General features: G+C 43.9%; 1 protein-coding gene across 1 annotated transcript; it reads right to left on the reverse strand.

Annotated features, from left to right (window-relative positions):
• Positions 1-16,333: 16,333 nt before the first annotated feature.
• Positions 16,334-37,599, reverse strand: LOC119933165 (stem-loop binding protein). The gene is made up of 8 exons (XM_038752500.1): positions 37,496-37,599; positions 31,114-31,275; positions 29,010-29,114; positions 26,472-26,531; positions 23,780-23,911; positions 20,290-20,439; positions 18,329-18,410; positions 16,334-17,237 (listed from the first exon to the last, which is right to left on the reverse strand). Exons 1-8 carry the CDS (start codon positions 37,567-37,569, stop codon positions 17,121-17,123), a joined length of 882 nt encoding a protein of 293 aa, XP_038608428.1. The 5' UTR covers positions 37,570-37,599; the 3' UTR covers positions 16,334-17,120.
• Between the last annotated feature and the right edge of the window lie 25,331 nt (positions 37,600-62,930).

The raw sequence follows: 62,930 nt of genomic DNA on the forward strand, positions 1-62,930 counted from the left end.
ACTATCTACCCAATCTCAGGTCTCAGTGACCCTTCTAGCAGAGATCCCAAGCTCTCCGGGTGCCCTGTCACAGACAGACATATTTTTAGCATATTCCAGCTAGCTGAGTCACTCATTAAGAGTAGTGGGGATAGAAAGTTCATTCATTTGTTCATTCAATCGTATTTATTGAGCACTCACTGTGTGCAAGGCACTGTACTAAGCGCTTGGGAAAGTACACTACGACAACAAACAGAGCATTCCCTGCCCACCCGAGCTGTTCATGTAAAGCAAGAGGACATGGCAGAGTGGGAGGAATGGGATGTGTTACATGTCAGCATTCCCTACCTCCACTTCTCTTAAAGATGCCAGAAATTGTCTGGAGTGACAGTTAGGGATGCTGGGATCTATTCTAAACTTTTCCAGAGACTTCCTGAGTAATCTGGGATCATTTGTATATATGCTACCCTGAATACAGTAGGTCTATGATTAAAAGGACACTAAGCCTATTTCCACGATTAAATGGGCACTATAAAATTGATACTTTTAAAAAATCTGCCTACATGTATATGTATACTACATAGTTTTTTGGCATCTAGGAAATTTCATCCTTGAAGTTTTATAATTTACCACCAAGTCAGATCAAAGTGAAAACTTTAAAGAAAATTCAGAACTGTTCTCTTGGTGAACATTTCTGTATAGACGTTTTGTCTTTCGTTTTGAACAAAGCTTTATCCCAGGACAGAAATGGCTTTGCAGAGAGCCACGTGGGACAGGAAGCCATTTCCAAGAGGCATCAGATTCCTGTAACCCAGCTAACCCTGAGTGGGTCAAAAGAAGTAATGAGGATTTAGCTCGAAGGTGAATTTCCATAGTGCTACACAGGGTGGAATCGGCAGGATTTTTGTTTTAATTAATAGTTATAATGGTTCATATTTTGGATTTACCTAGTACCTTTTCTCCAAAGAGATTTCAAGACACTTTTACTTATGTTCCCTCACTTATCCTCACTTCTGTCAGGGTGTTTTCATGGGCTTCCTCCAGCAACCGGCTGTGATGGTCAGACTACGGAAGCAGAGAAACGGGTGCTCCAAAGCCACTTTCGGTAAACCGGTACTGAATGTTTCATGGCAGAAACTGAGCCCAGGCTCAAGTGATGATACGTAACACATGTACAAGGCAAAAAGAGCTGTTGAGAACCTTTGGATCTTTCACTTTTCTTTCCCTCGCTCTTTCTTAATATTCGGTTTCCCTCAATCTTCATTCAAAGCCCTCAGCCCTCCATGCCAGTGCTCCTTGAGCCCGGCTCATCATCCCTGAATAACGCATGAACCTCTTTCTCCCCCTAGTGCCAGTCTGAGCTGCCTTAACAAGTCCACGTAGGTCTTCTTACCCTGGGCTTTCTGACTCTCCATTTTAGCCAGAGAACAAACTCCCCCCCTTCTAGACTGTCTCCCCTATTCTAGACTGTCTCCCCCCTTCTAGACTGCAAGCCCGTTGTTGGGTAGGGATTGTCTCTGTTGCTGAATTGTACTTTCCAAGCGCTTAGGACAGAGCTCCGAAAACAGTAAGCGCTCAATAAATACGATGGAACGAATGTTCACTGTAAGAGGAAGTACGCTAAATGATCGAGCACTTGAAAGATGTTAGAAAATATGCATGTCTAGCAAAACCTCAATTCCTCTGCATCTCTGAACCTCTGTCGCTCTCCCGTGATCGATCTCCAAACTTGGATCACGTCCGCTGAGCGCTTCTTCCACTCGTGTTCAGGCCATAGAGTTCTGTAGGTGGAAATCCAGGCACCAGGTCAACTTCGTCTATCTCAAATTCATCCTCCCCGGCTATAACCCTGCCTTCTCCTCTGCCCAGCCACACAACTTCCCTCTTCTTGATGCCCAAGCCTACTGCCCACATCAAAAATTCCAATCTTGTAAATCTTTCCATAAAACCCTGACACCCCTACCTCCACCATCCCTGATGACCTTGCCAAATGCCCTGCAGACAAAACTGAAACCACCAGGAGATAACTTCCCCAAATCACTTCACCATCCCCATCCACCTTACCTTCCCCTTCCACTTTTTCATCCTTCCAGGCCATCTTTCAAGAGGAAAATTCCTGCCCAAGTTTGAAATCCACCCCTTCCTCCTGTGCCTCCGACCTTTTTAAAAACAGTTGCGTCACTCTTCTTCCCTCCCTTACTGGCATTTTCAATGATTCACTCTCTGATGGCACCGTCCCCCCTGCTTTCGAACAAGTGCACTTGTCCCCATCCTCAAAAAAACTCTCTTTTGACTTCACCGGACCATCCAGCTACCGCCCCATAACCTCCTAACCTTCTAGTCCAAACTTCTTAAAGAGGTCATTTAAAGATGCTGTCCCCACTTCCTCTCCTCCATCTACTTTCTGCAATCCAGCTTCCACCCACTCCACTCCACTGAAACTTCTTTCTCAAAGGTCGCCAATGACCATGGGAAGCAGGGTGGCCTAGCGGATAGAGACTCAAACGGATTGGGTTCTAATCCTGACTCCGTCACTCGTCTGCTGTGTGACCTTCGGCAAATCACTTCACTTCTCTGGGCCTCGGTTACCTCATCTGTAAAATGGGGATCTTTAATAATAAGAATAATAATTATGGTATTTGTTAAGTGCTTACTATGATCCACGCACTGGGGAAGATACAAGGCAATCAGGTTGGCCCACATGGGGGTCACAGTCTTAACCCCCATTTTACAGCTGAGGTAACTGAGGCCCAGAGAAGTGAAGTGACTTCCCCAAGGTCACACAGCAGACACGTGGTGGAGCCAGGATTAGAACCCACGTCCTCTGACTCCCAAGCCCCGGCTCTTGCCACTAGACCATGCTACTTCTCTGCAAGCAGATTAAGACTGAGAGCCCTCTGTGGGACAGGGACTGTGTCCAACCCAAATAGCTTACCCCAGCACTTAGTCCAGCACACAGGAAGCACTTAACAAATATCACAATTGTTATTATTTTTATTACCAAATCTAATGGAGAGCATTTTGTCCTGGTGCTCCTTGACTTCTCAGCTACCTTTGACACTGTGGACCACACACCCCTTTCCTGGCAATGATCTCATTTTGATTTCTCAAAATTAGTACAGTGCTCTGCACACAGTAAGCGCTCAATAAATACGATTGATAATAAATACGATTGATGATTTCTCTGACTTTGTTCTCTCCTGGTTCTCTTACCTCTCTGGCTGCTCCTTCAGAGCTCTTCTTCTGCTTCCCGCTCCCTACCTGTAGGAGTCCATCAGAGTTGAGATCTGGGTCTCCTTCTCTTCTCAGTTGCCACTCTCACCTTTCATGGCTCAGTGTAAGGAGCCCGGGCTTTGGAGTCAGAGGTCATGGGTTCAAATCCCGGCTCCGCCAACTGTCAGCTGTGTGACTTTGGGCAAGTCACTTAACTTCTCCATGCCTCAGTTACCTCATCTGTAAAATGGGGATTAAAACTGTGAACCCCCCACGGGACAACCTGATCATCATCATCATCAATCGTATTCATTGAGCACTTACTGTGTGCAGAGCACTGTACTAAGCGCTTGGGAAGTACAAGTTGGCAACATATAGAGACAGTCCCTACCCAACAGTGGGCTCACAGTCTAAAAGGGGGAGACAGAGAACAAAACCAAACATACTAACAAAATAAAATAGAATAGATATGTACAGGTAAAATAAATAAATAAATAAATAGAGTAACAAATATGTACAAACATATATACATATATACAGGTGCTGTGGGGAAGGGAAGGAGGTAAGATGGGGGGGATGGAGAGGGGCACGAGGGGGAGAGGAAGGAAGGGGCTCAGTCTGGGAAGGCCTCCTGGAGTAGGTGAGCTCTCAGTCACCTTGTAATCTCCCCAGCGCTTAGAACAGTGCTCTGCACATAGTAGGCACTAACAAATACCATCATTATTATTATTATTACCCTTCGGAAGCTTGTCACTCTCACAGTTTCAGCTAACACCTCTAAGTGGACGATTTCCAAATCTGCCTCTCTTACCCTGATCTCTCTCCTTCTCTGCAATCCCGCATCTCCTCCTGCCTCCAAGACATTTGTAAAATGGATGTCCCACGGACACCTCAGCTCAATATGTCAAAACCTGAACATTTCATCTTCCCTCCCAAATCCTCTCCGCTTTACTTTCTCATTCTTGTTGACGACATCTTCCTCATAATAATAATGGCATTGATTAAGTGCTTATTATGTGCAAAGCACTGTTCTAAGCGCTGATCTCTCAAGCCCACAACCTTGGCACTATTCTTGACTCCTCTCCCTTTCGACCTCTATCTCGGGTCAGTCGTTAAATCCTGTCAATTCTCTTTTCACACCAACTCCAGAATCCACCTCTTCCTCTCCATCCAAACTGTCGTCATTCTGGTTGAAGCACTTACTTCATCAGTCTCCTCACAGACCTTTCTGCCTACAGGTCTACTCTACACGTCACCCAGCTGTTAGAGAAGCAGCGTGGCTTAGTGGCAAGAGCCCGGGCTTGGGAGTCAGAGGATGTGGGTTCTAATCCCGGCTCTGCCACCTGTCCGCTGTGTGGCTCTGGGCAACTCACTTCACTTCTCTGGGCTTCAGTTACCTCATCTGGAAAATGGGGATCAAGACTGAGCGCCTCAAGTGGGACAACCTGATAACCCTGTATCTATCCCAGTGCTTAGAACAGTGCTTGGCACATAGTAAGCGCTTAACAAATACCATCATCATCATTATTATCTATAATTATATTTATCTATTTTGATGCTATTGATGCCTATCTACTTGTTTTGTTGTCTGTCTCCCCGCTTCTAGACTGTAAGCCCGTTGTTGGGTAGGGATTGTCTCTGTTGCTGAATCAAGAGAAGCAGCATGGTTCGGTGGAAAAGAGCACGGGCTTTGGAGTCAGAGGTCATGGGTTCAAATCCCGGCTCCACCAACTGTCAGCTGTGTGACTTTGGGCAAGTCACTTCACTTCTCTGTGCCTCAGTTCCCTCAACTGTAAAATGGGGATGAAGACTGTGAGCCCCCCGTGGGACAACCTGATCACCTTGTATCCTCCCCAGCGCTTAGAACAGTGCTTCGCACATAGTAAGCGCTTAATAAACGCCATCATTAGTATTAATTGTACTTTCCAAGCATTTAGTACAGTGCTCTGCACACAGTAAATGCTCAATAAATACGATTGAATAGAACATCATTTTGTGCATGTCTCCCTATCTGCAAAATCCGCCAATGGTTTATTCCTCTCCCCATTAAGCAGAAACTCCTGAACACTGACCGCAAAGCACTCGATCAGTTTCTTTCCCACTCCTTATCCACACTGCTTTCCCACTGTCCCTCAGCTCACTGGCTTCACTGAGCACAAACCAACTCACTGTGCCTTGTTCTCTCCGTGCCAACCTCTTGCTCCCTCCCACCCTTCTGCTTGGATCTCAAAGCAGCCACCCAGCCTAGTGGGAAGAGTACCAGCCTGGGAGTCAGACGACCTGGGTTCTAATCCCAGCTCTGCCACTCGTCTGCTGTGTGGCCTTGAGCGGGTCATTTAACCTCTCCGAGTCTCAGTTTCCTCAGCTGTAAAATGAGGATTAAAGTTGGAAGCCCTACGAGGTACATGAGTAGCGTCCAACCTGATTATTTTGTACCTATCCCAGCATTTAGTACAGCGCCCGGCACATAGTAAGTGCTTACCAAATAACACACAAAAAAACCTCCTTCTACCTTCATATCTGGCAGACTACTGATCTCCCCACCTTCAAGGTCCTTTTGAAATCACAAGTTCTCTAGGAGACCTTTCCTGATTAATCACTCATCTCCCTACCCAATTTCCACTTACTCCCCTTTCAGCAATTCCAGATCACTTAAGCACTTGGGAATTTACTCTTGCATACATACCACCCCAAAGCACTTGTGTTCATAACTTTAAATTCTGTTGCTCCCCCTACCTGTAATTTAGATTTGTGTTTGTCTCCTCCTTTAAAATGTAAGACCCTGAAGGGCAGGGATGTCTAACTCTATTGTAATCTTTCAAGCGATTAGTATCAATCAATCCATCGTATTTATTGAGCACTTAACTGCTTATAGAGTGCTAAGCACTTGGGAGGGTACAATGCAAGTGTTGGTAGACACATTCCCTGCTTTACCACACTTTCCTAGCTTTCCCAGCACTATCTCAAGAAGTGATTTCCCACCTCCTTTCAAAATCTACCCCCTCCACCTATGCCTTTGCACCTTATCAGCCATTTGCCCTCTCTCTTCTTCCCTCCCTGACTTCCATCTTCAACCATTCACTTTCCAATGGCTTTTTCCCCACTACTTTCAAACATGCCCATGTCCTCCCTTGACCCCAGGGCTCCCTCCAGTTATCACCCCATCTCCCTCCAACCATTCCTCTCCAAACCCTTTTTTTTAAATGATATTTGTTAAGCACTTATTGCGTGCCAGGCACTGTACTGAGTGCTGAGGTAGAAGAGGCTAATCAGTTTGGACATAGTCTTAATCCTAATTTTTCAGATGAGGTAACTGAGGCACGGAGAAGTTAAGTGACTTGCCTAAGGTCATCCACTTGGTGAAGCCAGGATAAGACCCCAGGTCGTTCTGACACCCATACCTTTGTTCTTTCATTCATTCAATCAATCGTATTTATTGAGCGCTTACTGTGTGCAGAGCACTCCACTAGGCCTCTATGCTTCTCCTTAAGCGCTTCCACATCCTCTCCTCCAATTCTCTCCTTGGCCCCCTCCAACCTGGTTTCTGCCCCCTTCATGCCACAGAAACCACCCTCTCTATCGCGACAAATCTTCTGGCCAAATCCAGTGGCCTCCCTCTGGCCCTCCACTCCCTCACCTTTCATATTCAACAGACAAGCAGCAGAATGGCACAGTGGTTAGAGCACGGGCCTGGGAACCAGAAGGTCATAGGTTCTAACCTCAGCCCCAACACTTGTCTGCTATGTGACCTTGGGCAAGTCACTTCACTTCTCTGGGCCGCACTTACCTCATCTGTAAAATGGGGATTGAGACTTTGAGTCCCACATGGGACAGAGGCTGCATCCAACTTGATCCACCCCAGCACTTAGTACAGTGCTGGCACATAGTGAGCACTTGAATACCCATCATTATTATTAACAGACCACCCTCTCTTCCCAACCTTCAAAGCCTTACTAAAATCACGTCTTCTCCAGAAGGCCTTCCCCTACTAAGCCCTCATTTCCCCTACTCCCTCTGCTTTCTATGTCATTTATGCACTTGGATCTATACCATCATCATCATCATCAATCGTATTTATTGAGCGCTTACTGTATGCAGAGCACTGTACTAAGCGCTTGGGAAGTACAAGTTGGCAACACATAGAGACAGTCCCTACCCAACAGTGGGCTCACAGTCTAAAAGGGGGAGACAGAGAACAAAACCAAACATACTAACAAAATAAAATAAATAGAATAGATATGTACAAGTAAAATAAATAAATAAATATATATTTATATCTATACCACTTATTAATAATAATAATGGTATTTGTTAAGTGCTTACTATAAGCCAAGCCCTGTTCTAAGGTTAATCAGGATGTCCCACGTGGGGCTCACAGTCTTAATCCCCATTTTACAGATGAGGTAACTAAGGCCCAGAGAAGTTAAGTGACTTGCCCAAGGTCACACAGCAAATAAGTGGCAGAGCCAGGATTAGAACCCATGTCCTCTGACTCCCAAGCCTGGGCTCTTTCCACTGAGCCACGCTGCTTCTCTGCACTTTGAGCACTTGATATTCATCCCACCCTCAGTTCCATAGCACTTTTGTTCATATCCATAAATTTATTTTAATTTGTCTCCCCAGCTCCAGACCATAAACTCCTGGTTGGCAGGGAACGTGTCCGCCAACTCTGTTGTACTGTACTCTCCCATGTAGGTAGTACAGAGCTCTACATATGGTAAATGCTCAATAAATAATAATAATGATGGCATTTGTTAAGTGTTTACTATGTGCCAAGCACTGTTCTAAACGCTGGGGTAGATACAAGGTGATCAGGTTGTCCCACGTGGGGCTCACAGTCTTAATAACAGTCATTTTACAGATGAGGCAACTGAGGCACAGGTCCTTCTTTACACACAGTCAGTCCCAAATACTATCGATTGAAATCATTATTACCCTGTCTCACTGAAATAATTAAAATTCACAATGATATGATTTTAACATCCGTCCTTTCCATAAGATTGCCCGTTATCAGCCCACGGTATCATTTTTGAGAATGTTACGTGATTTGGGGGTATTCCACGAAAATTTTGTCACCCTAAACTAAGCACCAGAGACCAAGTTACAAATGTAAGAAAACTTCAGTGCCTGAGCGTTGGATGAAAATGGAATTCTAAAGTAGAACAATTATTTTTAGGCTGGGGAAATTCCATTTAAACTTCCTGCGACGGGGAGAAGGGGAGAGAGGGTGGAGGAGAGGGGAGGGAGACGAGGGGGAGAGTGAAGCAAGAGAGGGTCAGAACTGCTGTGTAAACCAATTTTTTAAAAGTCAGTTCAATATTTTGATAACTGCAGTTGTAGAAATTTCCCATGTGTGTGCAGGACAAACTCTCCCTTGAGACCCCGCTTTCCTTCCTTTGACTGTGTTTCTGTTATCCCCCATTCTGAGTAATAATGGGCCTAAAATCAAGCGAAACAGGAAATGGAAAGAACAGTGAAGACAAAGTCAAAGGGGGACTACAGGTTAGTCCTGAGGGCAGAATCAGTAAGCCTAATTAGATTCCTGGAATTTAGAACAAATGGAACACAACAATGAGATTTTTTAAAAGTATATGTAGTTCAGTGTGCATTTTACTGCCCTCTACAGTAACTTTTTTATTCCAACACATGAAAACTGGCTGTTACGGAGCCGGGGTACCATTCTGTTTTCTGAAAATATGGGCTAGCTCTACTCTAAAGGATAGCAATAAATATTTATTACTATTAACAACAATAATGGTATTTGTTAAGCGCTATGTGCCAAGCTCTGCTCTAAGCGCTGGGGTCATTACAAGGTAATCAGGTTGTCCTACGTGGGGCTTTCGGTCTTATTTTACAGATGAGGTAACAGGCACAGAGAAGTGAAGTGGCTTGCCCAAGGTCACACAGCAGACAAATGGCAGAGCCGGAATTAGAACCCACGTCCTCCGACTCCCAAGCAGGTGCCGTTTCCAGTAAGCCACGCTGCTTCTCTTACAATTTGCCCTTTGAAAGGCGCGTCCCCTGAAACGCTATTTTCAGATTACAGCACGGCAGCTTCCGTTTTATGTTTTCATTATTTTTATACTCACAACACGATTTTATAGTGAGGCACGCAATTCGACAGATCTGATAAATTCAGCGTTCATCTGGAGGCTCCAGTGAGCCTCTCTTCGTGCTCCTGCGGTCTGGCCATCGCCAGATGGCTAGTGAAGGCGGCCCATCATTTGTCTGGCTCCCGAGACGCGTTCGAACGACTTGTCAGGAAGCGGCGGGGAGGGTTTGGGGCAGAAGAGGGCAGCTGTGGGGTAGGGTTCAGGCCGTCGGGGACAGATGAGGTGCAGGGCAAGGAGGTGGAAAGAAGCAGAGACCCCCGACGGTTGTTGCGCCGACCAGGTGTCGTGATTTTCTATGGGTCCTCGGCATAGAGCGGTTGCTGACCCCCATATGAGAGGCCTGCACAAAATAAACCCCAACTGTCTTCTCTAGTAAGTCGCCGAAAGGACTTGTGATCAGAGTAATTCAGAACAAATCTCAATGGGGCCTGACAAAGGATCCTATTTTGAGGTCTTTTAACGATCAAATGCCTCCCCGAATTTAAGACCGATATTTTCCCGTCTTTGTGATCATTCCAACACATTAATTGAGCATTTACTGTGTGCAGAGCACTTTCCTAAGCGCTTGGGAGAGTACAGTATAATAGAGTTGGTAGATACGTTCCTTGAACACGAGCTTAAGGTTTAGAGGGTAATCTTAAAAACCGCTAAACTTCTTTATCAACTTGCTGCATATTAAAAATAATTGAAATAGTAACTAGGCTGATCATATTTTTAGTATTATGATTATGCGTAAAACCAAGGCATCATAACTTTCCCTTTACTCTTGGTGATCAAGGGAGTGGAGACTGAAAGTGTGGGGTTAAATTCCCTTTATACTCTTGAAATGTCCCAGGGGAATTAAAGTGAGCATTTATTTCTCTACTGGGTCCACTCTTTTCCTCCAATTCTTTCCTTGACATCCCCCCACCCCGCCTCAGACCCAAATTTGGCTTCCACCTCTTTCGCTTCACGGACACTGCCCTCTCTAAGGTCACCAATGGCCTTCATCTTTTCAAATTCATTCATTCAATCGTATTTACTGAGCGCTTACTGTGTGCAGAGCACGTACTAAGCGCTTACTGTGTGCAGAGCACGTACTAAGCACTTAGGAAGTACAAGTCGGCAACATATAGAGACGGTCCCTACCCCACAACGGGCTCACAGTCTAGAAGGGGGAGACAGACGACAAAAGCAAACATGTAGACAAGTGTCAAAATCGTCAGAATAGACTTAAAGCTCTATGCACATCATTAACAAAATAAATAAAATAGTAAATATGTACAAGTAAAATAGAGTAATGAATCTGTACAAATATATACAAGTGCTTTGGGGAGGGGAAGGAGGTAGGGTGGGGGGGTAGGAAGGAGAGGAAAAAGGGGGTTCAGTCTGGGAAGGCCTTCCGGAGGAGGTGAGCTCTCAGTAGGGCTTTGAAGGGAGGGAGAGCCAACAGCTTCTATTCCATCAATTCTCTTCGACCTTTTCAGTTGTCTTTGACACTGTGGGTCACCCCCTTCTTCTGGAAACACTATCTAATCTCGGCTTCATTGGTACTGTCCTCTCCTGCCTCTCCTCCTATCTCTCTGGCCGCTCACTGTGTCTCTTTCATGGGTTCCTCCTCTGCTTCCCACAGTAACTGTGGGGGTCCCCAAGGCTCAATTCTGGATCCCCTTCAATTCTCCATCTACGCCCACTGTCTCGGAGAACTCATTTGCTCCCAGAGCTTCAACTACCATCTCCACATGGATGATTCTCAAATCTACCTCTCCAGCCCCAATCTCTCTCCTCCTCTGCCATCTCACATTTCTTCCTGCCTTCAGGACATCTCTACTTGGATGTCCTACTGATACATCAAATTTAACATGTCCAAAACAGAACTCATCTTCCCACCAAAACCTTGCCTTTTCCTTGTCATTCCCATCACTTGCAGACATCGCGATATTAAAAGCAATCTCCTCCAACATCTCTTCCCCCTACTAAGCCCTCACTTCCTCTTCTCCCACTCTCTTGTCACCTTTGCATTTGATTTGTGCCCTTCATTAACCCGTCCCTCAGTCCCACAGCACTTACGTACATATATCCATAATTTATTTATTTTTATTAATGTCTGTCTTCCCTTCTCATTGTGGGCAGGGAACATGTCTGCCAATTCTGTTGTGTTGTATTATCCCAAGCGCTTAGCCCAGTGCTCTGCATATGAGAAGCAGCGTGGCTTGGAAAGAGTTGGCGGACACGTTCCCTGCCCACCAGGAGTTTATGGTCTGGAGCCGGGGAGACAAATTAAAATAAATTTATGGATATGAACAAAAGTGCTATGGAACTGAGGGTGGGATGAATATCAAGTGTCAAAGTGCGGAGAAGCAGCGTGGCTCAGTGGAAAGAGCCCAGGCTTGGGAGTCAGAGGACATGGGTTCTAATTCCGGCTCCGCCACTTGTCAGCTGTGTGACCTTGGGCAAGTCACTTAACTTCTCTGGGCCTCAGTTACCTCATCTGTAAAATGGGGATTAAGACCGTGAGCCCCACGTGGGACAACCTGTAAACCCCTGTAAACTGCAAACCCATTGTGGGCAGGGATTGTCTCTCTTCATTGCTGTATTGTACTTTCCAAGCATGTAGTACAGTGCTCTGCATGCAGTAAGCGTTCAATAAATAAGATTGAATGAATTGTACCTACCCCAGTGCATGGAGCATAGTAAGCACTTAACAAATACCATAATTATTATTATTCTCATCATGACTTTCATCAGCTTCTTCACTGACCTCCCTGCCTCTTCTCTCCCCACTCCAGTCCTTACTTTACTCTGCAGACCAGATCATTTTTCTAAAAAAAGCTCAGTTCGTATCTTCCCACTCCTCAAAAACGCCCAACGGTGGCACCTTCTCCATCTTCACATCAAACAGAAATTCCTTACCCTGGGCTTTAAAGCATTCAATCAGCTCCCCCCATCCTATCTCATTCACTGATTTCCTACAACACAGAACGCACGCTTTCCTCCATCAATCGTATTTATTGAGCACTTACTGTGTGCAGAGCACTGTACTAAGCGCTTGGGAAGTACAAGTTGGCAACATATAGAGACAGTCCCTACCCAACAGTGGGCTCACAGTCTTAAACCTCCATCACCAACCTACTCAAGGTACCTCCATCTTGTCCTTCTTGCCACCAAACCCTCGCCCACATCCTCCCTCTGGCTTGGAATTCTCTCTCCTTTTACATCTGACAAACCACCTCTCCTTTGCTGTGGGCAGGGAACACATCTACCAAGTCTGTCAACTATACTCTTAGTGCTTTCTAGACTGTGAGCCCACTGTTGGGTAGGGACCATCTCTATATGTTGCCAACTTGTACTTCTCAAGCGCTTAGTACAGTGCTTTGCACACAGTAAGCGCTCAATAAATACGAATGAATGAATGAATGCTTAGTGCAGTGTTCTGTACACAGCAAGGGCTCAATACCATCATCATCAATCGTATTTATTGAGCGCTTACTGTGTGCACTGTACTAAGTGCTTGGGAAGTCCAAGTTGGCAACACATAGAGACAGTCCCTACTCAACAGTGGGCTCACAGTCTAAAAGTCTCAATACCATTGATTTGTCTAAATACCAAATACAATACAAATACAAATACCAAATACAAATACAATACAGTCTAAATACCATCGATTTGACTGATTGTTATACCGAGAATGCTCTAACCACGATGTGCAATACCAGGACATAAACAAGAGTTAGCCAGGGTAGGTGGTCTAATAGGGACAGTTCCCTAATGTCCCAATTCTGGGATATTTGCGTTCTCTTCTAAAATTACCTAGAACAAAAATAAGGGTTTGTTCTGACGATCTAGAATGCATGGTCTGCCTGTTTATAGCTGATATTTTGAGAGCTCGTGGAAGATGCGGGGTTTCAGACTAGGGAAAGGGGAGAAACGGGGTGGGATAACTCCTTGTACCCAATTCTGGAAGAGCATGAGGTTCTAGGTAGCTGTCAATTTGGCTTCAGGGAGAGCAAATAGTCTCTGACCAATTTAATTTCCCATGAACAAATAAAAGGTCAGAGACAAATAGGAAGCACTTCTGAAAGGAGGGAGGTTTTCATCCACACAGTCAAGAGCTAAGTGTGTTTCCATAGCTCTAATTTAAGTAGTATAATAATAGAGTAGCTATCTTAAACCATAAAGCAAAACCAATGTTTGGCAACCTTGTGGATCCACTGGTTTCTGAAATTTGCATGTTTTATATTTCTAATTTTACCTCCAAATACAGTGGTCTCCTTTAAACTGCCTTTCACATATTTGGCATCGCTTCTTCCCTAGTAAAACAGCAAGATCCGTTTCCTTCTCCATGAGCCACCCTTTCCTCCAGCAATTAGTTTTCGTGTCACAGGTATCAATGGGAAAAAAGGAAACACTTCTTAAAATAGACTACTAGGAAATAAAAGTTCAGGGCCCTAGGGCTTATCTGTCACATTTTCAATCTAGCCCAATCAATTCTGTCCTTTCCACAATGAGCCGTTGACTGGGACTACCAGATAACTGGCCTGGGAGTCAGAGGACATGGGTTTGAATTCCAGCTTCTAATGCCTGCTGCATGACCGTGCCAATCATTTCACTGTATGAGCCTCAGTTTCCTCATCTGTAAAATGGGGATTCAATGCCTATTCTCCTTCCTCCTTCCTGAGCAGCGTGGAAAGAGCACGGGCTTGGGAGTCAGATGGGTCATGGGTTCGAATCCCAGCTCCGCCACTTGTCGGCTGTGTGACTTTGGACAAGTCACTTAGCTTCTCTGTGCCTCAGTTCCCTCATCTGTAAAATGGGGATTCAATGCCTATTCTCCTTCCTCCTTCCTGAGCAGCGTGGAAAGAGCACGGGCTTGGGAGTCAGATGGGTCATGGGTTCGAATCCCCGCTCCGCCACTTGTCGGCTGTGTGACTTTGGACAAGTCACTTAGCTTCTCTGTGCCTCAGTTCCCTCATCTGTAAAATGGGGATTAAGACTCAGCCCCACGTGGGACAACATGATGACTTTATATCTCCCCCCATGCTTGGCACATAGTAAGCACTTAACAAATACCAACATTATTATTATTGCTTAAGACTGTGAGCCCCACGTGGGACAGGGACCGTGTCCGACCTTGTTAACTTGTTTCCACCCCATCGTTTAGTACAGTGGACACAGTAAATGTTCAATCTAATAATACGAGGAGGCCCCATGCAGACCTGATGAATGAGTGCCTCTTCCTCACACTTATTACATTCCTCTCACCACCATGTGCCCTTCCTGCTGAGCCTCGGTCAGGAAAGCAGGCCTGATGCTGAAGTGAGGTCCATCACCCCAAATGGCAATCTGATGATGGAAATCTCTGCACTGCCCATCCCTTGGATTTGCTCCCCTTATTCGCGCCTTCCTCAGTCCCGCAGCACTTACGTATCAGTAATTTATATTAATGTCTGTCTCCCTCCTCTAGATTGCAAGCTTGTTGTGAGCAGGGAACATGTCTACCAATTCTGTTATGCTAAACCCTCCCAAGTGCTTAGTACAGTGCTCTGCACAAAGGAAGCGCTCAACAGATGACTGACCACGCAGTCGTCCCCAAAACGAGGGAGATACTTCACCTGGCTGCAGCACGACAAACACAGCACCTTCACCGAATACACTGGTTTTTGCTTGCTCTTTCCTTCTGCTCTCCTTTCTTTCTTCACGCCTTCTAGTAGTGAAAAATCTAGGTTTGGAGTCGTAAGCCAACAAATGGGTTGAACACATTAAAAACTTGACAACAGAAATGATTCTATTAATGGGCAATAAGGAAAAATAAGGGGGGCAGCTGAGTGAACTGGCTCGCTGGTCAGTGGAACAAACAAAGGAAAGGAGCCCTGGAGGGCCAAAGAAGCCGCTGAGTAGGAAGACGGTAAGTGGGAGAGTGTGCCCAAACCTACAGGTAGTGGCTGAACTGCGAATCACCATGCTTAATTCTTGCAGGAATTCTTGATTCTTGGTTCTTTCTTGCAGGAAAGAAACAGGTGCATACACTTGCCCAGCCTTGAAAGTCCTCCGGAGAGAAGCCGAGGAGGGAGTCGAGGCAGGGAGACGGTAAAAGGAACCATTTAGCTGGTAGGTGGGATAGATAAGCAAGAGTCAATTCCAAAAGGCACAGGAAGCTGCTGTGTAGAAAGAACGAAAGCAGAGGCACCTGAAACCTCTAGAGCTATTAAGCAGAGCCAACCAAGCCACCGCACAACCGAGAATGGACCCCAATAATGACATCTGCTTTTTATTTTTTGAAAGAAATCATTTAGATGTGAAACAGTACAAGCCTGGGTTTAGAGGATTTTTTTAAGGATAATTTGTTTAGCGCTTACTGTGTGTCAGACACTGGGGTAGATACAATTGCAGTCAAGTTGGACACAGTCCTTTGTCCTGCATGGACAACAGGCATTTAATCCCCATTTTACAGTTGAAGAAATTGAGGCCTAGGGCAGTTAAGTGACTTGCCCAGGTCACGCAGCAGACAGTGAAAGAGGCAGGATTAGAGCTAGGCCACACTGCTTCTCAACATCCCACTAACAGGACTATTATATTGCTGGTGAAACATTAAGGCTATGGGCAAACAGAAATAATTACAACAGTCTTCAAGCACCCTACTAAAACGTTTAACAGGTGTTCACTGGTTGCGGACTCAGAATTTCAATTTAAACACAAAATTCAAATGCCCAATTTAAATCCCTAAATAACTTTTATTTTCTGCTTCTATTCCTAGTAATCATTTGCTTCGACCAATGCCAAACACCATGTTTAAAATAGCTTGCGGGGTGACCTTGGGCAAGTCACTTCACTGTGCCTCAGTTTCCTCATCTGTAAAATGGGGATTGATACTATGAGCCCCAGGTGGGACATGGACCGTGTCCCACTCGATTTACTTATAACCATCCCAGCATTTAGTACAGTGCCTGGCACAGAATAAACGCTTAATTACTACTATCCTTATTAGTATACTATTGTTTCTCTTAACATGGTACTGAATTTGTGAAACCAAGGCATTCAACACCCTGATCATTTAATAACACGTGACCACAATTTATTTTCCTTTTATTTTGGCAATTCGGTCCCATACAAAAGCAATAGAAACATGAACTGTCAACAAGAATTTTACAAGTGCAAATAACAGGAAAATCTATCTGTACAATTACAACAATTTTACATGAATAAATGGTTGCATGAAAAATCCTAAATACCTTCCACTACTGAACTCTTCTTCGAATATTACTAGAAGAGTAATAACTATTTACAGTACCAAATTTAGGCTGCAGCTCTTTTATTAAAGCTCAGTTTCGTAACAACTCCATTAACTCACTCTCCAATCCCAAATCCCACATGAAATAGAACAGTTTATTATGGCACTGACAATAACAAAATTAAATTTATAAGAAAGCCAATCTTATAGGTGGAAAAACCAGGAGGTTTCAGTCATTCGAAGGAAAGTTCCGCTGCACTTTAGCTATGCAATGAAAAGTACTTAGGAAAAGTCATTTAAAGGATTCAGGATAGATTCGGGGATGGTAAGAGTTAATAAGTTGCTGCCCTGTTATTTAAAGTTTCCTTTTCATGAATTTTGCTGAGTTTTGAAAACTTGCAAAACCATACTTATAAATTAAAGTCAATTAAAAAGAAAACAAGGAGATCATGACCCAGAGGTGTGAATTATTAACAAGGAACACCCAATTACAAATCCACACTGCACACCCTGGCTAATATTTCACCAGTAAACTCCCCTGGGGTAAAATGTCACCTATTTTTAAAAAGGGGGTTTCCATCTTTAAAAATCACCTCCAGCTGGCCCCATTAGCTCAAAGGCTGGAACTCTCTCAGTGGTTCAGTCAAACAAGCCTCTAAATCAAACTCATCTTCCGCCTGGTAGTCAACGTGTCTAACTTTTGTGGGAGTGCCAGAATACATATCCTAGAAAAACAAAGATATGGATCAGTAGTTAAAGAGAAGTGCCAGAGCCCCACAAATACACCTCTAAACAGCAATCAGTATCGTTCTGTCAGAGATAAACTGCCCGAACAAGATGACCGACTGTCCCAAAATTAAGGGTAAAAGGGCAAAGAAATAATTAGCTCCTGAATGATGTAGGTTGTTTGGAGTTTCATCTACTACCCCCTACAATTAGGATATGTTACAGTACACTGCAAGAAAACTTTGGGATGAGGTAAAAACATGATTGTGCTAAATAAGCCCCCAAATTGTTAAAGAAATACAGCAAGAACCATCATATGAATTGTTACGATTGGCTGAGCATGCCATTTTTGAAATTAAGTGAATAAGCCATATTACAAATAGTTATGTAATAGGACCGTGCAAAGAGTTATGCAATATCTCCTCCAAGAGACCTTCCCTAAGCCCGCTTTTCCTCATCCCCCTCTCCCTTCTGCATCACCCTGACTTGCTCCCTTCATTCACTCCCCTCCCCGAGCCCCACAACACATACACATATCTGTAATTTTATTTATTTTAATTAATGTCTGCCTCTCTCTCTAGACTGTAAGCTCATTGTGGGCAGGGAAATGTATCTGGTATTGTTATACTGTACTCTCCCAAAAGCTTAGTACATTAAGTGCTCAAATACGACTGACGTGTAAATGCCCGCTGAAGATTTATTTAAAACAGCAAGTTCAGTTAAAAAAAAAATATGGCTTTAATGAAGCCAAAGAGTACAAATTCAACTCAGAAAGCAAGGAGCTGATGGAAAATCATTTCAGTCCAAATTTTACTAAGTTTACTGACTCACAAAGTTTTTGAAGAATTTAAAAATATTTTCACATATTGGGTCACAGAAAGGGTTACCCTAGGAATTGGTATGGTATAGCCATGATCTCTGCAGTTAAGCCTTTAAATGGTCCTCACTGTACAATATTGATACCTAAAACATTTTCAGACATTTGCTGAATCTTCTCTTAAGGCATATTTAACTTCCTTTCACAACTGTCCAAATGTCCAACTAATCTGCCATACACCAGGATGGAAAAAGATTGATTAGGCATACTTACAAAGTTATCCTGAGAGCTCGTTTGTGATTCGGAGCTACTCTCTGCAGATTCGGTCTCCATTTCACCGAGATCAACAGGACTACTGTGAAAACAAACAAGCCAGTGCATTTTAACGAAGATCCGGAGGACATTAAAACTTTTCTGTCTAAAATCCACTTTGGAGGAAATGGTTGTTTTGGTCAAACTTTCCTCTTTCCTCTCCGAGACCATCATGCCTGGCCTGCAAATGCTTACCCATATGCTTTCTTTTTAGAATGGGGAGAGCTTGAGGGCAACCACAATCTATAAACATTATCAGGAGCACAACTCTCAAAGGGGACCACATCAGAGGTCAAAGCTTCTGATACCAGCATTCACTCAGTTGCATTTATTGAGCACTTACTGTGTGCAGAGCACTGTACAAAGCACTTGGGAGAGTACAAGCACATTCCCTGCCCACACCCAGCTTACAGTCTAAAGGGAACCAGCGGTAATGTTATCAATGTAGATCACACTGAGAAACACTCATACAGATCAATGACTTATATAAGGCTGATCTAAAAGTAATCTAATGGACATTCAACTTTCCAATTATTGTCTTTAAAGATTTAAAAAGAGCATTATTTTGCATTACCAAACACCCAGACCCAAACTACACGAGAGGGTTGGCAGGAGGAGAACAGCTAATACATGCGTGTCTGTGAGCAGTGCATGGTGCCATTCCTATTGCCACTCAAAAATCTGGGTCAGTTTTTGAGCCGCCCGACTGCTAGCCTGATGCCAACTGGAGTCATGAGACTATTTAGGTTATCTTGAGTAAGCACTAGTTGATTGAAGACTTGTCCTACCAGGTACTTCTCACTATTCAAGAAAAATATTTACATAGAGGTTTTCAAATGAGAATTTCTACAAATTCAGACAGATGGACGACAGGTTTATTTTACCACCCCGTATCTGTTTCATAAATTATGCTACCTTTTTGTCATGAATCTAGTTTTTAAGATATGAAAAAAATGTATACACAATTCCTCTAGAAGGGAAGAATGAGCCTGCTAATTCTGTTCTATTACTCAAGTGCTTAGTACGGTGCTCTGCACATAATAAGCACTCAATAAATACCACTCATTGACTGATGGTACAGTAATAGCTTGTGTAGGTGAGGTGTGTGTGTGGTGGGGGTGGGGGGGGGGGTAGGTGTCCTCCCTCATGATGGCCCTTGAATCTCTCTCAGGTGTCCTCTGGGCTCCTGACTTCCATTACTCAGGCCTCTCCAAAATATTGTACTCTCCCAAGTGCTTAGTACAGTCCTTTGCACACAGTAAGCGCTCAATAAAGACAATTAGTAATAATAAGGCACTAAAAAGAGTGCTCGGGTACTCTGGCTTGCCATTTTTCAAACAGTAAAAGCGTTGCCCTGGAAACCCCAAAATCTTTAAGACACTTCCACATCGGGCCCTCCTGTGGCATTGGGAGGTGAAATGTGGTGTGATAAGAAGGGTGCATGGCCCCCAGGCATCAAGGATGGGATGATTTAGCTCATGGAGACCCCCAATTTCTAAGGCATACAATTATTGTATTTGTTAAGCATTCAAGATATTCAGGTTGGATACAGACTGTGAGCCTCATGTGGGGCAGGGACTAAGCACCATCCTCCAGAGGTAATCTAAAGAGGAGAACTGGTCTTTGCTTCTGGATAGCCAACTCCCAGGAAAATGGAACTGACACGGTAAATGCCATGAATAAATATCCCCTCCCTTTAACCACTGGCCACCCAAAGATCTTCCTCCGAGACTTGTTTTTTGTTTTCATTTTTGATAGAGGGCTTAGAAGAACACAAGTCTGCAAGATGAGAGAAAGAACTTCAACAAGCTATCCTAGTTAAAAACGATCAAAAGAAAAGGCTACAAGGGCCAAGTATTTTTAAGATGTTAATCTCTTGCCCAGTTTAGTACATTGAACAAGTTAACTTCATTTATACATACATGTCTTGTAAGTCACTCCCTTCTTCCGCTGGAGGATCCCAACAATGCAGAGCAACCTTCCACAGCTTGATCTGCTGATCCCAAGACCGTCGGCTGTACTTCTTAAATTTATTGGGTGTTTTGGGATGAACTCCAGGTTGCCGAAGGTGCCTATAACCAAAAGAGGAAATATAAACGAAAAAAGTACTCCACATCACCACTGCTATATTGATCTCAGCCTGTTATGCGGTAAAGAAAAGAAATAAAGGGCAAGGGGATGCTGGTTTCTAACCTTAAGACATACCCAACAATTTCCACACCAAAAAAGGGGAGAGGAGTGAGAAACTGTTCCGGTGAGACACTCTAAAGCCGGCACGATCTGTTCCACAACAAATCCTACGACCGTAAAATTTCTACCAGCCAAACACCAACTGAACTGGAAAGAACTCTAGTCCCTATTTCCAGGAATAGCAGATGTGCTATGGCCACACCAAAGAAGTCTAAATCCAACCTAAGATGGCATATTTTTTATTAAGCGCTTACTATGTGCAAAGCACTGTTCTAAGCGCTGGGGAGGTTACAAGGTGATCAGGTTGTCCCACGGCGGGGCTCACAGTCTTAATCCCCATTTTACAGATGAGGTAACTGAGGCACAGAGAAGTGAAGTGACTTGCACAAAGTCACACAGCTGACAGTTGGCGGAGCCGGGATTTGAACCCACGACCTCTGACTCCAAAGCCCGTGCTCTTTCCACTTAGGCTCAGGTCCCTGGAGCTGACAATACTCTATGGCCCGCTACCACCGGAAACAATTGAGTTGGGACAAAACTGGATTTGTGCTTTTGTGGTGAGGCATATACTATGTGCCAGGCACTGTACTAAGTGCTGGGGTAGATAACAAGCTTACTGTGTCAGCTTGGACAAAGACAAGGTCCCATGGGCCTCAGCCTTAGTCCCCATTTTAGGGATGAGGTAACTGAGGTACAGAGGACAAGTGAAATGCCCAAGATCACACAGCAGTCAGGTGGCAGAGCATTAGAACCCATATCCTTCTGACTCCTATGCCTCTGCTCTATCCAGGAGGCCAGGAGTTCTAGGGGTTCACTTCAAAAGTGGGATGGGCAAAAAGACCCCCAAAGGAGGCTGAACTACTAGCTGTACCCTTTCAAGAAGTGGCTTAGAACGCTGATGTAATGAACTGTCTTAGGAAGACAGGTAGAAAGAGGTTTGGAAGTCCCAGAGAAGCAGGGGTTAATTCTTATATAAGGCTCCTTGATAATAATGATAGCATTTATTAAGTGCTTACTATGTGCCAAGCACTGGGGAGGTTACAAGGTGATCAGGTTGTCCCACGTGGGGCTCACAGTATTAATCCCCATTTTACAGATGAGGTAACTTGAGGCCCAGGGAAGTTAAGTGACTTGCCCAAAGTCCTACAGCTGGTAATAGGCGGAGTCGGGATTTGAACCCATGACCTCTGACTCCAAAGCCCGTGCTCTTTCCACTGAGCCACGCTGCTTCAGAGATGAAAGATCTTAACGGAGAACAGCGTGGCCTAATGAAAAGAGCACAGGCCTCGAGTCAAGACCTGGGTTCTAATCCCCATCCAGCCACATGTCTCCTGTGTGACCTTGGACATATCTCAACTTCTCTGCGCCTGAGTTACCTCATCTGTAAAGTGGAGACTGAGATTGTAAACCCCATGTGGGTCATGGACGCTGTCCAACCTTTATGAGCTTGTATCAACCCCAGCACTTAGTACAGTGCCTGGCGTATTGTAAGTGCTTAACAAATACCATCAAAAAATTAAAGCAAAAAACAAACCCCAAACCCCACCTGATAGCTAATTATTTGAGGTTGCCTAATTACCCCAAGAATATTTCTTATAGTGAAGAGGCGGGCTTTTAGGGGAGTTTTGAATCTGGGGAGAGCTATTGTCGGATTTGGGAGGAAAGAGTTGCAGGCAAGAGTAACAGTGTGAGCAAAAGAGATGGCAAAGTCGAGAACAAGGTAGAGGTATAGGTTACAAAGTGCTTGATGCAGAGGGAGACAGTGGAGGCTTCGGAGGAGAGATGAGAGAGATTGAGACTGTAAGATCTTTGTGCCTAGGGAATGTCACTGCTTACTGTTGGATTGTACTTTCCCAAGAGCTTAGTACAGAGCTCTGCATACAGTAAGTGCTCAATAAATTCAATTGAATGAATGTGTGCCAAGTGATACATCAGGAAGATGAACCACGCATGGTAATTTTCAGTATAAACCGGAGAGGGGAAAGGCTGAAAGCAGAGAGACCACCAAAGAGGCCGATACAATAGCCTAGCTGGACTAGAATAATAATATCATTATTATTATGGTACTTGTTAAGCGCTTACCATGTGCCAAGCATTGTTCTAAGTACTGGGGTAGATACAAGTTGACCAGGTTGGACACAGTCCCTGTCTCACACTGGGCTCACACTCTTCGTCCCCATTTTTTTGCAGATGAGGTAACTGAGGCAGAGAGAGGTGAAGTGACGACTTAGGTCACACAGCAGACAAGTGATGGAGCTGGGATTAGAACCCATGACATTCTAACTCCAAGGCCCATGCTCTATCCACTACATGCTGCACCACATTCGTAGCAATTTGGGAGGAAAGGAAGGGGCAGGGAAGAAAAAACCAGCAGGATTTGGCCTTCTAAGTTTAAGGAATGAGGGAGAGCAAGGAGTCAAGTGTATGACATCAAAATAGTGAACTTTGAGACAGGGAGATGGTATTATTGTCTGAGATAAGAAAATTAGGAGTAGATTTAGGAGGAGGATGAGAGGTTCCATTTTAAACCTGGCTCAGTTTTTACTGGCTCACAGATTCTACATTCGTAGAGCTAAACGGTTTTATGGGGATTATGAATTGCTGGTGGCAGAAAGGTGGCACAAAAAGTACACAGAGAGGGGCCAAATGGGTTGGAAACACACTCAAAGTGATAGTACCTTTTTGTCTAAGCATCCCACACAAATATTACCCTGCATTTCCCCATCCTCACTGGGGAACCTGTAAAGTAGAGTGCATATGCACACAAATATTTCTCACATTTGCAGAGACAAGGCTCAGTATGGCTGAAGACTGAAATTTTAAGGACAAAAGAAAGAGAATAAACCTCTAGATTTTTAGATAGGATAAAGCTAGGGGAGAGTCAACTGAATCCACTGAAATCCTCACAAGACAGATGGTCAATTTCCCATCTTTGCTAAAAGGAATGACAAGATACCTGTACACAAACTCAAAGCCAACTTTGAAATCTTTTGTGTTTCAATGTCACAATGCATTAATTATCTTACACTGAAAAAGAAAATCAAACTCAGTTCTACACAGAACTTCATTTTAAGGAGACTAATGTTGCTTAGAAAACTGTAACATTATGTCACTGGGAGGTTAATAGTGTCCCTAGAAATCAGTTTTAATTTTTTTTTTTTAGATTTCTAAAGGAAGCAGACATGTAAGCCATATTCCATTCCAGGTTAAACAAAAATTTACCTTGGAACTTCTTTAATGTATCGGTCATACGCAATGGTGTTCTTTCCATAGTTGATTTGTTTCTGTCTTCTCATCAGAACACTTTCATCAGTTTCTAGTTCTGCTGGTACCGTCGACTCTTTTGAGTCAGAACTAATGATTAAGAAATGCAGTGCAACGTTAAAACACCCACAAAAAGCAAGCACTTTCTTGCAAAACTCTTCCTCAACTTTTATACGCGTTTTACAAAAGTTTGAGGAAATGCAGGCTTACAAAGGAACAATCTTACTGAAGCAAACACATCAGGAAGTCCTTGGCTTACAACCAATCACATTTCCACCAACCCTGAATATATCCCGTTTCAGGTTACTGACACTGAACCTGATTTAATGACAATAGGCTCATAAAATATGTTCTGAATAACTTTGTCCCCACTGTCCACATGACATTCCTGTCCCAAAAGTCCTTCTTTCTGTTCACTGTGCTTCATGCTGTTGCTGCCCCTTCTCTTCATCCCCCAGCTCAGAGGCTAATAAAGCTGGAGAGCTGAGGAAGAGAATAGGGCTACTGCTGTGGCTACCCCCTTCTAGACTGTGAGCCCACTGTTGGGTAGGGACTGCCTCTATATGTTGCCAACTTGTACTTCCCAAGCGCTTTAAAGTACACTGCTCTGCACACAGTAAGCGCTCAATAAATACGACTGAATGAGTTAATACCGGCCTCCTTCCCCACCACTGCAGGAATGCTCCATAGCTCCATCCTAACACTCTGCTGGCTCCTCCCCTCAGCCCATCCTGGTCCAGTCCCAACCCTCCAGCTCTGAAGCCAAAGAGGGGACCGGAGGGGAGAGGATTAGACGGGGAAGTGAGGGAAAACTGCTCGGGAGCCCAGTGAAAGCACCCAGGACACACCAGACCCACCCAGCCTGGGATAGATTCAACTGCCCTCCGGCAGGAACCCCAAGCCCAAACTGTTGTAGTGGCATCAAACAAGCTCTACTGGAGTCGCCATCAGGTTCTTCGTAACTTTTCCCATTTTCTCCTAAGTCCACTGGCCTAGGACAGGGATTTCACCAAGAAAACATACCATCACTGGATAGGGGCTAGCTGTCTGCTTTAAAGGGAGACACAAGTGGGGGTTTTCAGCAGCTACAAAGCATGGTTCATTAATAAGGAATTGCCAGTCACTTCTTTTAAATAATTTGACTGTTTTAAATTTGTCTAGGTTTTTTGAACTATTTGTCGGTAGGAGTAAAGGGTGCACTGGACAATACAGTAATAGTATAGAGTTATCCTATTCAACGAACCACCCTCCGTTTTTTATTTGACATTATGTCACCTGATTGCTATGTTACACATACACAGCAATACAGCTATATAACTCATCGATTACTGAGTATACAATTTGAGGTCATTTTACTAAGAGCAGGACATCCGGCCTTGGTTCAGGAACCATTCTCCCTCTTTCATTTTTCCTAGAGGAAAATTAGTTCATTCATTCATTCATTTGTACTTATTGAGCGCTTACTGTGTGCAGAGCACTGTACTAAGCGCTTGGGAAGTACAAGTTGGCAACATATAGAGACGGTCCCTATCCAACAGTGGGCTCACAGTCTAGAAGGGCGAGACAGAGAACAAAACAAAACATATTAACAAAATAAAATTAATAAAATATGTACAAGTAAAATAAATCAATAAAGAGTAATAAATACATAAAAACTTATATACATATATACAGGTGCTTTGGGGAAGGAGGTAAGGCCAGGGGGATGGAAAGGGGGAGGAGGGGGAGAGGAGACTCCCCCTTCTAGACTGTGAGCCCGTTATTAATAATAATGATGGCATTTATTAAGCGCCCACCATGTGCAAAGCACAGTTCTAAGTGCTGGGGAGGTCACAAGGTGATTAGGCTGTCCCAGGGGGACTTACAGTTTTAATCCCCATTTTACACATGATGCAACTGAGGCACAGAGAAGTTATGTGACTTGCCCAAAGTCACACAGTTGACAACTGGCTTGTACTTCCCAAGCGCTTAGTACAGTGCTCTGCACAAAGTAAGCACTCAATAAATACGAATGATGATGAACTGGCGGAGTTGGAATTTTAACCCATGACCTCTGACTCCAAAGCCCGTGCTCTTTCCACTGAGCCTTGCTGCTTATTGGGTAGGGATTGTCTCTATATGTGGCCGATTTGTACTTCTTTTGGGCAAGTCACTTCACTTCTCTGGGCCTCAGTTTCCTCATCTGCAAAATGGGGATGAAGCCCGCGGGCCCCACCTGGGACAACCTCTTGACCCCGCATCCACCCCAGCGCCCAGAACAGTGGTGGGCACAAAGTAAGCGCCTCACAAATACCCTCATTATTATTCCCAAGCGCTTAGTACAGTGCTCTGCATCCAGCAAGCGCTCAATAAATACGAATGAATGAATGCCTGACATTCCAACTTGTGATGATTTAAAATGTTGTTTTGAGGAACCAACTGCATTAAGAGATTGAGGGCTTCCTGTGTATTTTATATTTAAAGTGTCAAGACATGGGTTGCCTTTCTCCAAGTGATCTGAATGTCTTCACTCAAGTGAAAACTAGTTATTTATGTCAGCATAAAATAAATGAAACCAAATAGCATTAGCAGGCAACAAAAGCATTGACTTTCACCCCCGGGCTATTTGAATAAACCCTAAACAGGAAAAAAAGCACTAAACACAGCTCACCTTCCAGAAGATGACTTCCGTTCTCTTCCAAATTCATTTATCAAGAGTTTTCTTTTGTATCTATAAAACATTCATTTTAATATTTATTTTAATATTTAAAACATCCAGTTTTAGCATTTTTAAGTCTCCTTACACATTATGATAGGTAAGAATTCTGGCTGGGTAAGATTTTGGGCAAATTTACAGTGGAAGCATGGTGCTTACTGTAGCTAAGGACTGTTGCACCAAACGTGAAAACTGTCAAGGAGAGCAGCACTAACAACAATATGCTTGTCATCGCTTAGATAAGTCATATTATTTTTGTTCAAAGAAAGTGGGACAAGAAGGTAGAGTTATGATTACGCCTCTAATATTGAGTAACTAAACTGTAGAGTATGCTCCAGTATGAACACAAGTTAGAGCAAGATTATTTTTCTAAGACTGCCCATTGCAGTTTATATAAAAAAAAACCCACAAATACCATTGACTGATTGATTTCCTCCCACGTTTCTAACTCTCCCTATTTCCCTAGGGCTGACCCTTCATTACAAGAGAGACTAGGTTAAAAAATGCAGGTACAAAATTGGGCAAGTTCTAGGTTCCTTGCAGGAATAGGAATTTGCATGGGCACATGGGATAAATGTAATCTACAGCTGAGCCAGCTATCACTGTACTTGGAAAAAAAAAAAGAATTGAAAAAAAACCCAAACAGCACTGAAAACTAATTTACAAAAACCTAATATATGGCTGACCACAAGAAAGCAAATAAATAATTTCAAAAGAAGCTTGAAAACGGAAGGAATGTAGAACCTGCTAAAGATAACTGTAGTATTTGTTAAGTGATTACTATGTGCCAAGCACTGTACCACTTGCACTTGGGTGGATACAAGATAATGCATAGGGTTCAGAGACTAAGGGGGAGGGAGAACAGGAAAAGAACCCGAGTAAAGATGCCCCGGTAAAGTACGAAAACAAGTTTCATAATCTATACTTAAATTACAGAGCAATTTTTTAAAATGTCTATCAAGCTGCTCGTTAGCTCCTCACTCAGATGCTCACAAATTTAAGACTATGCTCAAAACATTTTCACAAATTATCTTATTTATTCATAACTCCTGTTATGTTATCCCCATTTTTAGAGCAAATCATTAAGCTAGAGGGGTATCTAACAAAGTCGCATGATAATACTTCAAAATTGCTTGCACTTAGTTTTCTAAAGTGCTTTCATATCATCTCATTTTATTCCCTTAACATCCCAGTGAAGAAGGGGAAGCAAGTATTCATAGCCCTGCTTTGTAAATGAGGAAACTGGGGCCCAAGACTGGTTGAGAGACTTGCATAAAGCTTAAGTTGCGGAGCTAGGACTTGAATAAAATGCCACTAGACCATTACATCCAAACCAGGACTGTTTTATTTTTATCCTCTGTAGCGACATTTTTCCTCTTGTTCCCACTGTATGTTTATTAATTTTGTATCTTGAGGTCTCCCCCCACCCCCACGACATTAAAAGCTTCTCAAGAACAGTCTCCTGCTTTTACTGTTTGCTCCCAAAAGCCTTGTACACAAGTAGGGGCTCAGTAAGTACCATTAATGAGAGAGGACTAGACTGGAACGTCTAAGAACCATTCTTTTGTCTTACTGAATCTCAAGGATAAAATAATAGTGAATGTAAAGGTAACTACATTAACACAATTAAACCTTTAAACATATTCTTTTGGCCAAACTTCAGCCCTGCTCAGTTGACTCAAGATCCATGTGCCACAAAGACCACCTTCACAACAAAAGATTCTTTTTTTTTTAAAAGATTATATTTGTTAAGAACATTTATTATGTGCCAGGCACTGTACTGAGAGCCAAAGTAGGTACAAGCTAATCAGGTTGGACACAGTCCCTGTCCCACATGGGGCTCACAGTCTTAATCCCCATTTTACAGATGAGGGAACTGATGCACAGAGAAATTGGGAGACTTGCACAAAGTCACACAGCAGGCAAGTGGCAGAGTAATGCCATCATCATCATCAGAACCCAGATCCTCTGGATCCCAGGAACGTTCTTCTAGCATATACTTTATTCTATGGTTTAGATGATCTAACTTACCTAAAATAGCATATCATTATGGTAAATGAATTCAAGATACACATACACTAAATTGCTTTGGCAATTTCACTATCAAAAAGATTTTGTGGTCTAGGAGTTTCATGGCTGTGGAAACCATGTATTTTATGTATTGTAAGAAAAGTATTTATAAAGTTAGCACGAAGCTCGTAAAGTAATTAATGGACTTCAAAATGAATCAATTATAAGGTTTGCTTAAAGAACAGACTGAGGTGCAAGAAATCACCTAAGCAGACATCTCATTACACTTTTTACAATTTTGTAGATTTAATGTGCACAAAGTTGGCTCAAACACGGTGGGTGTCAAAAATAGTCTAATATCAAAACATGGGTTTATAAACTCTAACCAAGAACAAGGCAGAAGCGGGAGGCAAATAGCTGGAATTATGGTGAAGGATTACAAAGATGCTTGTAAAACACACAATAAAAATTCTCAATACCCACCTTGCAATTTCTTTGTTAACTTTTGTCCTCATTTCATCCTCTTCAACGACACTTCCCCAATCAGAGCATCTTGGGCGGGGTCTGGGACCTTCAGGGGTCGTAAAACTATAAAAAAAAAGTTTGACAATTCATTTAAACCATTAAGCCTCCAGTTTCATCTCTAGTCAGTTCCTAAAATGGATTCCAGATTAAGGTTCAGGTAATATAAAATATTCCAGATCTTGGGAACCTATCATTAACTTTGAAAGGTTTATATGAAACTTTACTGAGTCAAGCAGTTTTAAATTAAGATATTCATTCTAAACTTAAGAAAGGCTTCTGTTGAGGTCTGGAAACCAACAGAAGATTAGAGCTAAACTGAAATAGACTTTTTTCAACTTTATCCCATTAGCCAGCATGATACAAATTACCTAGTATTTCTGCTAAAAATCAATAATATATTATATTAGTACAGTGCTCTGAATACAGTATGTTCATAGTTATGTACCAGTTATTACCCCAATGGCCCATAAAGACCTAGAAATTAGTTGAAAACAGCTTTGAATACTAAAAAAAAAAAAAAGCTAGGGTAACTAATGGCAGTGCATCCTAGTAAAAATCCTATTATTGACTATGAAAAGCTTGAGTCTTGCTAATGGGAATGAATGATGAAAGTGAGATTTATTACTGACTGGACACTGCTCAAAAATCAAACCTTGATGCACATAACCAACATTGCTGATAAGGAACTTAAAGTTCTAACTGCATTATATAAAAACTTTGCTTTCCTAAATTTGTAAAATGCTATGCATCCTTTGCACACTCAAAAGGCAATGATGAGTGGCTTCATTACTTTAAAAGAGCATGTAATATCCTGGCAGTACAATACAGACAGGCTAGCACTTCTGGTTTCAAGCCCATGTTTAGTGACATTTCCACAAAAGTAAAATATACTGACATGAAGATATTGGTGATTATGGTAGGTGTTTAAATGTGCTAGAAATTTTCCAACAGTTTTCTAACACTCCATTAAATAGAAAGATAAGTAAGGATCAAAATAGCTCCTTATTAAGACTTTCTGCTTTCTATTCAATTTCTCAAATGGCAAGAGAAAATAATCATCACCAATACTGATTCTCCCAGCCTCCAATCATTCCACTTTCAGGATATACTACCTTATCCATCAGTTCCTTTCACTGGTTCCTCTGCCTCCCACCCCCTTACTATGGGAGTCCCTCAAGGTTCAGTTCGGGCCCCCTTCTAGTCTCCATCACATCCACCCCTTTGGAGAACTCATTTGCTCCCACAGCTTTAACTACTCTCTAGGCAGACAATTCCCTAATCTACCTCTCCAGCCCTGATCTCTCGCCTTCTCTGCAGCCTCGAATCTCCTCCTGCCTTTAGGATATCTCTACTTAGATGTCTCCCCGACACCTCAACCTTAAACGTGTCCAAAACAAAACTCCTCACCTTTTTCGCCCAAACCCTGTTGTACCATCTACTTTCCCATCAATGTAGGCGGCCCCACCAAATGAATGTCCCTCTCACAAGCCCGCAACCTTAATTCAAATAATCTCCTCCATTCAACCCACACAGTCTGTCATCAAATCCTGTCACTTCTACCTTTACAACATTTCTAAAATCCACCTCTTCCTCTCTATCCAACCTGCTACCAGGCTGATCGAAGCCTTGACTACTGCATCAGCCTTCTTGCTCACCTTCTTGCCTCCTCTCTCCCGTCTCCAATCCATACTTACCTGCTGCACATATCACTCTTCCCCAAAAATTGCAGTCCACACCTCCTCGCTCCTCAAAGACCTCCAGTGGTTACCAATTCATCTCCACATCAAACAGAAACTCCTTAGCGACCAGTTTTACCAGCTTTAAGGCTGATAACCCAATGCCATTTACTAACCAAATTGAGTTGGGCATACTCAAACCGGCTCATAAAAATGTGATTCATCAGTGTGACCGTTTTGAAAATTAGCTGCCATCCACCCGATATGCTGAGCTACATAGTTTTGAACAACTTTCCAAATTAATATACTGTTTTCGTCTTTTAAATCAGCCATTACTCACCTTACTAAATAGAAAGCACCCAATATAATTTTGCAAAACGTCTCACCTCTCATGTCTGTTGTCTGTATTCCTATTCTCGTTTTCATTTGAACATTTGAATTTCAATGGGTCCTCTTTGAGCATAGAAGAATCAAGATGATTTGGATTTCTGTGCTTTCCATCTGCGCAGCGTTTTCTTCCAATTGACCAACGGACTGGAGATGGGCTGCTACAAGAAATAAGATTAATCAGTCCATACAATATTATTCTCTCACTCTGTATCCATGTCTTCTTTGCCACAACGTTTCTTGTTCTCTGCACTTACTAGGCTAGCTGGAATGACATACTTAGTCTCAATAGCACCCCCAGCATTTAAACCCTAAATTATTAATAATCTGATCCTTAATCTTCCTACGGCTCCCATTCTGTACATAAATTTGTGTCCCCATTAGATTGCAAGATCCTTGAAGGCAGGGGATGTTTTAATAATTATATTATTTGATAACTGTTTACTAAGTGCCAAGCTCTGGGTCAGGTATAATAAAATTTATTAAGTGCCAATACTCTATAACACAATTAGATTACACAAACTGTCCCTGTCCCACACGGGGCTCACAGTCTTAGCTAAGGGAGAACATGGTACTGAACCCCCATTTTACAGACAAGGAACCTGAGGCCCACTGAGGTAGTAACTGGGGCCAAGTACCACCTCCTTTCATCTCTTCTGTGGTCCTGATTGAATGAGGTTCATTTTTAGGACTGCTGAACATTTTAGGAATGCAGTCATCCTGGGTCTGTGATGTAAAGAATAACGATAATTAATAATTATGGTATTTGTTAAGCACTTACTATGTGCCAGGCACTGTACTAAGCACTGGGGTGGACACACACAAGTCAGGTTGGATGCAGTCTGTGTCCCACAAGGGGCTCACAGTCTCAATCCCCATTTTATAGATGAGGTCACTGAGGCACAGGGGAATGAAGCGACTTGCCCAAGATCACACAGCAGACAAATGGCAGAACAGGGATTAGAACCCATGACCTTCTGACTCCCGGGCCTTTGCTGTTAAATAGAACAAAACCCAGTTTAAGTTCCTAAATCTCTGGAAACTGTGGGTACATCCTGTAGAATGGAGAACATTTTTTTTTTTTTTTTACAGAAGAGGAAGCTAGGGCTCCAATAAATTAAGGGACTTGCCCTTGGACTCACAGCAGGAAAAATGGCAAAGTAAGCCCTCAGTACAGTGCTCTGCACACAGTTAGCGCTCAATAAATACTATTGATTGATTGATTAAAGCTCAAGTCCTCTGTTTCCCAGTCTTTGGTCTTTCCTCTAAGACACATTTGCTTTTCTAGCTGTTTTCTGCAGCTCTACTTTTCCAAATGCTTAGTACAGTGCTTTTGCACGCCATAGGTGTTGATTTCCAGTACAACTTTATATTTACAGGGGAAGCATATATTTATATGGCGGAGTGGATACAGCACGGGTTTGGGAGTCAGAAGGACCTGGGTTCTAGTCCTGCCTCATCACCTGTCTGCTGTGTGACCTTGGACAAATCACTTCACTCCTCTGGACCTCAGCTACCTCATCTATAAAATGGGGATTAAGACTAAGCCCCATGTGGGACAGGAGCTGTGGCCAACACAATTTGCTTGTATCCACCCCAGCGCTTAGTACAGTGCCTGGCACATAGTAAGTGCTTAACAAATACCATTTTTATTTATTTTCTGATCTAAAACCTTGTTTCTCTTAAAAGGTGAAGCATTCTTCCTACCTTGTCTTTCTTACTCCACGAGGCTCCTGTTAAATTACTAAGTGAAATGTACTTTATGTATATGGGGAGTAGGGTGGATTTTTTTTTTTAACCTTCCCACATTTTCATCATCATCAATCGTATTTATTGAACGCTTACTACGTACAGAGCACTGTACTAAGCGCTTGGGTAGTACAAATTGGCAACATATAGAGACAGTCCCTACCCAACAGTGGGCTCACAGTCTAAAAGGGGGAGACAGAGAACAAAACCAAACATACTAACAAAATAAAATAAGTAGAATAGATATGTAATAAATTTCAAATTTAAGGCATTTTCAACAGTCTAAGGGAACGAGATACTAAGTTCTCACTCTCAACATTGCGCCTAAATAAGAGCTTCTGGTCTTGGGGTTTCTATGTCCAAACCCAGAGGAGTTTTCCGACAGACCACCACTCTCCCCATATCAAAACCCTACTAATATTTTATTAAACCAGGAAGGCTTCCCTTATTGATCTCATTTCCCCACCCCGCCTTCCCTCCTTTCTGTGTTACCTAAGCCTTTGAGTTCTCACCCCACAAACATTTAGGTACCCCTCCCCCACAGCCCTTATCAATCAATCAGTGGTATTTATTGGGCCATCTGCTACAAGCAGGGCATCACACTAAGTGTGTAGGAGAGCACAATAGGTGAATATTCCTACACTCGGCCATTCCCCCTACCTATTATTTATTTTAATGCCCATCTGCCCCACTAGACTAAGTTCCTAGGCATCAATTGTATTTATTTAGCACCTGTGTGTAGAACACTGTACTAAGCGCCTGGAAGAGTACGCTAAAACAGAGTTGGTAGACACGTTCCCTGCCCACAATGAATTTACAACCTAGAGGTCAGGAGTCCAACTCCATTGTCCTCAACAGTCTGCACAAAGTAAAGCCCAATAAATATCAGATTGTTATCGCTGCCCTGACTTGCTTCCTTTGCTCTCTCCCAGCTCCCAAGCAACTTATGCCCGTATCTGTAATTTTATTTATCCCTTTGCTCTTCCCCGAGCTCCCAGCCCCAAGGCACTAATGTACCTATCTGCAATTTTATTTATTTGTATTGTGGTCTGTCTTCCCCCGCCTCTAGGCTGTGAGCTCGTTTTGGGCAGGGACTGCCACTGATTACTTTTGTATTCTAATTTCCCAGAAGACAGGATGTGCTAGAGAAAATACTGAATTGTTATGATCGGAAGCGACTCGAGGACACTTGATAATAATATTAACCCAAGCACTTGGAACAGTGCTCTGCACACAGTAAGCGCTCAAGAAATATGACTGAAAGTGAGCTCGTGGTGGGCAGGAATCAAGCACTTAGTACAGTGCTTTGCACATAGTAAGCGCTCAATACGACTGACTGCGAGCTCATTGTGGGCAGGAATGTCTCTCTTGGTTATACTATACTCTCCTAGGCGCTTTGCACACAGTAAGCGCTCAGTAAATACGACTGTGAGCTCGCTGTGGGCAGGAATGCATCTGTTGTTACACTGTCCTCTCCCAAGCGCTTAGGACAGCGCTGTGCACGCAGTAAGTGCTCAATAAATATGACTGACTGTATCTGAGGCCTAAAATCTCTGGTCTTCAGAGGCTGCAAAGAAAAGGAGAAATAGGATGGGAAGGAGAAACGGGTTTTCAAAATCTTCACCCAAAAAATGAAAGGATTTTATATTTTAAAAAAGGGGGTGGTGGGGGAGAGGGGGTTACCCCACAGGACCATGTGTCTATAATTCTATTTATCTATTTGGATGCTATTGACGCCTGTTTATTTTCATTCAATGTCTCCCCCTTCTAGACTGCGAGCCCGTTGCTGAGTAGGGGCCGTCTCTATATGTTGCCGATTTGTACTTCCCAAGCGCTTAGTACAGTGCTCTGCATAGAGAAAGCGCTCAATAAACAGAGAAACCACGTGGCTTAGTGGAAAGAGGCCGGGCTTGGGAGCCAGAGGACGTGGGTTCTAATCCCGACTCCACCACTTGTCTGTTGTGTGACCCTGGGCAAGCCGCTTCTCGGTGCCTCAGTTACCTCATCTGGAAAATGGGGATTAAGACTGTGAGCCCCACGTGTGGGGCAACCTGATTACCTTGCATCTACCCCAGCACAATGCTCGACATATAGTAAGCTTAGTAAATATCATAATTATTATTACTAATAAGTGTGATTAAATTCATTCATTCATACTTATTGAGCACTTCCTGTGTGCACAGCACTATGCTGAACCCTTGCTTTTGTTGTCTGTCTTCCCCCTTCCAGACTGTGAGCCTGTTGTTGGGTAGGGATTGTCTCTATCACTTGCCGAATTGTACTTCCCAAGCGCTTAGTGCAGTGCTGTGCACACAGGGAGCGCTCAATAAATACGATTGAATGAGTGAATGAATGCTATTGATGCCTGTTCACTAGTTTTAATATCTATCCCCCCCCTCCATTTTAGACTGTGAGCACATTGTTGGGTAGGGATTCTCTACATGTTGCAGAATTGTGCTTTCCTCTGCACACAGGAAGCGCTCAATAAACACGACTGAATGCCGAAATGTACTTCCCAAGCGCTTAGTGCAGTGCTGTGCACACAGGGAGCGCTCAATAAATACGATTGAATGAGTGAATGAATGCTACTGATGCCTGTTCACTAGTTTTAATATCTATCCCCCCCGCCCCTTTTAGACTGTGAGTACATTGTTGGGTAGGGATTGTCTCTACATGTTGCAGAATTGTGCTTTCCTCTGCACCCAGGAGGCGCTCAATAAACACGACTGAATGCCGAATTGTACTTCCCAAGCGCTTAGTACAGTGCTGTGCACACAGGGAGCGCTCAATAAATCCGACTGAATGAGTGAATGAATGATATTGATGCCTGTTCACTTGTTTTAATATATATCCCCCCCCCGCCCATTTTAGACTGTGAGCACATTGTTGGGTAGGGATTGTCTCTACATGTTGCAGAATTGTGCTTTCCTCTGCACACAGGAAGCGCTCAATAAACACGACTGAATGCCGAATTGTACTTCCTAAGCGCTTAGTGCAGTGCTGTGCACACAGGGAGCGCTCAATAAATACGACTGAATGAGTGATTGAATGCTATTGATGCCTGTTTACTAGTTTTAATATCTATCATCATCAATCGTATTTATTGAGCGCTTACTGTGTACAGAGCACTGTACTATCCCCCCCCCCCCCTTTTAGACTGTGAGTACATTGTTGGGTAGGGATTGTCTCTTTATCTTGCAGAATTGTGCTTTCCTCTGCACACAGGAATTGCTCAATAAACACGACTGAATGCCGAATTGCACTTCCCAAGCGCTTAGTACAGTGCTGTGCACACAGGGAGCGCTCAATAAATACGATTGAATGAGTGAATGAATGCTATTGATGCCTGTTCACTAGTTTTAATATCCATCCCCCCCCCCTTTAGACTGTGAGCACACTGCTGGGTAGGGATTGTCTCTACATGTTGCAGAATTGTCCTTTCCTCTGCACATAGGAAGCGCTCAATAAACACGACTGACTGCCGAATTGTACTTCCCAAGCGCTTAGTACAGTGCTGTGCACACAGGGAGCGCTCAATAAATCCGACTGAATGAGTGAATGAATGGTATTGATGCCCGTTCACTAGTTTTAATATCTATTCCCCCCCCCCCCGCCCCTTTCAGACTGTGAGTACATTGTTGGGTAGGGACTGTCTCTACATGTTGCAGAATTGTGCTTTCCTCTGCACCCAGGAAGCGCTCAATAAACACGACTGAATGCCGAATTGTACTTCCCAAGCGCTTAGCACAGTGCTGTGCACACAAGGAGCGCTCAATAAATCCGACTGAATGAGTGAATGAATGCTATTGATGCCTGTTCATTTGTTTTAATATATATCCCCCCCCACATTTTAGACTGTGAGCACATTGTTGGGTAGGGATTGTGTCTACATGTTGCAGAATTGTGCTTTCCTCTGCACCCAGGAAGCGCTCAATAAACACGACTGAATGCCCAATTGTACTTCCCAAGCGCTTAGCACAGTGCTGTGCACACAGGAAGCGCTCAATAAATCATCATCAATCGTATTTATTGAGCGCTTGCTATGTGCAGAGCACTGTACTAAGCGCTTGGGAAGTAATGAGTGAATGAATGCCATTGCACAAGGAGCGCTCAATAAACACGACTGAATGCCCAATTGTACTTCCCAAGCGCTTAGCACAGTGCTGTGCACACAGGAAGCGCTCAATAAATCATCATCAATCGTATTTATTGAGCGCTTGCTATGTGCAGAGCACTGTACTAAGCGCTTGGGAAGTAATGAGTGAATGAATGCCATTCACTAGTTTTAATATCTATCTCCCCCCTTTCCATCATCAATCGTATTTATTGAGCTCTTGCTGTGTGCAAAGCACTGGACTAAGCGCTTAGTCCAGACCCCCTTTTAGACTGTGAGTACATTGCTACAGAAGGATTGTCTGTATATGTTGCAGAATTGTGCTGTCCAAGCGCTTAGGCCAGTGCTCTGCACACAGGAAGCGCTCAGTGAATGAATGAATGAATGAATGAATGAAGGGGGGGAGGGGCGCGAGGCTACGGGAAAGGCCGTTTTCCCGCCACGGTTGGGCGCATGCGCGGTGCCCCCCCCCCCCACAACACGCGCGCGCGCCCCAAGAACCGGCCGCGTCGCCCTACCTGTGCTGGCCGCCCCAGGGTCCGCCTGCGGGGGGCGCTGCGGGGGGCTGAGGGCTCTGCCTGCGGGAAGCCATGGCGCCGGCGCAGACCGCAGCACCCCACCTCACGCGCTCCCGCCGGCCGCCCACTGGCTGACGCGCGCGACGGCCCGCGCCTTTTATAGGCCCCCGCGCGCGCCGCCGTCGGGACAAACCATCGCGGCCGAAGAGGGGGGGACGCCCGGTCAAGTCAGCCCCTACAACTCCCTTTCGGACCACTAAAAGATGAAATAATTGCTCTCTACTTACTATTTCCCTTTAATAGAGACATGCAAATATGAAAACCAATTTTGTAGCCGAGGTAACTAGCGAGAAAGCGATTGAGATTTAAGAGTCCCCCCCTCCATCCGAAGTGGAATCGTCCCGGGGCGCCGAGCCGGGCGGCGGAGGAGGGCGAGGCAGCTGATTGGCTGGTTTCTTCGCGGGGGGGTGGGGAGTTGGCGGGAGATTCTGAGCTGCATTCATTCATTCATTCATTCATTCATTCAATCGTATTTATTTAGCACTTATTGTGTGCAGAGCACTGCACTAAGCGCTGGGGAAGTACAAGTTGGCAACGTATAGAGATGGTCCCTACCTAACAGCGGGCCCACAGTCTAGAAGGGGGAGACAGACAACAGAATAAGACATATTAACAAAATAAACTAAATAGAATAGTAAATATATACAAATAAACAGAGGGTTTCAATCAATCAATCAATCGTATTTATTGAGCACTTACTGTGTGCAGAGCACTGGACTAAGCGCTGGGGAAATGCAAGTTGGCAACATCTAGAGACGGTCCCTACCCATCAGCAGGCCCACAGTTTAGAAGGGGGAGACAGACAACAGAACAAGACATATTAACAAAATAAACTAAATAGAATAGTAAATATATACAAATAAACAGAGGGTTTCAATCAATCAATCAATCGTATTTATTGAGCGTTTACTGTGTGCAGAGCACTGTACTAAGCGCTCGGGAAGTACAAGTTGGCAACATATAGAGACAGTCCCTACCCATCGATGGGCCCACAGTCTAGAAGGGGGAGGCAGACAACAAAACAAGACATATTAACAAAATAAACTAAATAGAATAGTAAATATATACAAATAAACAGAGGGTTTCAATCAATCAATCAATCGTATTTATTGAGCGCTTACTGTGTGCAGAGCACTGTACTAAGCGCTCGGGAAGTACAAGTTGGCACCATATAGAGACAGTCCCTACCCAACAGTGGGCTCACAGTCTAAATCAATCAATCGTATTTATTGAGCGCTTACTATGTGCAGAGCACTGTACTAAGCGCTTAAGTCTAAGCCTAAAAGCACTAAGTCTAAAAGGGGGAGACAGAGAACAAAACCAAACATACTAACAAAATAAAATAAATCATCATCAATCGTATTTATTGAGCGCTTACTATGTGCAGAGCACTGTACTAAGCGCTCGGGAAGTACAAGTTGGCACCATATAGAGACAGTCCCTACCCAACGGCGGGCTCACAGTCTAAAAGGGGGAGACAGAGAACAAAACTAAACATACTAACCAAATAAAATAAATAGAATAGATATGTGCAAGTAAAATAAATAGAGTAATAAATATGTACACACATATATACAGGTGTCATGGGTTCAAATCCCGGCTCTGCCAAGTGTCAGCTGTGTGACTTTGGGCAAGTCACTTCACTTCTCTGGGCCTCAGTTCCCTCATCTGTAAAACGGGGATTAAGACTGTGAGCCCCCCCGTGGGACAACCTGATCACCTTGTAACCTCCCCAGCGCTTAGAACAGTGCTTTGCACATAGTAAGCGCTTAATAAATGCCATCATTATTATTATTATTATTACAGGTGCTGTGGGGAAGGGAAGGAGGTAAGATGGGGGGGATGGAGAGGGGAAGAGGAAGGAAGGGGCTCAATCTGGGAAGGCCTCCTGGAGGAGGTGAGCTCTCAGTAGGGCCTTGAAAGGAGGAAGAGACCAGGAAAGGCCGCGAACCTGCTCCTAAAAAATCGTCATTACTCACGCAATTCAATCCTATTGATTGAGCGCTTACTGTGTGCAGAGCACTGGGCTAACCTATTAATTACTATAATAATGAGCCCGTTGTTGGGTAGGGACCGTCTCTATAAGTTACCGATATGTCCTTCCCAAGCGCTTAGTCCAGTGCTCTGCACACAGTAAGCGCTCAATCAATACGATTGAATGAATGAATAATAATAATAGCATTTGTTAAGCGCCTACTAAGCGCCAAGCACTGTTCTAAGCGCTGGGGGGGAGTACACTGCTTAAGCGTGTATTATATATTAAGCGCCGGAATCTTTCAAACCAATCTATAAAATATTAATATGAATAATAATAATAAGGCATTTGTTAAGCGCTTAATACGCGCCAAGCACTGTTCTAAGCGCTGTGGGGGGATACACTGCTTAATTCAGCACCTGTATATATGTTTGTACATATTTATTACTCTATTTATTTATTTATTTTACTTGTACATATCTATCCTATTTATTTTGTTAGTATGTTTGGTTTTGTTCTCTGTCTCCCCCCTTTAGACTGTGAGCCCACTGTTGGGTAGGGACTGTCTCTATATGTTGCCAACTTGTACTTCCCAAGCACTTAGTACAATGCTGTGCACACAGTAAGCGCTCAATAAATACGATTGATTGATTAATTGTTTATTATATATTAAGCGCTAGAATCTTTCAAACCAATCTATAAAATAATAATAATAATAACAACATTTGTTAAGCACTTACTGTGCAGCAAGCGCTATTCTAAGCTCTGGGGTCGGGGAATACACTGCTTAAGCATTTATATATTAAGTGCTGGAATAATAATAATAGTAGTATTTGTTAAGCACTTACTATATGCAAAGCAATGTTCTAAGCACTGGGGGGATACAAGGTCATCAGGCTGTACCAGGTGGGGCTCACAGTCTTCATTCCCATTTTACAGACGAGGGAACTGAGGCATAGAGACATTAATAATAATAATAATGTTGGTATTTGTTAAGCGCTTACTATGTGCCAAGCACTGTTCTAAGCACCGGGGTAGATACAAGGTAATCAGGTTGTCCCACGTGGGGCTCACAGTCTTCGTCCCCATTTTCCAGATGAGGGAACTGAGGCCCAGAGAAGTTAAGTGACTTGCCCAAGGTCACACAGCTAAGTGGCGGAGCTGCGATTTGAACCCACGACCTCTGACTCCCAAGCCTGTGCTCTTTCCACTGAGCCACGCTGCTTTCCTAACATTAAGGTGGCCTGCCCAAAGTCATACAGCTGACGAGTGGCAAAGGCGGAATTGGAACCCATGACTGCTGACTCTCAAGTCCGGGCTCTTTCCACTGAGCCACAGTGCTTCTCTGAGAAATGAGAATGGCCTCTGCTGTAATTTCATTATAATAATAATGGTATCTATTACGAGCAGCATGGCTTAGTGGAATAGAGCATGCTCCTGGGAGTCAGAAGGTCATGGGTTCTAATCCCGACTCCTCCACATGTCTGCTGTGTGGCCTTGGGCAAGTCTCTTCACTTCTCTGGGCTTCAGTTACCTTATCTGTAAAATGGGGATTAGGAGTGCACACTGTATTGTACTTGCTCAAGTGCTTAATACAGTGCTCTGCACACAGTAAGTGCTCAATAAACACGAATGAATTGACAGGGATTGTGTCCAACCTGATTACCTTGTATTTTTACCTCAGCGCTTAGAACAGTGCTTGGAACATAGTAAGCACTTAACAAGTACCATCATCATTATTATTATTAAGTGCTTACCACGTGCCAAGCACTGTACTAAGCGCCGGGGTAGATATGAGATTATCAAGTCGCACAATGGGCTCACAGTCTAAGTAGGAGGGAGAACGTGTGCTGAATCCCCATTTTGCAAATGAGGGAACTGAAGGTTTGCCCAAGGTTATACAGCTGAATTAGAACCCAAGGCCTCTAATCAATCAATCAATCATATTTATTGAGCGCTTACTGTGTGCAGAGCACTGTACTAAGCTCTTGGGAAGTACAAGATGGCAACATATAGAGACAGTCCCTACGCAACAGTGGGCTCACAGTCTAAAAGGGGGAGACAGAGAACAAAACCAAACATACTAACAAAATAAAATAAATAGAATAGATATGTACAAGTAAGATAAATAACTCTAACTCCAGGGCCTGTGATCTTTCCACTAGGCCATGGTGAAATATACTTAGGTGTTGGAAGGTGGGAATTGAAAACTCTTTCCTAACTCTCCCTCTTCTCCTCACCCTTCATGGAAGTTTTTAACAGGATTGTTGTATCATTCATTCATTCATTCGTATTTATTGAGCACTTACTGTATCATTCATTCAATCATTTATTGAGCACTTACTGTGTGCAGGGCACTGTACTAAGCGCTTGGGAAGTACAAGTTGGTAACATATAAAGACGGTCCCTACCCAACAATGGGCTCACAGTCTAGAAGGGGGAGACACAACAAAACACATATTAACAAAATAAATAGAATAGCAAATATGTACAAGTATTTGTACACATCACAAGTGAGAAGCGGCATGGAGTAGTGGATAGAGGACAGGCTTGGGAGTCAGAAGGTCATGGGTTCTAATCCTGGCTCTGGCACTTGTCTCCTGTGTGACCTTGGACAAGTCACTTCACTTCTCTGGGCCTCAGTTACCTCATCTGTAAAATAGGGATTGAAACTGGGAGCCCCATGTGGGACAGGGACTATGTCCAACCTGATTAGCTTGTATCCACCCCAGCGCTTAGTTCAGTGCTTGGCACATAGTAAGCACTCAAAAAATACCATCATTATTACTGCTATTATTATCACAAAGTGCCCTCTTTGTGTGGAGCTTTGGAGAAGTTACATTTATAAAATGAATGGGAGGTTGATTACTACCTGGGAAGAGAATGCGAAGTGCTTAGTACAGTGATCTGCACAAAGTAAGTGCTCAATAAATACGATTGATTGATTGATTTAAAGGGGAGATGGAAAGATTCAACTACTTGGTTCAAATTTTTAAAATTCCACACAACAGTAAAGACAAGGAACAAAATGTTGGCTGGGTAACAGTACAGGATGCTTTGTAAATCTTCCCCCTCCCCATTTTTTTATTTTTAAGAAAAGTAAAAAGATCAGGAAAAGGAACTAAGACAACCTAAGCCTTAGAGAGCTCTTATAGATGCATTGTAGTTCTTGAACATTATTGCTTAAACCTTAACATTCATGAAATAACCTTAAATGAGAGGCAGCATGTTCTAGTGAAAGAGTATGGGTCAAGGGAAAAGAGCACTAGCCTGAGTGTCAGAGGAGCTGGGTTAATAATAATAATAAATAATAATAATATTTGTTAAGTGCTTACTATGTGCCAAGCACTCTTCTAAGCACTGGGTAATCAGGGCAATCAGGTTGTCCCATGTGGAGCTCACACTTTTAAACCCCATTTTACAGATAATAATAATAACGTTGGTATTTGTTAAGCGCTTACTATGTGCAAAGCACTGTTCTAAGTGCTGGGGGGAATACAAGGAGATGAGGTTGTCCCATGTGGGGTTTACAGTCTTAATCCCCATTGTTTACAGATGAGGGAACTGAGGCCCAGAGAAGTTAAGTGACTTGCCCAAGGTCACACAGCTTTAAAGTGGCGGAGCCGGGATTAGAACCCATGTCCTCTGACTCCCAAATCCAGGCTCTTTCCACTAAACATCTTGGTTCCATCACCAATCTGCTTCATAGCCTCACATAGTGACTTAGCTTCCCTGTGCCTCAGTTTCCTCACTTGTAAAATGGGGGTTGATTGTAAGCCCTATGTGGGGCAGGGACTGGTGTCTAACCCAATCATCTTATATCCACCCCAGTGCTAAATACAGTGCCTGGCACAAAGTAAGCACTTAACGAATACCATTAAAAAATAATTAATTCAAAGGGATCTTTTGTTTTTCCCTTAGTAGCTTCACCCCCACAGTTTTTCAGGCACAAAGGATCAGAGGAGGAGCTAAAATGGTGGCTCCAACTCTTGCCCCCTGTCAGAGTTTGCTGCAGGGACTAGATGGGGGGCTGGATGCATGAGGAGTTTACAGTTTACAGGGGGAGAGAGATGTTGAAATACATTATAAATAGGGGAAATAGTAATGGATAAGTGCTTGCGGGGCAGGGGTGATAACCGAAGTGCTTAAGGCATTCATAGCCAAGTGCATAAGCAATGTGGAGTATTAATGATTTATCAATACTTGTACATATTTACTATTCTCATACATATTTACTATTCTATTTATTTTATTTTGTTAATATGTGTTTTGTTGGGTCTCCCCCTTCTAGACTGTGAGCCCGCTGTTGGGTAGGGACCGTCTCTATATAGGGGGAATCAGGATGGCCTCTCGGAGAAGATATTATTTTAGGAGGATTTTGAAGATGAGGAGAGTGGTGGTCTGTTGGATATGAGAGGGAATTCCAGGCCAGAAGAGGTATGTTGGCAAGAGGTCGACGGCAGGGTAGAGGCGATCAAGGTAGGCATCGCTGTGAGTCGGCGACGACCTGATGGCATAAAAGACAGTACGCAGAGAATAGGTTGGTTTTAGAGGAGTAAAGCGTGTGGACTGGGTGGTAGTCAAATCAGCGAGGTAAGATAGGAGGAAGAGAGCTCGTTGAGAAGGACCAGACAGGCCTTAGAGGGCTGACCATCAGATGTCTTCCCCCAAATCAGCAGACCCTGTTGGTGCAGCTCCTGATGTTGGAGAAAGACAGGGCGCAAGCCTCAGATCAGTAGATACCATTTGGATACCGCAATTGCTTCCCAGACTGAGCCCCCTTTTTCCTCTCCTTCTCCTCTCCATCACACCCCCCCCCCGCCCCGCCCTACAGCAGTTGTATATATTTGTACATCATTTGTACATATTTATTACTCCAGTTATTTTTCTTGTACATATTTACTACTCTATTTTATTAATGACGTGCATATAGCTATAGTTCTGTTTATTCTGATGGTTTCAACACCTGTCTACATGTTTTGTGTTGTTGTCTGTCTCCCCCATCTAGACTGTGAGCCTGTTGTTGCCTACTTGTATTTCCCAAGCGCATAGTACCGTGCTCTGCACATAGTAAGTGCTCAATAATCACGATTGAATGAATCGGGGTGAAGCATCTGACTTCCAAGGCCGGGCCACACCTGGGCCGGATGCCTGAGGAGAACCAGGAGGAAAGCAAAGGAGGTGGCACTCTATCTTTTGAGACTTTTGTTTTCTCTTCCCCCTTCTTTCATTCCTTTCCTTCCCCCCATTTTTCCCCCCCAGGCACCTCAAAGCACCATCCACAATGTCCTGCCCCCACAAAGCTACACTCTTAAGTTTGTTGATGTCCCAGAAGCCAGCATGGGCGTGGTGGGCACAGGGGAAGCCTAGCCCCAGCGCCATCGGGTCCCTATCTCTGATTCCCAGGCCCTTGCTCTTTCCACCAGGCTTCACTGCTTCTCTATCTTGAGTTTGAGGTGATGGCCCTGCTATCTTAAACCACTTAGCAATGGCTCCTTGCCCTCCAATTCCAAACGAGCCCAGATATTTCCTATCCTAAAAACATCCTCCGTTTCCAGCTATCGCTCCCGTCGCCTTCCTACCATTCCTCTCCAAACTCTCTGAAGGAAAAAAAAATGGAGTCTCAAGGTGCTTAGGCTGGTGCAGAATAAAGTGCTAAATGTACGTGCTCTTGAAAGTGCTTAGTACAGTGTTCTGCACATAGTAAACACTCAATAAATACCGTTTACTGATATATAGGTATGGGTAAAGTGAATTCAGCTTTATGATCTGACTGGAATTTAACTCCTTTTATCCTTTGCAAAACTGGGCTCACTTTAGAGTTTAGGCCAGGCCACCTGGTGAAAGTTGTAAGCACTTTCTAGGTGCTAATAATAATTGTGGTTTTTGTTAAGCGCTTACTATGTAACAGGCACTGTACTAAGCACCGGGGAGGATTCTAGTAATCAGGTTGGACACAGTCCCCGTCCGGCATAGGGCTCACAGTCTTAATCCCCATTTTACAGATGAGGGAACGGAGGCACAGAGAAGTGAAGTGACTTGCCCAAGGCCACCCGGCAGACAAGTGGCCGAGCTGGATTAGAACCCATGACCTTCTGACTCCCAAGCCCGTGCTTACCCACTATTAGAGAAGCAGAGTGGCTCAGTGGAAAGAGCACGGGCTTTGGAGTCAGCGGCCATGGGTTCAAATCGTGGCTCCACCAATTGTCAGCTGTGTGACTTTGGGCAAGTCATTTAACTTCTCTGGGCCTCAGTTACCTCATTTGTAAAATGGGGATTAACTGTGAGCCCCCTGTGGGACAACCTGATCACCTTGTAACCTCCCCAGTGCTTAGAACAGTGCTTTGCACATAGTAAGCACTTAATAAATGCCTTTATTATTATTATTATTCGCTTTGAAGAGAAGTGAAGCACTGTGCTAACTGCTGGGGTAAAAATGAGACATCTAATGGGGTCCCTTTTCCACAAGGTGCTCACAATCTAATTGGAGGGAACAACCAGTCAATTAATCAATCGTATTTACTGAGCACTTACTATGTGCACAGCATTTTACTAAGCACTTGGGCAAATACAACATTAGAAAGTTGGTAGACACATTCCCTGCCCACAAGGAATTTACAGTCAGGTTAAGAACAATAAATTGGGAATTAAGCCAATCAAGATATCCTTACAAGAAGCAACACTGGAGGGTGTATCCTCAGAATCTTTACCCACTGCACTCTTTAAAACTATAAGTCCCTTGAGGGCAGCTTGGGTATACTCACCCAAGCACTTAATGCGATGATCTGCGTTTAATAAGTAGGTGTTCCCAAAGTAGTTTGGCTGATGATATTCCTCAGTTACAATGGACTCCGCAGCATTCTGAAAGATCTAAAGGCAGGCGTTCATCATGGGGGCTCTGCCCCAGAGTTTAACTAATGATTAAGGATTAATGAACCACTTCAGTTGACCAGTAAGCAAACTTCCCAACATTATTATTGAGCAGGGAATGAGTCTGTTTATTGTTATATTGTACTCTCTCAAGTGCTAGTGTGGTACTCTGCTCGCAGTAAGAGCTCAATAAATACGATGGATTGAATATTATTGTCCTTTTCCTCTACATGTTGCCAGCTTGTACTTCCCAAGCGCTTAGTACAGTGCTCTGCACACAGTAAGCGCTCAATAAATACGATTGATTGATTGATTTTCCTCTCCCTTTCCCCAAGGGCCTCCATCACAGCCCCAGAGGTTTGCATATAAAGATTGGGACTACACTGGTTTCAGTACTAAGGAGAGGCAGCGTGGCTCAGTGGAAAGAGCATGGGCTTTGGAGTCAGAGGTCATGGGTTCAAATCCCAGCTCTGCCAATTGTCAGCTTGCTTTGGGCAAGTGACTTAACTTCTCTGTGCCTCAGTTACCTCATCTGTAAAATGGGGATTAAGACTGTGAGCCCCCCGTGGGACAACCTGATCACCTTGTAACCTCCCCAGGGCTTAGAACAGTGCTTTGCACATAGTAAGCGCTTAATAAATGCCATTATTATTATTATTACTAAATTCTGGGCTCTGCTGTAATATGCTGTCAGTCAATCAATCAGTAGTATTTACTGAGACCTTACTATGTGCAGAGCACTGAACTAAGCACTTGGGAGAACACAATGCAATAGATTTGGCAGACACAATTCCTGCCCTCAAAGAAATACTGTCTCATGAGGGAGACAGACATTAAATTACAGATAGGAGAAACAGCAGAGTATAAGGATTAAAATGACGACTGTGGTATTTGTTAAGCACTTACTATGTTCCAAACACTTGGGTAGATACAAAATAAACAGACCAGCACTCTCCCAACACTCTGAAAAATCTCACCTCCTCTAGGATGCCTTCCCTAAGCTCTCATTCTCCCTGCCCACCCTCCCCTCCACGTACTTAAGACGCGTACCTGTTAAGCACTTGATATTCACCCCACTCTCAGTAATGCAGCCCTTATTTAGGTACACAGTTATAATTTATTTTAATGTCTGTCTACCCTTCTAGACTGTTAGCTCCTGGTAAGAAACATGTCCACCGACTCTACTGTATTTTACTCTCCCAAGCACTTAGAACAGTGCTGTGCACACAGTAAGGACTCGATAAATAACAGTGACTGATTGGCAAGATACTAGAGGAATCCAAAATTTAGCAATGGAACTAGTATAGCCCCAGTCTTTATACACAGAGTGATTCTTAAATCTATTTCCCCCTACTTCTTGATTTGTCAGGGGTTTCAGAGATCAGAAAGGTACCAAGCAGCGTGAAGCTCAGTAGAAAGAGCCTGGGCTTCGGATTCAGAGGTCCAGGGTTCGAATTCCGGCTCCACCAACTGTCAACTGAGTGACTTCGGGCAAGTCACTTAACTTCTCTGGGCCTCAGTTACCTCATCTGTAAAATGGGGATTAAGACTGTGAGCCCCACGTGGGACAACCTGATCAACTTGTAACCTCCCCAGCGCTTAGAACAATGCTTTGCACATAGTAAGCACTTAATAAATGCCATTATTATTATTACCATAAAATAATAAATGCAAAAAAACCTTAGTAAATGAAATGATGTGCTTTTCTATCAGTAGGGTTTTAAACACTTATAAACTCAAAATAAAGTAAAATTTTATTCAGCTTTTTGAATTTTCAACTTAGCTGCCACACACACATTCATACAAAACCAAATCAAATGCCACTTTATGGAAAAAGAACACGAATTTCTGTAAAACAAGAATTGAAAATGTCACACCTTTCCTTTCAATGGGTAATTATGCCAAAAGATGCAACTATACAAGACTTCCATAATAAAATATGAAATACATTATCTTCAGCTTATTGCAAGATGGCTAAATTCATTAACTATCCTAATAAACACTTCATTTAAAACTTAAAATACTTGAACAAAATACCTCTGCAGAGAAATGAATGCACATGCCTTTTTATTTACAGCAAAAGATGGGCTAAACATTCTTAAAGCCTACCTTAAAAAAAAAAGATTTTATGACCTTGGTCATTCATTTTGGAGACTTGGGGATAAATCACTGCATTCATTCCATGAAACGTACTAACTTGTAAACAAACTGATCTTCTAAAGAATATTCAACTACTCCGTATCATTAGTGCTGCTTATTGACCCGTCCAGAAATTTTCACTGGTTTTGAAATATAAGCCAGCCAGGAAGAAGAAACTCTGGTACATAGCGAACTCTGTAAAGACAGGAGTGTAACTTTGTGACCCCCTCTATTCTATTATAAAATGAGATTGCATTTTAATATCACCCCACATTCAGGAAAACTGATATTGTAGTACTCGCCCCATGTCTGACAATTGCTCTCATGTGAGCAGCCATTTCTTCTGACACCCCATCGCCCTGTATCTAGGCAGATGTATATATACACTTGTATATATGTTTGTACATATTTATTACTCTACTTTACTTGTACATATCTATTCTATTTATTTTATTTTGTTAGTATGTTTGGTTTTGTTCTCTGTCTCCCCCTTTTAGATTGTGAGCCCACTGTTGGGTAGGGACTGTCTCTATATGTTGCCAACTTGTACTTCCCAAGCGCTTAGTAGAGTGCTGTGCACACAGTAAGTGCTCAATAAATACGATTGATGATGATGATGATGATGAAATGTGCATGGCTGGAGGAATGGAAGGTTCCCTAATCCTGCCATCCATAATGAAAGCAAATATTCTGATCAAACCGAGTCTCTTTAGGATGGTGGTCTGTAACCCGGGCATGCTCAAAAATGCCAACTATCTTCTCCTGTGTTCCCTTTCTGCTTCATATTTTTAAGTTATTTTGCTATTCCAGGTGGTAGTGCAGTAGTAAGAGTTGTCTTTTGGTTTAAAGGTGATGAACCAATGTTGAGAATGCACCCACAAGTGTCGCTGCGATAGAATTTCTGGCACACTTTGCTCCACGAAAACAGAATCACATACCTTTTCTGACCCCTTGATATCGGGCACCAATGGTAAGGAGGGGGAAATGCATGTTTTTCCATTGACAGGACAAAAGCTTGAGTTGTTTGGCAGTAATGGTAATGGTTTGTGTTGATCTATCCCCATTGAGAGTTCCCCAGTAGGGAGAATGAAGGCAGGCTGTGGTCACAACATAGAAGACCACTAAGATCTTTAAATTACGTATATATCTTTAAATTATGTATTATAAATGACATTTTATTACCCCAGTAGGGAGAATGAAGGCAGGCTGTGGTCACAGCACAGAAGACCACTAAGATCTTTAAATTACGTACATATCTTTAAATTATGTATTATAAATGACATTTATATTAATGTCCTCCTCCCCCTCGAAACTGTAAGCTCACTGGGGGCACGAAACGTGTCTGCTTACTCTGCTGTAATGTACTCTTCCAAGAGCTTACTACAGTGCTCTGAACATAGTAAGCCCTCAATATCATTGACTGAAGATCTCAACAGCCACAGACAGCACAGCAGAGTGCAAAAACAGAAGCAGTTTTCAAAAACTGGAAGGAGAGGAAAAGGTCATTTGGGGCAAACTCTGCTGTTTATTTTTAGTCAAAACAAGCATTAGTAATTGATTTGCTTCTTCTTCAGACTATTGGAGCATAGTCTCCAGTGTGGCTCCTCCAGAAGAAGTGTGGCTCAGTGAAACAGCACAGGCTTGGGAGTCAGAGGTCATGGGTTCTAATCCCACCTCCGCTGCTTGTCAGCTGTGTGACTTTGGGTAAGTCATTTAACTTCTCTGTGCCTCAGCTACCTCATCTGTAAAATGGGGATGAAGACTGTGAGCCCCACATGGGACAACCTGATCACCTTGTATCCTCCCCAGCACTTAGAACAGTGCTGTGCACAAAGTAAGCACTTAACAAATGTCATCATTATTATTATAATCCCTCTATTCCCAAGGTATCTAGTACAGTGTGCACTGCTGGGGAGGAGAGTGCAACTCTCTCAGCACAAAGCATCTGTCACATATGCAAAAACAACTCGTACACATGACCTGCAGGTGGTAGGACACAACTTTCATTTCCCCTCTTAACCAATAGTGCCTAAGAGGTGTTATGCTGAAGGTGAGAACTACTAAAAGTGCCCAGATATAATGATAATGATAATAATAATAATAATAATAATAATAATAATAATAATAATAAATAGCATTTATTAAGCGCTTACTATGTGCAAAGCACATATGCAACTTTGGTTTGGTTTCATTTGGTTTCTCCTTTGGTAGAAGGAAAACTCTAATAGAGTGCTTTGCACCTAGAGACAATCAATCCATATAGTCGATACTGATAGTATTCTTGCACTAACTTATCATGGGGGTCCACGGTCTTTTTGCCCTTCAAGGAATGGAAATCAAATATTGCTACTACCATCAGCAGACAGGAGGCCGGAACAAAGAAAAAACCCCTGCCAAATACAAGACTTAGTACTTCAGCATAACTAGATTCATTTTGAATCACACTAAATACTTAGTTTGTTCATTTTAAAGAGCCATCAGAATTAATAAATGACACCTCAAAATTCAGGGAGGCACTTGAAATTTAAGGAAATTTAACCAAACGTTATGAAATCAAAGAGTTTTGTTAATGAAACCAAAGGCTTTAGATCGTCCTTCCTGAGAAGCTATCCATTTCCTTTCTTATGGAAAGCAGCATATGGCATAGTGGGAAAAGCCCGGGTTTGGGAGTCAGAGGTCGTGGGTTCTAATCCCAGCTCCGCCACTTGTCTGCTGTGTGACTTTGGGCAATCCACTTAACTTCTCTGGGCCTCAGTTCCCTCATCTGTAAAATGGGGATGAAGACTGTGAGCCCCATGTGGGAAATGGACTGTGTCCAACTTGATTCGCTTTTAACCCTGCTGAGATCTAGGAGAAGGAATAAACAGGTGGGGATTAAGACATGGTCCCTATCCCTCAGGGATTCACAAACTAAGAGATGTAGCATGAGGAAATTTAGGTGTATAAACGTTCATGTATGAGTACAACTTGCTTACCTTGTACCTACTCCAGTGCTTTGAACAGTGCTTGGCACATAGTAAGTGATTAAAAGATACCATAATTATTATGATGGCATTCCCACCGTATTTAAAAGTATTACAATTGTGGGAACAATATCCAAAAGTGTGGAAAGTAGCATAGGTGAGCAGCAGGAACATGGGATCGGGAATCAGGGGATCCAAATTCTAGTCCTGCCCTGTCACTTGCCTGCTGAATGACTCAGTTTCTATGACTCAGTTTCTTCAACTGTAGAGAAGCACTGTGGCCTAGTGGAAAGAACATGGGCCTGGGAATCATAGTACTGGGTTCTAATCCTGCCTCTGTCACTTGCCTGAAGTGTGACCTTGGGCAAGTCACAACTTCTCTGTGCCTCAGTGTCCGCATCTGTTAAATGGCGATTCGATTCCTGTTCTTCCTCCTACTTACAACATGAGTCCCATGAGGAATCTGATGATCTTCTATCTACCCCAGTGTTTAGAACAGTGCTTAGCTTCTAATGGGTGCTTAAATACAGCATTTATATTAGACTGGAAAAAAAATACTTCTTCTCCCACTTAAATTGTGATCTCTGTGTGGGACAGAAACTGTCCAATTTGACTGTCTGGTATCTACCTTTGTACTTGTCACATAGTATGTGTTTACTACATACCTTCATTGTTATTAAATGTGAAGAAAATAAAGCTAAGCATAAACAGAAGTAGGTGTTATTAAAATTATGCAAAATGGGCTATAAAATAAATTCAAGATTGACTGATAGCATGCATATACCTTGGTAATATAGTCCTTCAAATCTTTGTTTTTATAGTATTTGTTAAGTGCTGACTATATGTCAAGCACTGTACTAAGTGCTGGGGTACATACAAGCTAATAAGGTTGGACACAGTCCCTGTCCTATGTTGGGCTCACAGTCTTAATCCCCATTTTACGGATGAGGAAACTGAGGGCCAAGGAAGATAAGTCACTTGCCCAAAGTCACACAGCAGGCAAGTGGCGGAGCCGCGAGGAGAGCCCAAGTCCTTCTGACTCCCGGGACCATGCTCTATCCACTAAGCCACAATGCTTCTCATTATTCTGTAAAGCAATAGCTCCAACTATTTCATTTTTAGAACCAAATTTTGAAAACTTAAAATTAATGCTTTCCCGTTTTTAGACTGTGAGCTCGTTGTGGGCAGGAATGGGTCTGTTGTTAGACTGTACTCTCCCAAGTGCTTAGTGCAGTGCTTTGCATATAGTAAGTGCTCAATAAATATGAATGAATGGCTAGTGCTTAATGCTACACATACGAAACAAATCATTTTCCCCAAACAAAACCCTTGAGGACATCAATGTTTATGAAAAATTTAGCCTACAGGATTTTTAGAAAACCAGCAAAAGTCCTTAAAGTCAACCTGGCAGAAGAATTAATGATTTAGAGAAATTAACAAAATCTTTATTCTTTCAAGGAGGCCGTTGTTTAAAAATGGTATTTGTTAAGAAGCACTTAGTATGTGCCAAGCACTGTAGTAATAATAATAATAACAATAACAACAACTGTGAACTGTACAAAGCAAGCCCTGAAGTAAATACAAGATAATCAGGTCAGAAACAGATCCTGTCCCACACAGGGATCACAGACTAAGGGGGAAGGAGAACAGCTATTGAATCCCCATTTTAATGATGAGGAATCTGAGGCACAGAGAAGTGAAATGACTTGCCTAAGGCCATGCAGCAGCTAAGTGGAGGAACTGAGATTAGAACCCAAATCCTTTGACTCCCAGGGCCATTCTTTTTTCACTAGAGGATGCCACTTATAATTTTTTTTACTCAGTCACTAAAGCTCTTTAACAAAAGCACTTGAAATGTATTGCTTAATCAGTACTAATTTCATTTTTTGTGTCCTTCATTTAGTTTATTTTATGCATACACTGTTTTACTAAGGTAAATTTCCTAAAACAGGGCTATAGTTTCAGATGTTACCATTTTTTGTGGATTAAGGGGACCCAAAATGAATGATAAAATATATTTCAGGTAGCCTGAATATTTCAATATTTTTATCCAGTGTGTGCCCTTCATTTCTACAAAGTTATAAAATCCAGATTTTGCCAGGGCCAGTCCAATCGCAGCACAGAGAGTACCCCCAGCCAGCATTATTCCTCCATCATCAATCGTATTTATTGAGCGCTTACTGTGTGCAGAGCACTGTACTAAGCACTTGGGAAGTACAAGTTGGCAACATATGGAGACAGTCCCTACCCAACATAAGCTTACCTTAACCAAAGTCATCCGATTGCTCCAGCTTTCTTTTTCAAATGGTATTGGTTAAGAGCTTACTATATGCCAAGCACGTACTAGGTGCCGGGGTAGAGAAAAGCTAATCAGGTTAGATACAGTCCATATCCCACATGGGGCTTAGTCTTAATCCCCATTTTGTAGAAGACGTAACTGAGGCACAGAGAAGTAGTAAACTGCCCAACGTCACACAGTGGACAAGTGGCAGAGCTGGGATTTGAACACAGACCCCTCTGAGTCCCAGGCCTGAGCTCTATCCACTAAGCCACCCTACTTCTCACTTGCACTGGATCACCTATTATCAGGGCACCTCCTTTTACCCAGACATTAGTGCTTAGTACAGTGCTTTGCACACATTAAGCACTCAATGAACATGAATGAATGAATCTTGTATCAGAACAAGTAGAGTATTTGTGGGTATGTGTATTACGGTTGGTTTATATATGTATTCAAGGCCAGAGTTGGAAGATAACAGCCATTTCCAGGAGTAAGTGAAGAAATCAAGGATTTCAGAGATCTGGATCTTCCAAATTCATTTTAAAAACAGTTCCCCATCTGGAGAGGTGCCATAGACAGACCACCCCAGCTAAGCTGACTGCAATGCTCTGCCCTATTGATACTAAGTGGACCCCTGCTCAGCTGTGTTACTCCAGGAGGGGCTCATTCTCCAGATGCTGAAGGTCCAGCCCAACTGCACAAGTCAACTTCTAGTACCGAGCCTCACTGCTCTGCTCCTCCCAAACCACTTAGTACACTTACCTGCTGACTTCACACCCTTAGTACACCCTCCGCTCCTCCACCGCTAATCTCCTCACTGTACCTCGCTCTCGCCTGTCCCGCCGTCGACCCCCGGCCCACGTCATCCCCCGGGCCTGGAATGCCCTCCCTCTGCCCATCCGCCAAGCTAGCTCTCTTCCTCCCTTCAAGGCCCTGCTGAGAGCTCACCTCCTCCAGGAGGCCTTCCCAGACTGAGCCCCTTCTTTCCTCTCCCCCTCGTCCCCCTCTCCATCCCCCCGTCTTACCTCCTTCCCTTCCCCACAGCACCTGTATATATGTATATATGGCTGTACATATTTATTACTCTATTTATTTATTTATTTATTTTACTTGTACATTTCTATCCTACTTATTTTATTTTGTTGGTATGTTTGGTTCTGTTCTGTCTCCCCCTTTTAGACTGTGAGCCCACTGTTGGGTAGGGACTGTCTCTATGTGATGCCAACTTGTACTTCCCAAGCGCTTAGTACAGTGCTCTGCACATAGTAAGCGCTCAATAAATACGATTGATTGATTGATTGATTGATTGACTTGGTCTTGGACTGGAGCCTGCAAGACTCTGCTTCTTGGAGGCGAAGGGAATGGACACATTGATGCTACCCTGTCCTGCTTCTGACACTGGCCTCCCAGAAGCCACCAACATCACACACAGAAGGGTCCCGGCTCCAGAGACTCAGTATGTGCAGGGTGACCCTGCCAACAGGACTGTGAACACAGGGAGATTTGATCCTTCTACTTAAGGGGCTCAGCTTTTCTTGGTCCTGCAGTAAAGTCCAATTGAACCAATTCCCTGCACAGAACCTCAGCTCCCAGAACCAGCCTCTGTACCAAGAGTGGCAGCCCCTGTCTCACTAACCTATCCCAAAAGCTAACCCAGTCACACACACACACACACAAAAAAAGCAAACCTTCCCTTTGGTGGTGGCAATGTGACCCACAGCTCCATCTCTCCTGGATCCTGGACCTATAAAATTGAAAGCTCATCTGAAGGTGTATATATAAGGAAGGGAGACACCATAATGAGCGCAGAAAAGTGGAGGCAGGTATACTGAGGCGGTGAGTCAGGGATGCAGGGAACATGTCTGCTAATTCTGTTGTATTGCCCTCTCCCGAGCACTTAGAATAGTACTCTGCACATAGTGAGCGCTCAATAAATACCACTGATTGACTGCTAGAGGGTAGGGTCACGGAGAACTTCCACAGCTACAGAAAGAGGCTGTTTGGGTAGTGAGGGAGCCATCTGAGATGGAGTCTTAGGATTTTCACCCCACTCCCAAACCTTCCAAGATAGGGGAGGGATGATACCGCCACCACGAACACACACCAGCCCTGCAGGGAGGCCCTTGGCCTAGAACCTGGTCGAGAACAGTTCCCAACTAGAAACTAGAGAGCACCTAGCCAACTTCACTCAACACTAGACTGTCCCCCAGTTCCCCTGTAACCTCCGAACTCTCTCAGAGGTAGTCACCGTCAGGGACCAAGGGGTTTCAGCGCTGGAGGGGCTAAGGATGAGCAGGGTGACCCTGTGGATGGGACTGTGGGTTCAGGGAGCATTGACATCTGCAGAATGAAGGGTCCTGGCTCTTCTCAGTCCCACAGTCCAATCAGACAGAACCAGTTCCTTTCACAGGGCCTTAATGGCTGTTTGCAAAACCAGCCTCAGGGATGAGGGGGACAGTCCCCTCTGCTCACCTCCTCCTCCTCCTGCCATAACACTTAATCATCCACACATGCCCCCATCACCTTCCCATAGAGATGGACGCTCAGCTCCTGATTCTACCTCTCCATAGGAATCACCTGCTCTGCATCCTCACTGCAGGGGGAACAGGCCTCGTGGACCAGAAGTGTGGTGAGAAGTTTCTGGTCCCCCTTTTCCCCTCACCAGCACCCCTTGGACATCCACTGCCAGATGAGTCTGAGTGGGGTTTAGGAAGCCCCTGAAAGGCCCAGCCCCATTGTGGTGTCTCATGTGGACCACAGCCTCCCACCTACATAGTGGTCTAGTGCTAGTGGTCTCCGATAACTATAAGACCACTACTGAAATTGTTTCTTCGATAAGCTCAGCTCACACGCTCCCCATGCTCAACCCAAATACACATACATACATACACTTGATTTTCCCTTTCAACTCAACCATGCACTTTGGCACACCCACCAAGCACTTAAGTATTCACCCCACAACCCACTACTTGTCAGCTGTGACTGTGGGCAAGTCACTTCACTGAGCCTCAGTGACCTGATGTGTAAAATGGGGATTTAAACTGTGAGACCCCCGGGGGACAACCTAATTACCTTGTATCCACCTCAGTGCTTAGAACAGTGCTTGGCACATGGTAAGCTCTTAAATACCATCATTATCATTCTTCTACTCAGAATTCCCTTACCCGTATTGTGCTATTTGGGTCCTCCTCATTCAATTGATACTGGACCTATAAGATTGAAAGGGAACTATGTGAGTATGGGGAGAATAAGCGTATCTGAATGTGTAACAGAAGGGGACCCCCTATTGAGAGCAGAGAAGTGGAGGCAGGTGCCGTAAGGTTGATTGTCAGACCTGCAGGGAACGTGTCTGTGAATTCTGTTGCATTGTACTCTCCTATCCTTGGAATACAGTGCTCTACATGAAGTAAGCACTCCATAAATACAACTGATTGCTTGCAGGAAGAAAGTGTCTCTGAATTCCACAGCCACAGAGAGAGAGAGAGAACAAAGATGCAATTTGAGTGGCCATGAAACCTTCTGAGATAGAGTATTAGGCCCTTCACCCCACTACCCACCCCCCAAAGAGGACATGAATGAGGTCAGGAAAGGGGAGAGATGATACTTCCATAGAACAGCCTTGCAGGAAGGCCTTTAAGGAAGTTACCAGGCCCAGAAGAGTCCCCCTTTAGCAACCCAGAAATCAAAGTTACCCAAAGCTCAACACCTCCTTGCCCCTCAACAGCTCTTTTCTCCTCCTAAACTCAACAGACACTTACATTCAAGCAACCACTTTCAGCTTTAAATGGCCTCAGGCTCTGGAAGCTTCTGTAGGTTAGGGAGGGGGTGGGAGTGGGGCCCCATCTGATGTCGGTAATCCACCTGATTGGAAGCAGCTGGGTTAGAGATCAGGTGTCCCGGGAGGGAGCCCCAGCAGCTTCGTTGGAGGAGGGGGTGGATAGGGGATAGGATAAGATTGGATCTGTAGCATGAAAAGCTTTGTCCAGGGGAAACACAAATTCCAAACAGCTGTCCAGGGGGTCTCATCTCTGCCCTGACCCCTACCAGAGAAGCAGCGTGGCTCAGTGGAAAGAGCACAGGCTTTGGAATCAGAGGTCATGGGTTCAAATCCCCCTTCCGCCACTTGTCTGCTGTGTGACTTTAGGCAAGTCACTTCACTTCTCTGTGCCTCAGTTCCCTCACCTGTCAAATGGGGATGAAGACCGTGAGCCCCACGGGCCTGATCACCTTGTATTCCCCCCGCCCCCCCGCACTTACAACAGTGCTTTGCACACAGTTAAGCGCTTAATAAATGCCATTACTATTATTACTATTATAACCCAACTTCCTGTCCTGAGTAACCTCCTCACGGCCCCCCATGTCAGGGCCGTTGACACTGGACCCCAGGAACAGTCAGGGCAGCCTGGACCTTAAAAGCAGACAGACCATCACTCTCCCCACCTTCACAGCCTTCCTAAAATCATATCTCTTCCAAGAGGTCTACCCCAACTAAGCCCTCACTTCCTCTATTTATTAATAATAATACTAATAATAATAACTCTGGTGTTGGTTAAGCACTTACTATAATAATAATGAATAACTAGGGTATTTAAGTGCTTACTATGTGCCAAGCCTTGTTCTAAGCGCTGCGGTGGATACAAGGTAATCAGGTTGCCCACATGGGGCTCACAGTCTTAATCTCCATTTTACAAAGGAGGTAACTGAGGCACAGAGAAGTGAAGTGGCTTGCCTAAGGCCAGGTTCCCTCACCTGGCCCTCTGCAGTCCATCTCTGCAGCCAAGCCCTTCAGTTTCCAGCAGACTCTGTTGTCTCATAGCTGGAGAAGGAGGGGTAGGAGGCTTCAGACAAAATACGTTTCATTTGCAGAGACCAGTTTCCATCTCCCCCACGTTTGGTAAACCTATCATTAGCAGAGGTGAGGTGTATAGACAGACCACCTCAGCTTACCACTCTTCCTTTATTTATTTTTAATTAATTGATTGGTTTCTATTCATGTCTGCCTCCCCCTCTGGACTGTGAGCTTGTTTTGGAGAACGAGCTGTTCTCATTCTCCTGTCTCTCTGTCTGTGTCTCTTTGTTGTTAGATTGTACTCTCCCAAGTGTTTAGTACAGTGATTTGCAAACAGTAAGTACTCAATAAATACAAATATGACTGAAGGAATGCCCTATTGATACTGAGTGGCCCGTTCCTCAAAACCCCAGCTCTGTTACTCCAGAAAGGCCTCATTCTTCAGAGACTGAAGGTCCAGCACTACTGCACATATCAATTTCTAGTAGCAAGCCTGACAATCCCGCTTGTCCCAAACCACCCCGCTGCTGATTGAAAATGCAACCTGGGCCCTCTCTGCATGACAGCAGGACTTGAGATCATGGAGACACCTTGAGCAGTCACTGAGCCTCTCCCCTTGGTCAACCATGGCACCCCTTGTGATCTCAGGGCTGAGAAGAAGGAAAGAAGGCAAGGAAGAAAAAAAAGAAAGCACTTCCCTATCATAAGCTTAGTGTTAATTGATTCCAGCTGTTCTTAATTAGCCTCATTACCTTAGAAACAGTAAAGTAAAATAAAACTTGACAAAATTGGGGGGCTCTTCTATGAACTAGGGCTAAGGGTTTTACCTCAGCATAACAAAGTTGTGAGTTCTAATCACACTTGTGGAATTAGAATCTTTTTAAGAGCCTAACACCAGAGCCAGGAGTAGAACGCAGGCCTCCAGCCTCTCGGGGCTGTTACTTTTCCTCTAGGCTACAGCGGCCCTCTCAAGGAAAGGCTTCCTTCATCATCATCATCATCAATCATATTTATTGAGCGCTTACTGTGTGCAGAGCACTGTACTAAGCGCTTGGGAAGTACAAATTGGCAGCATATAGAGACAGTCCCTACCCAACGGTGGGCTCACAGTCTAAAAGGGGGAGACAGAGAACAAAACCAAACATACTAACAAAATAAAATAAATAGAATAGATATGTACAAGTAAAATGAATAGAGTAATAAATTTGTACAAACATATATACATATATACAGGTGCTGTGGGGAAGGGAAGGAGGTAAGATGGGGGGATGGAGAGGGGGACGAAGGGAGAAAGAAAGAAGAAGGAGCAGAAGAAATTTGCAGACAGTGCAGCTTCGCCTTTTTTGCAGTTTCTCCCCCAAACTCCCCAACACTGGCTTCTCCGGTAAGAAAGGATGTACAGGCAAAAACCCCCACAGGTTGACTGCTACACTCTGCCCCACACTTAACACTGGACCCCCAGAGAGCCTCACAGACGTCAGTACTCCTGAGGCCTGAGATACCCAGCAATGCTGCAGACTGGATAGAAAACTGTTTCCTGTACAGTGCCTGCCTTCTCTGTTCAATGATTCCCCACAATCACCCCCACTGCTGACTCCCTCATCCTAAACCCCCCATGATTTTGCCTCTCAGAAAGGGGCATGGAATGGACACAGTTACAGTCCCCACCTTACTGGTGACACTGCATCCCTCCCCTTCCCCCTTCTCTCAAGATGAAGCCACTGATCCCACAGAAACACATAGTTCGAAGAAATCCAGAGAAGGAAGACGGGAGTATTAAATAAAGCACAGATGCAAACATTTCCTCTATACGAGTGAAGCTTTCACCAGTCATACTATCAAGTTGGCAATCTTCTATCCTGATTGGGAATTTGGCACAATCTTCTTGGACTTCCCCAAATTGTCCATTAGGCCTTGAAAACTGGTTGTATATTGTGTGAATTGACCTCCATGAACCCACACTTCAGTGGGACAGTCCTCCAGGCCGGGGAGATACACTGACCAGTCTGTAGAGAGAGTAATAGTTGGACCGTCTAAGCTTGGTCATCCTGTGCACTGCTGGGGGATGAGAGGGGAGAAAGAGAAGGACTCATGACTCGCTACCAGCTTCGGCAGGAATCCTCATCTAGAGCCATGGAACTGATCTGGAGAGATGACAGGATTACCGATCCCGAGATCCTGGATCTCCCATCCTGCCCTCTGGAAAAAAGCCGAGAACCATGTCTGTTACCAGACAAAACAGTCTCAGGGCTGGGAGGAAGAAATCAGCTGTACTGGAGCAGGAAAGAGGTGGGTAGGGGGGTTTAAGACAGCCTAGTTTGGAGGAAACACTAGTCTCCTAATACCAAGAGAGGATGTATTCAAACAGATGCAGCTGACTGCTGCAATGTTCTTCTAAGACTTGCCCAAGATCCCCCTCACCCCCAGATCCCCAATTCTGTTACTCCACAAACTCCAGTCCCCTCTAGGCTGTAAGCTTATTGTGGGCAGGGAATGTGTCTGTCCTATTATACTCTCCCAAGCGCTTAGTAAAGTGCTCTGCATGCTGGAGGCATTCCATCAATCCAATTGATTGATTGAAGGGGCAGAACTGCATTCTCGCTGGATGGAATTCAGTTTCGGATATAATACCTGTCTTGTATATGTTGCCAACTTGTACTTCCCAAGCGCTTAGTACAGTGCTCTGCACACAGTAAGTGCTCAATAAATACGATTGATTGATTGATTGATTCTAACCCTCCCGGCCCACACCCCTGTTGACTTGATTTCAGGCAGGAGTGTGCACAACTCTGCTTCACAGAGAGAAATAGGGTAGAGATACCAATAGACACCCTGACCTCCTCCTGCCATTAGATGCCACAAGCTTCCACATTAAGCTCAAAAGGGTCCCTTCTCTGGGGACTGAAGCAGGGAAGTGACCCTGGAGACAGGACTGCATTACACTTTCCAAGCACTTAGTACAGTACTCTGCACACAGCAAGCGCTCAATCAATCGTATTTATTGAGCACTTACTGTGTGCAGAGCACTGTACTAAGCGCTTGGGAAGTACAAGTTGGCAACATATACAGTCCCTACCCAACAGTGGGCTCACAGTCTAAAAGGGGGAGACAGAGAACAAAACCAAACATACTAACAAAATAAAATAGAATAGATATGTACAAGTAAAATAAATAGAGTAATAAATATGTACAAACATATATACATGTGCTGTGGGGAAGGGAAGGAGGTAAGATGGGGGATGGAGAGGGGGATGAGGGGGAGAGGAAGGAAGGGGCTCAGCCTGGGAAGGCCTCCTGGAGGAGGTGAGCTCTCAGTAGGGCCTTGAAGGGAGGAAGAGAGCTAGCTTGGCGGATGGGCAGAGGGAGGGCATTCCAGGCCCGGGGGTCGATGGTGGGACAGGTGAGAACGAGGTACGGTGAGGAGATTAGCGGCAGAGGAGCGGAGGGTGCGGGGTGGGCTGTAGAGCTCAATAAATATGATTGAATAAATGAAGGACTGTAGTCCTAGGAAGGCTTGATTCATCTATAGAATTAAAGGCCCTGGGTCTTCTGAGTTCCAGGCAAAGCAGACAGAACTAGGTTGCTGCACCGAGCCCAGGTCCCTGTTCTCGCATGAGTGGCAGTCATCTGGTCACTCCTCATCCTCCCTGTTATTCACACACACAGCCTTTTCTTTGGGGTAGCAACGCAGTCCACTCAGTAAAGGGGAAAATCTGGACGTTGACTCTTCCCAGGGTGAAGGAGAGATGATCCTCGAGGTCAAGGAGAAGCACTGAGCTGCTGCGGCTGCTCTGGAGAAATGGCCCTGGGCCCTGCAACCAGAACCACTGTGGGTTCTGAGCGCAGCAGCCTGCCTCCTGCTAGCACTAAGAGGGATTTGGGGCAGCTGTGCCTCTCTATCGCCTGGTACCACCAGGCATTGCCCTGGGAGGCTGCCCCTTTCAATAGCCCCGTAACGAGAATGACGGTATCTGTTAAGCACTTACTACATGCAAATCAATCAATCGTATTTATTGAGCGCTTACTGTGTGCAGAGCACTGGACTAAGCGCTTGGGAAGTACAAGTCGGCAACACATAGAGCCAGTCCCTACCCAACAGCGGGCTCACAGTCTAGAAGGGGGAAACAGAACAAAACCAAACACACTAACAAAATAAAATAAATAGAATAGATATGTACAAGTAAGATAAATCAATAAATAGAGTAATAAATATGTACAAACATATATACATGTATACAGGTGCTGTGGGGAAGGGAAGGAGGTAAGATGGGGGGGATGGAGACTCATCCATCCATCCATTCACTCACTCACTCATTCAGTCGTATTTATAACGATGGCATTTGTTAAGCGCCCACTAC

Source organism: Tachyglossus aculeatus, chromosome 10 (genome assembly GCF_015852505.1).
Source record: "Tachyglossus aculeatus isolate mTacAcu1 chromosome 10, mTacAcu1.pri, whole genome shotgun sequence".
Classification (NCBI taxonomy): domain Eukaryota; kingdom Metazoa; phylum Chordata; class Mammalia; order Monotremata; family Tachyglossidae; genus Tachyglossus; species Tachyglossus aculeatus.

What these genes read in the sequence shown, in the direction of transcription:
- LOC119933165 (XM_038752500.1), bottom strand. Translation starts at nt 37,569, where the DNA reads ATGGCTTCCCGCAGGCAGAGCCCTCAGCCCCCCGCAGCGCCCCCCGCA. An exon ending in GTTAACAAAGAAATTGCAAG is followed by an intron (nt 26,532 to 29,009) that starts GTGGGTATTGAG and finishes AATGTTTTATAG; the next exon opens with ATACAAAAGAAAACTCTTGA. An exon ending in CGAGCTCTCAGGATAACTTT is followed by an intron (nt 17,238 to 18,328) that starts GTAAGTATGCCT and finishes TTGTTTTTCTAG; the next exon opens with GATATGTATTCTGGCACTCC.